The sequence below is a fragment of the Brachyhypopomus gauderio genome, chromosome 20 (assembly GCF_052324685.1).
Source record: "Brachyhypopomus gauderio isolate BG-103 chromosome 20, BGAUD_0.2, whole genome shotgun sequence".
NCBI lineage: Eukaryota > Metazoa > Chordata > Actinopteri > Gymnotiformes > Hypopomidae > Brachyhypopomus > Brachyhypopomus gauderio.
This window is the reverse complement of record NC_135230.1, coordinates 928,477-1,000,565: the sequence shown is the minus strand read 5'-3', so window position 1 is coordinate 1,000,565 and position 72,089 is coordinate 928,477. Positions and strand designations below refer to the sequence as shown.

The 72,089-nt window shown below is 44.3% G+C and overlaps 1 protein-coding gene across 1 annotated transcript; it reads right to left on the bottom strand.

The window, feature by feature from the left end:
- Positions 1 to 20,495: 20,495 nt before the first annotated feature.
- LOC143484396 (uncharacterized) lies at positions 20,496 to 65,102 on the bottom strand. The gene is made up of 28 exons (XM_076983091.1): positions 62,635 to 65,102; positions 62,401 to 62,556; positions 62,109 to 62,308; positions 60,552 to 60,637; positions 60,259 to 60,386; positions 58,966 to 59,088; positions 58,603 to 58,796; positions 58,397 to 58,491; positions 58,118 to 58,248; positions 57,891 to 58,015; positions 50,051 to 50,168; positions 49,732 to 49,947; positions 49,001 to 49,171; positions 44,209 to 44,346; positions 44,000 to 44,049; positions 42,249 to 42,381; positions 39,865 to 39,947; positions 39,350 to 39,476; positions 37,571 to 37,761; positions 32,285 to 32,375; positions 32,062 to 32,185; positions 31,673 to 31,854; positions 31,365 to 31,520; positions 26,301 to 26,434; positions 23,335 to 23,468; positions 23,042 to 23,136; positions 22,659 to 22,893; positions 20,496 to 21,680 (listed from the first exon to the last, which is right to left on the bottom strand). The coding sequence occupies exons 1-28, from the start codon at positions 64,888 to 64,890 to the stop codon at positions 21,592 to 21,594; spliced, it is 5,961 nt and encodes a 1,986-aa protein (XP_076839206.1). The 5' UTR covers positions 64,891 to 65,102; the 3' UTR covers positions 20,496 to 21,591.
- Between the last annotated feature and the right edge of the window lie 6,987 nt (positions 65,103 to 72,089).

Below are 72,089 nucleotides of genomic sequence, written 5' to 3'. Positions count from 1 at the left end.
CCAGCCACCTCCTGCCTAACCAGATGCATACATCATGATGGACATTATTACATATTTTTCCTTTTCTTTCTCTTCTTTCTGTCTAAATTGTTGTTGTTGTCATGGTGACCGGTGTCGGCCAGAGGAGGATGGGTTCCCCCCCTGAGTCTTGGTTCCTCTCAAGGTTTCTTCCTCATGCAAAAAAACTAGGGAGTTTTTCCTTGCCACTGTCGCCTTTGGCTTGCTCACTGGGGGCTAGGACTCGGCACTTGTAAAGCTGCTTTGTGACAACAACTGTTGTAAAAAGCGCTATATAAATAAAATTTGATTGATTGATACAATAACTAAATAATATAAGAAAACTATTAAAATAATTAGAACAGATTTAGCTACTCACCCACGCTCTCTCATACAACAAACACTCACACAGAGCGTGACCTTCACTCTCACTGGTTTTTTGCGAACTGTGTGCTCGTCAGCCCGCAGTTATGCACAGCCACCTGGTGCTCGACTCCCAGCCGAGGGTGAAACTCCCAATCACTCAGTTACCCTGCCTGGTAACCACCAATGGTGCCACCTGTATACCCCCCCATGGAGTTCGACCGCCAAACCTCTCGACTCTTGGGCTTCTCATGGATCGCCTGGCTAGCATTGGGGTCAGAGGTACAGTGTATAAATGGTTTGCCTCCTATCTTGCCAACAGGACACAGTTTGTTCAGATCCAGAACCACAGGTCCGACTGCTCAACAGTCTGTAGTGGAGTCCCACAGGGTTCAGTATTGGGACCGCTCCTGTTTAACATAGGAGCCATGTCATATTTGCAGCTTTAATGGTTTGTTCTGAGTGTGCGCCCTCTATAGGTGAGCCGTTCCTATAAATTGGCGACTGAGATGCAGAGCCGGAGAGGGGCAGACCAGCAATACCATTGTTGACCTCAGCTGGTTCAGTTGGCACTCCAGTTCGCTTGTTGTGAGGCCTGCAGCCATTGGGGCCTGCTAACCAGAGCAACTGCGCTTACTTGGGGATACGCAAAGACTTCATGCTACTATTGCTGTTTTCATTTGTTACTTTGGTTTTTTCCTTTTTTCTTTGTTTAAACATTTGCTTGCAATAAATATCAGCATCAATCAGAAGTCGATTCTCTTTGGATTTATTGGAGGCCAGCTGCGAGTCCGACAATAACACTGCCCTCTCCTGAGTGGTAAAGACAATCTATCTGGAGATTGGAGGCAAGGGGTTACAGGACAAACCCTAAACTGTTTTACCATTACAGTACGTCAACAATGTGCTGTGGATTATTCGCGGATTGAATCCTTGGAATTGCACTTGTTTGAGGACAACAGGAAGCTGCGGCCTCACAATGGCAAGTTGAACAATGAAATGCTTCAACGGAGATTCGTGCCTTTCAATGTCAGATTTGGATGGGTTTCTCGTTAATACATAATACGGGAGGAATTTAGAAGTAAATTCGGTCTAAGATTTTTTAGATGATGGACTGCGATTTTGTTTGTATCTGCTTTTGAACGTATCCAGTCCTGTAGCGTTTAGTGAATTTGGTTCGATTTTTGTGATTTTTGAAAGTGGCTTTTTTCAGTAAGTATGGCTGAGAAGGCAATGACCGACGCTTTGAATGGTGACACGGCGGCACGTTTGCGCTCAGCCAGATCTGGAAAAATGTCTCATATCACTCGGAGAATGAACATTTTGAATCAGTTGATGGCCAGCAAAGATTATATTGATGAAGTGAAGGTAAACATGTCTAAATTCAGTGAATACCTCTCCGAGTTTGACGAATTACATACATCTTACGTCGGTATGTTAAATGAGGAAGAGCGCGTTAAAGACGATGAAACATGGTATCAGTCAAGACGAGCTCAAATAACTGCTTTTACCGCAAACGTGGAAGAATGGATTATGGCTGTGGAGAATCCCAGTTCCATTACCACTGTTTTGTCTGATAATGTTGATGCTGAGTCCGACTTTAACGACGCTGCATCGCACAAGTCAACGGAATCAAACGCATCAAGTGAGACGTCAAAGTCATTGCGCATTAACACAGAGGCTGAGAGCTGCTTTAATGGCTAAAGCTTTGAAATTACAAGAGAAACATGTTATTCAGGAACAGGAAGAAAAGCTTAGGAAAAGGAGGGAAACTTTAGAATTGAGCGCTGAGATAGATGCAGCAACTGCGAAAATAAACTATTTAAAAAAGGCTGCAGCTGAGCCTTATTTAGTATCAGTACCTTTGTTAGGTGCTGAAGCCATCAAAGCCACAGCCGACACTTTAGCTGCCACACATGTTCCATTGGGTGAAATGTTGACCAGCTCTCTTAATCTTTATGGAACGTCCAAGCCAGCAGTCAGGCCTAAAGCAGGCGTTCATGTACAATTTCCCATACTTGATGTGGGCTCAGATGCTGATTATACCAGGTCTTCCTTTTATCCAAGAGCCATTGGTGAAGTGAGGACTCAACCACAACACACTTCAGCTCGTAGTCTCCCCTCTGCTGTTCCTACCACCATTCCTTCTACCCATTCTTTCACTTCCCATCCAGCCACAGGCTCTGGTCAGCCTGCTGTGCCTCACCAGCAGACTCAATCCAGTTCTTCGCATGAAAGTTACGTGGATAAAATCTTGGAAAACCAGAGTGAGTTAACAAGGATGCTCATGAAACAGCAACTTCTGTCTACATTGCCACAAGGTAACATTCCTATTTTTGAGGGCCATGTTCTTGAGTATCAGTCCTTTATTCATTCCTTTGAAAATATGATTGAACGCAAAACTGATAACAGTAGAGACCGCTTGCAGTTTCTGATTCAGTATACTAAGGGACAAGCACAACGGCTGGTCAAGAGTTGTGAATATATGGCACCCGATAGAGGGTATGAGAGGGCAAAGGTATTACTGAAGGAACACTTTGGAAACGAATACAAGATTTCATGTGGCTATCTGGATAAGGCTCTTTCTTGGCCCCAGATAAAATCTGAGGATTCCAAAGGGTTGCAGGATTATGCCATGTTTCTCAGGAGCTGCTGCAATGCTATGGAGGATATGGAGTATATGGAGGAGCTGGATACAGTATCCAATATGAGAAGCATCACCCTCAAGATGCCGTACAAGCTCAGAGAGAAATGGCGCAACAAGGCATATGAGCTACATGAGCATCGTAATCTGAGAGTACGAATCTTAGATCTTGTCTCTTTTATTGAAAAACAAGCTTTTATATCAGCTGATCCAGTCTTTGGTGATCTTCAAGATCAGACACCCAGTAGGGGAAAGCTTAAGCCTATCTTGAAGTCACCACCTTTAAAGTCATCTGGCACTAGCTATGTTACGAGTGTATCTCTCCCCCTAAAAGAGGCAAAGTTTCAACCTTCTTGCATCCTTTGTCACTCAAAGCACACTTTGGATAATTGTAAGGATTTTGCAAAGAAAGTTCATAAAGATAAGCTCAGCCTTTTAAAGGCCAACAGGATATGCTTTGGATGTCTTCAGGCCACAAACCATATCAGTAAGGATTGCAAACAACGTCTCACATGTAGCATTTGTAAAGGTGCACATCCAAGTGTCCTACATATTGGGAGAAACACAGTACAACAAGCGGACAAGATCTCTGGTGTTATAGGTAGCGCATTAGCAGAGTTATGTGGTCACATAGGGGCTGGAGATCAAGAGAGTGTTCTTCCTATTGTTCCCGTTAAGGTCAAGGCAGCAAAGGGCAGCCATGTCTTGCAGGTCTACGCTCTCTTGGATCCTGGATCGTCTGCCACCTTCTGCTCTGAGGAGCTGATGTCGTGCCTCCATATGAAAGGTAAAAGGACACACATTCTTCTTCGGACTATGAATCAGGAATTGTCTGTTCCCACTTATGTAGTTCCAGGATTGGAGGTTTCAGCATTGGATGGCGATAACTTCCTTTCTCTTCCAAGTACCTTTACACAAAAGGAAATGCCTGTCACCATAAACAGCATTCCCAAGCAAAGTGACTTGAAGCCTTGGGCATATTTAAGTAAGATAACTCTCCCCACCATCAGTTCCAAGGTAGAGCTTTTGATTGGTACGAATGCCCCTAACCTTTTAGAACCTTGGGAGGTTGTTAATAGCCAAAACGGGGGTCCCTATGCGGTCAGGACACGATTGGGGTGGGTTGTAAATGGGCCCTTTAGAAGTTCTGTTATTAGTGGTGACTGTGCAACTGTGAATAGGATCTCTGTGGTGGATCTGGAAAAGCTGTTGATTTCACAGTATAATCAGGATTTTAATGAGGTTGCGTCACAGGAAAAGACTGAAATGTCTATTGAGGACAAGCAGTTTTTAGGGATAGCCAACAGAGCTTTCTTGGACGATGGACATTATAGTCTGAATTTGCCCTTTAGGGAACCCGGTGGGTTTATGCCGAACAATCGGCAAGTTGCAGAACAGCGCTTGCAAAGCCTGAAAAGGAAAATGAAAAGGGATGAGCAATACCAATATGACTACATCACATTTCTCAATGACAGCCTGGAGAATGACTATGCTGAGGAAGTTCCAGAGGAGGAATTGGTAACATCACCAGGAAAAGTATGGTATTTACCACACCATGGTGTTTACCATCCTAAAAAGAAAAAGCTCAGAGTGGTGTTTGATTGCGCTTCTTCTTTTCACGGTGTTTCTCTTAATGCGGCACTACTCCAGGGTCCGGACTTGACCAACTCCCTCATTGGAGTCATCATGAGATTCCGCAAAGAGCCTATTGGAATCATGGCTGATGTCAAGTCAATGTTCCATCAGGTTAGGGTGGCAAAGTCTGATGTGAACTATTTGCGATTCCTCTGGTGGCCACAAGGTGACACCAGTCAGAACCCAAGGGAACACCGTATGCTTGTACACATATTTGGTGCTGTGTCTTCCCCAAGTATTGCAAGCTTTGCTCTGCAAAAAACCGCTGCTGACAATGAGAGCTGTTTTCCCCCTCAGGTGACAGAGACCCTTCGGAGTAACTTTTATGTGGACGATTGTGTCAAGTCTGTGGCCAAAGAATCGGAGGCCATTCAGCTGGTACAGGATCTTACTGCATTGTGCAGTAGAGGTGGGTTTCAGCTTACTCAGTGGGTCAGCAATAGCAGGGCTGTTCTTGCATCCATTCCCGTAGAACACCGAGCCAAGGGAACTAAGTCATTGGACCTGGACAAAGACCATTTGCCTGTGGAAAGAGCACTGGGGCTGCAGTGGTGTGTGGACTCTGACAGGTTCCGTTTCAACATCACCTTAGGCCAAAAGCCGCACACCCGCAGAGGTATGTTATCCGTTGTCAGCTCCATTTTTGATCCTCTTGGGTTTCTTGCCCCTCTAATACTTCCAGCCAAGCAGTTGTTACAGGAGCTCTGCGGTAGAGGCATTGGATGGGATGAGCCATTACCGCAGCCTGTGCTTGACCGGTGGATGGCATGGACCGGTAGCCTGGAGAGGATCAAGAACTTCAGTGTGCCACGCTGTCTGAAACCCCAGGGCTATGGAGTGACGAGGTGTGTCGAACTGCACCACTTTGCTGACGCCAGTGAGAGTGGCTATGGCTCTGTCAGCTATTTAAGACAAGTGAATGAACAGGATGTGGTGCATGTCGCCTTTGTCCTTGGAAAGTCTAGAGTCCTTCCACTAAAGACCATCACTGTTCCTAGACTGGAGCTGGCCGCTGCAGCACTGCTGGTGAAGGTAGACAGGTTGCTTAGGAGAGAACTGCACCTCCACTTAAAGCCCTCGATTTTCTGGACTGACAGCCAAACAGTGTTGAAATACATCGCAAATGACTCAGCAAGGTTTAAGACTTATGTTGCAAATAGAGTCTCGCTGATCCGAGACAATACAAATCCGTCTCAATGGAGATACGTGAGCAGCAACGACAATCCTGCTGATGACTGTTCCAGATGACTAAACGCAAGAAGGTTCTTTGAACAGAGGAGGTGGCTTTATGCCCCTGAATTCCTTTGGAAGTCTGAGGACAGTTGGCCAACAATTGGAGCCTTGGGCTCTGTGTCTCGAGAAGATCCAGAGACAAAGAAGAACGCCATCGCGTTTGCCGCTGTGGTGAAAGCTGAAACACCCACAGACCGGCTTATTCTGTACTTCTCCGATTGGATGAGACTACTAAAAGCAGTGGCATGGTATCTCAGACTAAAAAGAGTTTTGACCATGAGGTTGAAAGGAGGAAAAGGATTCACCTCATCGCATGGTGCTTGTTCTAAAAGGGGAAAGATGGGTATCAAGTCTAAGGACTTCAGGAGTTCTACTGGTGGTCAGCTCTTTACAGCGAATGACATTGTGGAAGCAGAACGGGCTGTCGTTTCCTACGTCCAACGACAGGCATTTCCCACAGAAGTTGCATCACTGGGTTCTAACCCATGTAGGCTGTATAGGAACAGCAATCTCTGCCGACTGGATCCTGTGCTGGACGACGGCATTTTGAGAGTAGGTGGCCGACTGCATAAATCTGCAATGCCTGTGGAAACCAAGCACCCTTGTATTCTGCCCAAAGAGTCCCACATTTCAATTCTCCTGTTAAAACACATTCATGAGCGCAGCGGTCATAGTGGGAGAAACCACATGCTCTCAAAGCTGCGGGAAAGATATTGGATTTTACAGGGCAACTCTGTTGCAAGAAAGGTACTTTCGAGATGCGTCACATGTCGAAGGCTGAAGGGCAGAGCTTGTGAACAAAAGATGGCGGACTTGCCTCTGGAGAGGATCCTGCCTGATCTCCCTCCCTTTACTAATGTGGGAATGGATTACTTTGGCCCTATTGAAGTAAGGCAGGGAAGAAGCACTGTAAAAAGGTATGGAGTTCTTTTTACCTGTATGTCTAGCAGAGCAATACATCTGGAAGTTGCTTACTCGTTGGATACTGACTCATGTATTCATGCGCTGAGGAGATTTGTGTGTAGGAGAGGCCAGGTGAAGCACATCAGGTCCGACAATGGGACGAACTTGGTGGCAGCTCATGCGGAGCTAAAACGGGCCCTGATGTCATTAAACGAGGAAAGGATCCGAGAGTCCCTACTTCCTGATGGGATCGAATGGAGCTTCAATCCACCAGCTGCATCCCATCACGGCGGCGTTTGGGAAAGGCTCATTCGCTCTGTTCGGCAAGTGCTGAACTCTACACTCCGTCAGCAATCTATTGATGATGAAGGTTTCCAGACCATGCTTTGCGAGGTAGAGGCAATCCTTAACAGCCGCCCCCTCTCTACGGTGTCCTCAGACCCACATGATCTGGAACCATTGACCCCTAATCATATTCTCCTACTTAAGTCTATGCCGATTCTACCTCCTGGGACTTTCTCGAAGTCCGATCTCTATGCCAGACGTCGCTGGAAACAGGTCCAGTATATGGCTGACCTGTTCTGGCACAGATGGACCAAAGAATATCTTGTCTTACTGCAAGAAAGGCAGAAATGGAGAACGGTTAAGAAGAACCTAAATGTTGGAGACGTTGTCCTAGTAGTGGACCCCACTGCTCCTCGGAGTTCCTGGCCATTAGGAAGAGTTTTGGAGACCAAGCCTGACGGCAAAGGGCTAATTCGGTCCGTTAAGCTAAAGACCAAAACATCATTCCTCGAAAGACCCGTTACCAAGTTGTGTCGACTTCTTGAGGCAGAAGAATGATCATTATCTCCTGGTTACACTAAAAGGGAAGTACCACTTGCACATCATGCAATTCATGTAGGAGTTTATACCGACTGCTTACTGACATAATTTTTGTGGCTCCTCTTGTCCATGTTAAAATAATTGATCTATGATCATTTAAGGGGCTGGTGTGTAGGAGCCGTGTCATATTTGCAGCTTTAATGGTTTGTTCTGAGTGTGCGCCCTCTATAGGTGAGCCGTTCCTATAAATTGGCGACTGAGATGCAGAGCCGGAGAGGGGCAGACCAGCAATACCATTGTTGACCTCAGCTGGTTCAGTTGGCACTCCAGTTCGCTTGTTGTGAGGCCTGCAGCCATTGGGGCCTGCTAACCAGAGCAACTGCGCTTACTTGGGGATACGTAAAGACTTCATGCTACTATTGCTGTTTTCATTTGTTACTTTGGTTTTTTCCTTTTTTCTTTGTTTAAACATTTGCTTGCAATAAATATCAGCATCAATCAGAAGTCGATTCTCTTTGGATTTATTGGAGGCCAGCTGCGAGTCCGACAATAACACTGCCCTCTCCTGAGTGGTAAAGACAATCTATCTGGAGATTGGAGGCAAGGGGTTACAGGACAAACCCTAAACTGTTTTACCATTACAACCTTCTACCACTTGGCAATATTTTCCGTCATTATGGTATTCATTTTCATTGTTACGCTGATGATACACAGCTTTATGTATATCTCCCGGATTGCTATCACAACACTCTACAGAAATACTAGTCAATACATTAGTTACATCACGGATTAACTACTGCAATGCAATACTGGCAGGCCTTCCAAATAAACTCATCCAAAGACTTCAGCTTATACAGGACTCAGCAGCATGGATAATTACACGCACCAAGTCCACCGAGCACGTCACACCCCTGCTTATCCAGTTACACTGGCTACCAGTATTACAACGGATCAGTTTTAAAATTGTGTTACTGACATTTAAGGCACTTCACAACCTGGCCCCAGACTATTTTACAGATCTCCTTCAGTTTTACACTCCCTCCTGCACTCTGTGCTCCTCTTCAGCAGGATTCCTGGTAGAACCAACTGCTAATCTTAGCACAATGGGTGCAAGGGCTTTTTCCCATGTTGCTCCAAAGCTTTGGAACACACTCCCCACACACATACGAACATTGCACTCTATTTCAGAATTCAAAATTGCTCTCAAAACTCATCTATTTAAACTGGCTTATTCACTTTAACAAATGTAATTTTATCTCTGTTGTTGTGTTGGAATTTTTATATTTATTGTATGTTTTAAATTTGTTTTAATTTTTGTAAGGTGACCATGAAAGGCGCCAAACAAATAAAATGTATTATTATTATTATTATTATTATTATTATTATTGTCGAGTTAGATCCCCTGATCCTGACAGTTCCCTATGAACTGTGTCTGGCGTCGCCTGTGTATACACGTACCAGGAGAGAAGTCACAACCTCTGCAATAAGTTTCTGCTGAGGAGAGAGACAAAGTTTAAAAGAACTGGAATGTAGCACTGACTAGGAGCATGGGTTCCAGTGTGTCAGACCTGAGAATTCACTGAGTGTGCAGGAGACGTAGGTGAGTTCCTGCAAGACAGCAGACTGTAGTGTTGCAGAACCTCTTCAATCTCCTGGAGTTTACCTCTGAGACTGTGGACAGATTCTCTGACAGGAGATGGTGGGCTCCTGTGACTGACATTACTGACATTACTGCTGGCGGTTGGGTGCAGGTTCCGCATGTGAGTGATTCCATACATCCACAAGCATTTGAGTCCCAGCCCTGTTAGGGTGAAGCTGATCAGGTTTAAAAAGCTCAGGACGCCTCCAAAAGATGTTGAAATTGTCAATGAAGTTTACCTTCCAATGCGCACAGGCTGTAGTGAGCCAGCTGTTTAGAGCCAGCAGTCTGGTAAAGTAACCACTGCCTCAATGTGCAGTTGGTATCGGCCCAGAAATGAACACTTCAGATTGGGAAAACTCCAGAATGTCGAGCAGATGGTTAAAATCCTGTTTCAGAATCTCAGACTGCTGTTTGTAAACATCGCTAGAGCCGACATGTACAATCAGTCTCTCCGTAGCTGGATGATCATGCAATATGTGTGGAACCATGGGTATCACTTCACAGACAGTAACACGAGGAAAGCAAAAGGCCTTAATACTGTTGCTCCATATATCTCTGATGACTGAGTCCCCAATTAGCAGCGTTTTGGCCTGTGGCGGTGTTCCTCGTCTTCTTTCACCGTTAATGCCTCGGCGGCTAACATGGTTAGCATCCCGATGGCTAACATGGTTAGCACCCCGATGGCCAACATGGTTACCACCCCGATGGCCAACATGGTTAGCACCCCGATGGCCAACATGGTTACCACCCCGATGGCCTACATGGTTAGCACCCCGATGGCCAACATGGTTAGCATCCCGATGGCTAACCCTATTAGCATGCTTATTAGTTCGCCGTCGACTGGCACGGATTGCAAGCTGGTGGTTGGGACGACTCTTAGCATGCTTGTTAGCATGCTGCTGGCTAACACAGTTGACAGCCTGGTGTTTGGTCCATGAATGGCCAGAGTTATTTGCATGCTGTTGCTGTTGCTTAGCAGCCAGACTGGAGTTGGTTCTGTGATGCTGATTGGGGTGTGTTTGATGTCCTTGATGTCCTGGAGAGGGAGGCAGTATGTTGTGATGAGACTGCTCAGTTTCTGCTACTTCAGTTGAGGCGAGAGCTTCATATCTGTTATCGAGAAGAATGTTCTGTTCTGAAGATTGCTGCTTGCCGCCGCTGCTGTGCTGGTTTCTGCTACGTTCCTTCCCCCAAGGAAGAAGAGTCAACAAGAGTCCAGCCCTTATCATTGTTGTTGTTAACGGGTTGTTGTTGTTGTTTTATCAGCAGTTTGTGTGGCAAGTTATTAGTCTAAGGGGTTGAGTTATGAGTCAAAGGGGTTGAGTTATGAGTCTAAGGCAGGAGTGCAAAACATAAGGCCGTTTGCGGCCCGCCGGCGCCTCTGTTGCAGCCCGCTGGTTGATAAATAATTTGGCCCGCCTTCTGGCTTCGTGCCTGAATTTGAACGACGAACCAACAGTGTTGTTTTTTGGGCTACTTTTTAGTTGGGCTACCGCGGGAGTCACAAGTCAACACTAAGAATCGATCACAATATAATACTTAATTTGTCCCCATTTTACACTCACCCCCCCCATTTTACACCCCCCCATCAACCATTTAAATTCGCCAAACCCCCGTCAACAGTCTACAATCGCTACCCCATGGTGGCCCATCAAGCAGCTTTACCTTTATTTGTGGCCCAGCTCCTCCTTCAAGTTGTGCATCCCTGGTCTAAGGGGTTGAGTTATTAGTCTAAGGGGTTGAGTTATTAGTCTATGGGGTTGAGTTATTAGTCTAAGGGGTTGAGTTATGAGTCTAAGGGGTCGATCTATTAGTCTAAGGGGTCGAGTTATGAGTCTAAGGGGTTGAGTTATTAGTCTATGGGGTTGAGTTATTAGTCTAAGGGGTCGATCTATTAGTCTAAGGGGTCGAGTTATGAGTCTAAGGGGTCGAGTTATTAGTCTATGGCAGGCGTACTCAACTAAATTTGTCCGCGGTCCAATTTTGGCAGATACCTGTGACCTGAGGTCCGTTGCGGGGGGTGGCGAACGTAAGTTGTTGAGCGCGGGGGGGGGGGGGGGGGGGGGGGGGGGGGGGGTTGGGGGGGCGAACGTAAAGCCTGGTACTTTAGCGAGTGACTGTAGCGCGTGACTCCACCCACCTCGCGCGACCCTGCACGAACGGTGGAGGCGTTTATTTTTTATACTTTCGCGAGCGTCATTGCAGTGTTCTCCGAAACGATAGGTGTTTTGTCCGAAACGATATGTGGTAGAATGAACAGGGGAATGAACATTTACCTGACCAATTTTATGTTGCTATGTGTTTCAGGTTTGAAAAGAGCTGGAATTTAGGTTAAAGTACTTTAAAATGCTTGAAATTGTAACTACTTGGTTTCACAACAAATATCTGTCTGACTGAATAGTTCTCTTGTATTAGGTTAACAAATACGAGCCTCTTGTAATTACAGGACGAAACATGAGAGAACGTGAAGACGTGAAGATTGGGCGTTTTTTAAATAAACAACCATTAAATAATGTGATAAAAAGCGAATTTCGAGTATATGTATAAATATTTAACTTAATTATGTTTAACATGCTGGGAAATATTGAAATGGACCTTGAAAGTGACGTACAAGTGCTTGAATTCCACCTTATAAAGGTGTATGAACCCTGAAAACGTGACTTTGTTCATTGCGCTGAAGCGCGGCGCGCGCGAAGTTACAAAATTCGAGAGGTGCACGACCTCGCGAACCGACAGCGCGCGAGGCACTCGCACACACGCGGAGCCACAGCGATTACGTCATTTTCGCTGCGCGGACCCTCGCGCCGCTCGCGAAGCGTCAACCAGGCAGGCTTATTTTAAGTTGTTGAGGGGGTGGCGAACGTAAGTTGTTGAGCGGGGGTGGCAAACGTAACACTCGCGACGGAGTGTTTTGTCAATAGCCCTGAAATAAATGCTCCGGTTTTGTTTTGGTCCGTATCCAGTTATTCAGGAATGAGATTGGGTCCGGACAGGACTGCGTTCGGGTCCGGATCCGGACCGCGGTCCGCCAGTTGAGTACCCCTGGTCTATGGGGTTGAGTTATTAGTCTAAGGGGTTGAGTTATTAGTCTAAGGGGTTGAGTTATTAGTCTATGGGGTTGAGTTATGAGTCTAAGGGGTTGAGTTATTAGTCTATGGGGTTGAGTTATTAGTCTAAGGGGTTGAGTTATTAGTCTATGGGGTTGAGTTATGAGTCTAAGGGGTTGAGTTATTAGTCTAAGGGGTTGAGTTATTAGTCTAAGGGGTTGAGTTTTGAGTCTATGGGGTTGAGTTATTAGTCTATGGGGTTGAGTTATTAGTCTATGGGGTTGAGTTATTGAGTTAAGGGGTTGAGGACAGCACTGCATTCATTTAACTTTAAGGGTCAGTCATCAACTTCCCTTGTTGAACACACTATTGACCTTTAAGGGTCAGTCATCAACTTCCCTTGTTGAACACACTATTGACCTTTAAGGGTCAGTCATCAACTTCCCTTGTTGAACACACTATTGACCTTTAAGGGTCAGTCATTAACTTCCCTTGTTGAACACACTATTGACCTTTAAGGGTCAGTCATCAACTTCCCTTGTTGAACACACGATTGACCTTTAAGGGTCAGTCATCAACTTCCCTTGTTGAACACACTATTGACCTTTACGGGTCAGTCATCAACTTCCCCTGTTGAACACACTATTGACCTTTAAGGGTCAGTCATCAACTTCCCTTGTTGAACACACTATTGACCTTTAAGGGTCAGTCATCAACTTCCCTTGTTGAACACACTATTGACCTTTAAGGGTCAGTCATCAACTTCCCTTGTTGAACACACTATTGACCTTTAAGGGTCAGTCATCAACTTCCCTTGTTGAACACACTATTGACCTTTAAGGGTCAGTCATCAACTTCCCTTGTTGAACACACTATTGACCTTTAAGGGTCAGTCATCAACTTCCCTTGTTGAACACACTATTGACCTTTAAGGGTCAGTCATCAACTTCCCTTGTTGAACACACTATTGACTTTTAAGGGTCAGTGTTCAAACTTTTTTAAATTCACAGGGTGAGACAGGGTGAGATGGGGAGAGACAGCATGGGATGCAGCTACTACCTCCCCAAAAGAGTTTCTGCAGGGTGGGCCGTCTGCTGTAATGTTCAGTGTGCAAACAAACATACCGAATGCACAGCTGGGAAGCATGTGAGATATTCCTGTCATAAAAAATAAGTTAGAATAATTTCTAGTCTGAGGGTTCTTTTCAGAATTTAAACATGTAAATCCAACTTAGCAGGTATTGTAATGTGTAGTTCTTTCTGTTACATCAGACTTTTTTTGACATATTCTAACCCCCATCCCCCCCCCCCCCCCCTCCCCCCATATAGTGGCCCGGGAGCTGTTTTGTAATGATTTTTTTTTTCAATCACGCAATCCGCTCTTATTCTGAAATTGCGCATCGCGATCTCAAGACGGTGCTGGGGATTGCCTCTATGGCAATGACGAACAGATAGCAAACGCCCCCCCCCCCCCCCACCGTCAACAATTTATGTTGGCCCCCCCCCCCCCGTAAATTGCCCCTTCAGTGATTGAAAAAATAAAATGTGGCCCGTCAAATCATTTCTATTTGAGTACCCTGTTCTACCCTGTTAAAACAAATAAACTAAAAATGTCACATGACTACAGATATAATTAAGGATATATGTTAACCATGAGCTTTGTGTTTGCTGCTGTTTACAAATTCCATTATTTCTAATTACTGACTCATGTTTCTGACGCACTGCTCTGCAATCCTACTGACGCACTCTCCACTTAGAAACTTCTAGAAATAGCATTTAGCAGAACATACACAGGTATGTTAGCATGTGACAGTCGGGCTGTAATGACTCACCTTCTAGAAATAGCAGCACTTAGCAAAGTGTACACACATAGAGCAGCACGTACATTGGTACACTTCCAGTAAAACATGGACACACCTGACTTAATACACGTTCTTAATAGTAAAAAGGGCATGTTAATCTAATGAATCATTAAATATGTTTATAAGACAAATATAATTTTAGAAAGATGTTAAGTGAATTAATTCGCAACACACCCACGCATACACACAATTTTAAATGCACCCACAGCCAAAAGCTTTATTTCAGAACTTTAGTTCCTCACTCTACAAGGTCTCTGCATGCGTGTGAATGTCTTCAGGACTGATGGAGAATCATCCACCATCCTGCTTCATGAAGCTGTTAACAGATCACCAAGAGTGTGCACAGCTGTCATCTAAATATAGGACAGTTACTTCAAATAATCTAATATTTGTTTACTAAAGTATAATCACATAATTTTTACTGGTAGTGCATGCTAACATGTACTCAGGTAGACCAGCACACACACACACACACATGTATATTTGCAAGTACACAAGAAGCTTACCGTGTAGACAGGTATGCTAGCCTACACAGTTGTAGGAGCTTCAACAGAACCTCTGGTATGAATCACTGACGTGACCCACTGACGTGAACCACTGATGTGACCCACTGACATGAACCACTGGTGTGACCCACTGGTGTTACCCGCTGATGTGAACCACTGGTGTTACCCACTGACGTGAACCACTGACGTGACCCACTGGTGTTACCCGCTGATGTGAACCACTGGTGTTACCCACTGACGTGAACCACTGACGTGACCCACTGGTGTTACCCGCTGATGTGAACCACTGGTGTTACCCACTGACGTGAACCACTGGTGTGACCCACTGGTGTTACCTGCTGATGTGAACCACTGCTGTAATCCACTGGTGTGACCCACTGGTATGAACCACTGGTGTTACCCACTGATGTGACCCACTGATGTGAACCACTGACGTGAACCACTGGTGTGACCCACTGGTGTTACCTGCTGATGTGAACCACTGCTGTAATCCACTGGTGTGACCCACTGGTATGAACCACTGGTGTTACCCACTGATGTGACCCACTGATGTGAACCACTGGTATGAACCACTGATGTGACCCACTGACGTGAACCACTGGTATGAACCACTGGTGTTACCCACTGATGTGAACCACTGGTATGAACCACTGGTATGAACCACTGGTGTTACCCACTGATGTGAACCACTGGTATGAACCACTGGTGTTACCCACTGATGTGAACCACTGGTGTGATCCACTGGTATGAACCACTGGTGTGATCCACTGGTGTTACCCACTGATTTGACCCACTGGTGTGATCCACTGGTATGAACCACTGGTGTTACCCACTGGTGTGATCCACTGGTATGAACCACTGGTGTTACCCACTGATGTGACCCACTGACGTTCCCCAGACAGGAGAGCCAGAACTTAAGCCTGGTTTATACTCGACGCGCCGCAAGCGGCGCGAGGGTCCGCGCGGCGAAAATGACGTAATCGCTGTGGCTCCGCCCGTGCGCGAGGGCCTCGCGCGCTGTCGCGGCGCGAGGTCGTGCACCTCTCGAATTTTGTAACTTCGCGCGCGCGCCGCGCTTCAGCGCGATGGACAAAGTCATGTTTGCCGGGTTCATACACCTTTACAAGATGGAATTAAAGCACTTGTACGTCACTTTAAAGGTCCATTTCAATATTTCCCAGCACGTTAAACTTAATTAAGTTAAATATTTATACATATACTCGAAATGAATCGAAATAATTCGCTTTTTTATCACATTATTTAATTGTTGTTTATTTTCAAACCGCCCAATCTTAACGTCTTCACGTTCTCATGTTTCGTCCTGGAATTACAAGAGGCTCGTATTTGTTAACGTATCGTTTCGGACAACACTGCAAAGCCATATTTACGTTTGATGCCTGATGTGTTTAAATACGGTCTCTGGTCAGGTAAAAATGTTCTTTCCCCGGTTTTGCAGGGGTTTTTTATTCTCCACTGCCACCTATCGCCACCTATCGTTTCGGAGAACACTGCAGCGACGCTCGCGACGTTCGCGAAAGTTTAAACGCCTACACCGCTCGCGCAGGGTCGCGCGAGGTGGGCGGAGCCGCGCGCTACGGTCGCTCGCGAAAGTATAAACCAGGCTTTACACAGACATCAGCAGAAGATGCTCTTCTGGGTTCACAACAATACCAGGCCCAGTTCAGACAGGGACTGGTCACATGGCAACTGGTGTAATTCACACATCTGAGAAAAACCTGCAGTAGCCTTCAATAGGCTGAGAGTCTAGCAACACATGAGACGCTTTAGCTTAATCAACACATAAGGCTGGGACGCTGCTGCCCAGCAAGCTATGGTAATAAATTTGATGAGAAGTGTAATTAACTCCAGTAGCATAACAAAATATTTAGAATGAATAAAATGTCCTTGGTGTGGAATGTTGTTTGGAAAGGCCCAACCCTTCAGTGAAGTATGCAGTGACAGCTGCTTGTGTCAGTGGCTCTTTTAGAGGGGTTTTTGTGAAGAGACAAAAATACATTTGAATGTTGCAGGTTTCAGTGAGCTGTCAGTAAGGTGTAAATGAGAGCATGTTGGAGTGATAAATTGAGATATGGGTTAGAGTAGGACAGAGTAAAGAATAAGGGGATGGTAGATTAAGGGAGAGTATGGAACAGTAACATAAGAGTAAGGGAAAGCATGGAACAGCAAGGTATGAGAGGTAAGGCAGGAGTAAGGAAGAAGTAAAGTAGGAGTAAGGGAGAAAGTACAATATACAAATACAATATATTTCTGGATAAATATACACCCCTGTACCATGTGCACAATATATACACACACACACACATACACACACTCACATGTATATGGTACAGGGGTGTGACGTCAGCACTGCAGCCTGCTAATAGTAGGGATTATGGGATTATGGAGTACTCACGGCAGAGATGTTTGTGCACTGCCACAAGTTGGTTACTCCTTCCCGCTCATGTGAAGTTAAATGAGTGTTGTAATGATTTTATTTAAGATTAGGTCATTAAGGAATCTCTAAATGACTAAATATTGTAATGTACAGAGTTAGGATTAAATAGGCTTTAATTCAAGATCATATTTTAAGGTTCATTATCAAAATACTTGATGCTAGTTTGGCAAACGTTAGCTTCATTTTTATGGGAAGATCCTGCGTGCTGAGACATAATAAAAACATTTAATGATTGTGGTCGCTACACTAATTGCAGGTAAGCAGTTATATGTGTCTTCTGTTTTTATCTTTTATGGTCACCAGTAAGAAACCATCAAGAGTTGTGTTAGCCACCGAGCGAGTGTGATCACTCAAATTGCTTAAAATTATTTGATTTTGACCAGAAAATAATGCCAAATGACATTCTGAGGACAGCTTTTGGCTTTGGAATATGAATTCTAGAGTGAAGTAGCCACTGACAGCAAAAATATACATGCAGTCTAGTCAACAGTAAATCCTCCTCCATAGAGCCAGAGAGCCTGTGATCAGAACATCTCCATTAGCTCCATTGAGACAGAGAGCCTGTGATCAGAACATTTCCATTAGCTCCATTGAGACAGAGAGCCTGTGATCAGAACATCTCCATTAGCTCCACTGAGCCAGAGAGCCTGTGATCAGAACATCTCCATTAGCTCCATTGAGCCAGAGAGCCTGTGATCAGAACATCTCCATTAGCTCCATTGAGACAGAGAGCCTGTGATCAGAACATCTCCATTAGCTCCATAGAGCCAGAGAGCCTGTGATCAGAACATCTCCATTAGCTCCATTGAGACAGAGAGCCTGTGATCAGAACATCTCCATTAGCTCCACTGAGCCAGAGAGCCTGTGATCAGAACATCTCCATTAGCTCCATTGAGCCAGAGAGCCTGTGATCAGAACATCTCCATTAGCATCATTGAAACAGAGAGCCTGTGATCAGAACATCTCCATTAGCTCCACTGAGCCAGAGAGCCTGTGATCAGAACATCTCCATTAGCTCCATTAAGCCAGAGAGCCTGTGATCAGAACATCTCCATTAGCATCATTGAGACAGAGAGCCTGTGACCAGAACATCTCCATTAGCTCCACTGAGCCAGAGAGCCTGTGATCAGAACATCTCCATTAGCTCCATTGAGCCAGAGAGCCTGTGATCAGAACATCTCCATTAGCATCATTGAAACAGAGAGCCTGTGATCAGAACATCTCCATTAGCTCCACTGAGCCAGAGAGCCTGTGATCAGAACATCTCCATTAGCTCCATTAAGCCAGAGAGCCTGTGATCAGAACATCTCCATTAGCATCATTGAGACAGAGAGCCTGTGACCAGAACATCTCCATTAGCTCCACTGAGCCAGAGAGCCTGTGATCAGAACATCTCCATTAGCTCCATTGAGCCAGAGAGCCTGTGATCAGAACATCTCCATTAGCATCATTGAGACAGAGAGCCTGTGATCAGAACATCTCCATTAGCTCCACTGAGCCAGAGAGCCTGTGATCAGAACATCTCCATTAGCTCCATTGAGCCAGAGAGCCTGTGATCAGAACATCTCCATTAGCATCATTGAAACAGAGAGCCTGTGATCAGAACATCTCCATTAGCTCCACTGAGCCAGAGAGCCTGTGATCAGAACATCTCCATTAGCTCCATAGAGCCAGAGAGCCTGTGATCAGAACATCTCCATTAGCATCATTGAGACAGAGAGCCTGTGACCAGAACATCTCCATTAGCTCCACTGAGCCAGAGAGCCTGTGATCAGAACATCTCCATTAGCTCCATTGAGCCAGAGAGCCTGTGATCAGAACATCTCCATTAGCATCATTGAAACAGAGAGCCTGTGATCAGAACATCTCCATTAGCTCCACTGAGCCAGAGAGCCTGTGATCAGAACATCTCCATTAGCTCCATTAAGCCAGAGAGCCTGTGATCAGAACATCTCCATTAGCATCATTGAGACAGAGAGCCTGTGACCAGAACATCTCCATTAGCTCCACTGAGCCAGAGAGCCTGTGATCAGAACATCTCCATTAGCTCCATTGAGCCAGAGAGCCTGTGATCAGAACATCTCCATTAGCATCATTGAGACAGAGAGCCTGTGATCAGAACATCTCCATTAGCTCCATTGAGACAGAAAGCCTGTGATCAGAACATTTCCATTAGCTCCACTGAGACAGAGAGCCTGTGATCAGAACATCTCCATTAGCTCCATAGAGACAGGTGGTCTGAAATGCTGATGTCTGTGGTTTGAATCCCACCCTTGTTGTTGAACCACATGAACATCTACTCTGTTCTTCATTTTCCTCCATGCTGTGTTGAACTTTATTAGAGCTTCATCATGAGGTCACACGTCAACATTGTTCATTAGGAGAAGGTGCTTTAACATATAAAAGATGTTTATTAGCATTGGTCACGTCACGACCTTCAGTCAGCCTGCCAAGTGACATCATAACGAAACACACATAGCTGCCCTCAGCCAATCAATGGACATTGCTCATATGCATAGGCTTCATTTAGACCACTCATGCAGGATTTTCAATCATTTGAATCAATCTTTTGAACTACAAAAAGTTCTACTTTATCAGAGAAAAATATAATCTATATAATCTGTGATCCATCTTCCCATCGGTGCTTCTGTGAGCGATTCTGAGGTCTGTTTAAGAATGTCATGAACACAAACTTATCCTGAACCAAGATACGCCGATCGGACTAAGCCAAGATATGTTGATCAGACTAGGCCAAGATACATTGATCAGACTAGGCCAAGATACGTCGATCAGACTAGGCCAAGATACGCCGATCGGACTAGGCCAAGAGACGCCGATCGGACTAGGCCTAGATATTTCGATCGGACTAGGCCTAGATACGTCGATCGGACTAGGCCTAGATACGTCGATCAGACTAGGCCTAGATACGTCGATCAGACTAGGCCAAGATACGTCGATCAGACTAGGCCTAGATACGTCGATCAGACTAGGCCAAGATACGTCGATCAGACTAGGCCAAGATACATCGATCAGACTAGGCCTAGATACGTCGATCGGACTAGGCCTAGATACGTCGATCAGACTAGGCCTAGATACGCTTGCTCAGCTATCCTGGGATTTCTTCATTCTAGCTTTGTGCAATACCCCCTGGTGTTCAACTTCTGCCTGGCCCCTGGTGTTGGGCATTAAAAAAATTCTATAATCAATAAATTATACATTCGATAAACAATATTCACCTTTTAGACAATATAATGAAATGTTATTTCTTACCATTAAAGTATATAAAATAATATACAAAGGAACACATTCTCTTGTAGCAACACTCAGATACAGACTTGCATAATAAAAACCCAGATATGACATTTTAATTTTATTGAGCATGATTGAGATTTCTTAGTATAATTAATTTAAAAAGAAATAAAAACATTATTTATTCCAAACCAAGTTTCTCCAAACAATACTTGTCACAGTACAGGTCCTGATCCCTCCCTTCAGCTGTGTATGTGGTGTGTGTGTGTGTGTGTGTGCTTTCATTCTCTATTTTCACTCTCTGTTTCAGTGTGTGTGTTATTGGTATCACCTGTTCCTTGTCTTGTTATGTGTTTCACTTGTCTCTAGTTGTCTATGTATTGTAAGTGTTTGACTCGCCTGTGTATTTAAGGGTTTGACTCGACTATGTATTTAAGTTTTTGACTCGTCTATGTATTTAAGGGTTTGACTCGTCTATGTATTTAAGGGTTTGACTCGTCTATGTATTTGTGTTTGACTCGTCTGTGTATTTAAGTGTTTGACTCGTCTGTGTATTTAAGTGTTTGACTCATCTGTGTATTTAAGGGTTTGACTCGTCTATGTATTTGTGTTTGACTCGTCTGTGTATTTAAGTGTTTGACTCGTCTGTGTATTTAAGTGTTTGACTCGTCTGTGTATTTAAGGGTTTGACTCGACTATGTATTTAAGTTTTTGACTCGTCTGTGTATTTAAGTGTTTGACTCGTCTGTGTATTTAAGTGTTTGACTCGTCTGTATTTAAGGGTTTGACTCGACTATGTATTTAAGTGTTTGACTCGTCTGTGTATTTAAGTGTTTGACTCGTCTGTGTATTTAAGTGTTTGACTCGTCTGTGTATTTAAGTGTTTGACTCGTCTGTGTATTTAAGCGTTTGTCTCATCTGTGCCTCTTGTTTGTTTTTGTCTCGTATAATGTATATCTCCTGTCAAACAATTATATAAAATTAATTTAGAGTGCAATATAATAACATTAAAAAGACAGGCATGGTGAGAGACCATGGCATGATTATTATATATATTATATGTGATATGTTTCAGTGTAAATATCTAAAAGTCAAAAATCAATAATTGCGTTGGCTAATAATCATGTTACATAATGGTGTTATATTCAGGGTCATTGGGGTGGCATTAATGTGGTGTCACATTGTGACACTGTGTTTACAGTGGTTGGTGTGTATTTGCAGTGTTTGATGGTTATTGCACTACATGAAAAGTGACCATCAGGAGTCCTACAATCAGAGAGAGACACCACGGTCCTGCATCACGGTGCACTGCTGCATATCCTGAAACACACACACACATCGTTTCTGTTTACCTTACGCATTAGTCCCTACATTACAGTAATGACACTATGGACTATGGTAATCATCACAGTAATGACATTATGGACTATGGTAATCATTACAGTAATGACATTATGGACTGTGGTAATAATTACAGTAATGACATTATGGATTATGGTAATCATTACAATAATGACATTATGGACTGTGGTAATAATTACAGTAATGACATTATGGACTATGGTAATCATTACAATAATGACATTATGGACTGTGGTAATAATTACAGTAATGACAATATGAATTATGACACTAATTAAGGTAATCATCACAGTAATGACATTACAGACTAAGGTAATCATTACAGTAATGACATTATGAACTATGGTAATCATCACAGTAATGACATTATGGATTATGACACTAATTAAGATAATAATCACAGTAATGACATTACAGACTAAGGTAATCATTACAGTAATGACATTATGAACTATGGTAATCATCACAGTAATGACATTATGGATTATGACACTAATTAAGATAATCATCACAGTAATGACATTACAGACTAAGGTAATCATTACAGTAATGACATTATGAACTATGATAATCATCACAGTAATGACATGGATTATGACACTAATTAAGGTAATCATCACAGTAATGTCATTACAGACTAAAGTAATCATCACAGTAATGACATTACAGACTAAGGTAATCATCACAGTAATGACATTATGAACTATGGTAATCATCACAGTAATGACATTATGGATTATGACACTAATTAAGGTCATCATCACAGTAATGACATTACTATGGTAATCATTACAGTGATAACACTAGTTAAACTGATCATTGCAATCACTGTAATGCAGTGTTTGTTACAGAAATAATTTAAAAATATGCACTTACATGAATGTGGGATATTGTTTATTGCTCAAATACAATTTGTGTTGTTTTAAATGGTCGTACCTGCTGTGCTGTTGGTAGTTGTCATGCTGGCATTAATGTACACGGTTGTGGCGGAGGTGTTTGTAGGTGAAGGTGTGGTGGAATTTATTCCTCCTGTCAGACCGATGCCCAGGGTGTTCAGCTGAGACTGATACTGCAGTCCCTCCCAGGATCGGACCAGTGGGTTGCTCTCAAACATCTTCAGGGTGGGTAGATTTGTCCCCAGTAGATTACTAACTGTACTCACATTCAGACTCTGAGTGACACACACACACACACACACACACACACACACACACACACACACACACACACACACACAAAGATAAAACATAAATGCAAAAACCAGAATTAATTTGTCATTTTTTAAATTTTAACATTCTCAATCTTTGCTTATATCATACCATTAGCACATTAGGGTTCAGGTTAATGAAGGTGGTTATATCCATGCTGATGTTCTGAGCAGCAAGAGTTATTATATCTGACAGAGGAGCTCCACCTACAGACAGACACACAGACATGCAGGTGTGAATTAATTTTGGGAGTGAACATTATTTGAAAAATCATGAATGTAGCCACTGATAAATTAGAATAAAAAAAAATCTGTCCTACCTGTGTTTGCATGTGTGTGCTGATGAGTGTGTGTGTGTGTGTGTGTGTGTGTGTGTGTGTGTGTGTGTGTGTGTGTAAGTTTTACCCAGGTAAGAGCTGATTAGCAGGAAGTAGTCTGAGACATTGCTGCGTTCAGGGCTAAATGAGATGTTGGCGATGTTGTACAGAGCTGTTTTCTGATTGATGGAGCACGATGATACATTCATGGGGTTTGCAAGTCTGCAGAAAAAACAAGATGGCAAGAGACTGAGAGTATTTTACCTAAAGGGAGGGAACACCACATTCTCTTATAGTGCTTTATTCATCTTTGATGCCATGAGAAACACTGTGGAATGCTGAGATCTTATATTAGATTTTTCTACGGTACACCATTGGAAAGCTGTCACAACATGTAGTGTCTTGAAGCGTCATACGGTGTCATACAGGATCCTGTCATACAAGGTCCTGCATGTCATACAGGTAAAACGACTTTACACAAGGAAGCTCGAACTGACACATAATTAACATTAGATGGCATCTCTTGCACAAAAAGCAGAACGGGCCGCCGAAACTAAATTAGAATGGTTACATTTGCACGTAACGCCATTAAATTAACAACAAAGTAATGTGACTAAATTACTTGTTAGGATAGATTGCCTGTGACAGCTTCCCCACTGTCCATTTTGTTTCGTTTCCTGCTACAATTTCTGATTTGAGTTAAATAATTAATACAAAATATTGTTCTCTGAAATAACGACTAAGCAGCACGCAGATTGGCACCTGGATTGGTAAGCAAGACCGAGAAAAGGAACGGAGAAAAGGAACAATATTAAGTATCACTGCCCTCAAAGCAGTGACCGAGAAGCTCCATGATGCCAAGGCTAAAAAGCTATCATCAGTATTAATTCTACTAGACCTTTCTGCAGCCTTTGACACTGTCAACCACAACATCCTTCTCTCTGTTCTTTCTAGCCTAGGTGTGACTGGCTCTGCTTGGAAATGGTTCCAGTCATATCTTGAAGACCGTTCCTATCAGGTAACATGGAGAGGATCTATATCCAATCCATGTAAACTTTCCACTGGAGTCCCCCAAGGCTCGGTCCTAGGCCCTCTTCTCTTCTCTTTATATACTCATTCCCTTGGTGATATTATTTTGTCTCATGGTTTCTATTATCATTGCTATGCTGATGACACCCAGCTAATTATTTCCTTCCCTCATTCTGACACCCAGGTCTCTATGCGTATCTCGGCATGCTTGACAGATATTGCTTCATGGATGACTACTCACCACTTGAAACTCAACCCTAGCAAAACTGAGCTTTTGTAGATTCCAGGAACCCCAAACCCACACAACGACCTCACAGTTTCCTTTGAGAACATCTTGTTAACACCATCAGAAACTGCTCGAAGCCTGGGTGTAACGTTGGACAACGAATTGTCCTTCTCAACACATGTTTCAAAGATGACCAGATCCTGCAGATTTCTGCTCTGCAACATACGGAGAATACGACCCTTCCTTTCACAGGAAGCTACTCAAGTGCTTGTGCAGTCTCTAGTAATCTCTAAGCAGGACTACTGCAATTCCCTACTTGCAGGTCTTCCTCTACGGGTCATCAGACCTCTACAACTAATTCAGAATGCTGCAGCACGACTGGTCTTCAATCTACCCAAGTTCTCCCATGTGACTCCTCTACTACGCTCTCTTCACTGGCTTCCAGTAGCGGCACGCATCAGATATAAAACCTTGATGCTTGCTTACAAAGCCAAAAATGGACTGGCCCCTCCCTACATGATGTCCATGGTAAAAAGCCGATCTGTACAGCGAACACTTAGAAGCTCAAGCTTGGCTCGACTTGAAACTCCATGCTTAAAGTCTCATGGAAGACAAAGCTCCAGACTATTCTCCGTCTTGGCTCCAAGATGGTGGAACGATCTTCCATTAGCTGCTAGGACTGCAGAGTCTATTACTATCTTCAAGCGTAGACTGGAGACTCACCTGTTTGTTGAGTTCTTACCAGAGCACTAATTTGGCTGATACCACTTGCCGTTGTTCTTAAATTGTATGTCTGTTTATGGTTAATCGATCCGATTCCGATTCTGAAGATTAAGAATCGATTTATTTCGATTTAATTCGATTTAATTGATTCGATCCAATTCAGGGTTTAGTGTTATCACTGTAATTAATGTAATTTAATGATAATTGTAAGTTAATGATAATTGTAAGTTAATGATCACTGTAAGTTCATCATTGTAATTAACGTCATTTATTGGTCATTGTAAGTTAATGATCATTGTAGGTTAACTGTGCTGTTAAGTTCCAGTTAGCTGCTGTGTTTCATGTTTAATTCCCTGCATCTTTTCTTTTAGTGAGGAATGTTATTAATAACTGTGCTGTGATTTAACAGCATAATGATTAAAGTGAGGGATGTTATTAATTAAGTGTGTGATTTTTTAATCAGGTAAACACCCACCCACTGGCCCTGCCCCCTTCTGTAAGGCCACCCCCTCCCCAAGTTTCTACCCAATGAGAACACAGCCAGCTGTGCCTCAATGAGCATGTATGTAAGTCTGTGTGTCTGCATGTGTGTCTGCATGTGTGTCTGCATGTAAGTCTCTGTGTGTCTGCATGTGTGTATGCTTGTGTGTCTGCATGTGTGTCTGCATGTAAGTCTCTGTGTGTCTGCATGTAAGTCTCTGTGTGTCTGCATGTGTGTCTGCATGTGTGTCTGCATGTGTGTCTGCATGTGTGTCTGCTTGTATGTCTGCTTGTATGTCTGCTTGTATGTCTGCATGTGTGTCTGCATGTGTGTCTGCTTGTGTGTCTGCATGTAAGTCTCTGTGTGTCTGCATGTGTGTCTGCATGTGTGTCTGCATGTGTGTCTGCATGTGTGTCTGCATGTGTGTCTGCATGTGTGTCTGCATGTAAGTCTGTGTGTCTGCATGTGTCTGCATGTGTGTCTGCATGTGTGTCTGCATGTAAGTCTCTGTGTGTCTGCATGTGTGTCTGCATGTGTGTCTGCATGTGTGTCTGCATGTATGTCTGCATGTGTGTCTGCATGTGTGTCTGCTTACCTTAGGCTGTTAGCACTTATATTGCTGAGTACAGTCGCATTCAAGGAACAAATGTTTGACATGATGACATTTATTTCAGCTCTTCCCAAAGTGTTGCCAGACACGCGTAGATAATTCATAATCACTGCATTACTCTACACACACACACACACACACACACACACACACACAAACACACAAATGTACGCATTATTTCTTTAGCATGAAAACAGTATCTAAAAAATGTGGGTATATCAACTATTAAATATCATCCAACAATTATCATTTGTTAACACATTTTCATGTTTTAGTTCCATGTTGCCAATCTATTCCACACAGATTCATTGATGTTGTGTCTTGAGACTTATGACTTACATACCAGCAGAGGGCGCTCGCGCCTCTAGACAAAGGAATGGAGTTGACGTTTTGAAAGTGAACGGTTGGAGTTGACGGTTGGAGATTAAAGAGTACGGTTGAGTTCAGCGTTGTCCTGTCTGATTGCTCGTGACTAAAATTTACATACTACTAAAATACCACATTTTTGGCGACGAGGATGTCAGTTAATGTACCCTTACCTGATCCGTTCCTGCCTTGCCCTGGTGAGCCTGCAATTCCCTTACAAATATGGATGAAAATGTTCGACAATTACATGCGCGCCGTTCTTCTACATGCACTAGGGACAGAGGGACAACGTATCTTCTATTCATTGCCGACTACAGGTACTACTTATGAATCCGCAGTTGATGCTTTGAAACAACACTTTGTGCCTAAAGTAAATGTGATTGCGGAACGTCATAAATTCCGCCAGAGAGCACAGCGACCTGATGAGTCAATTAACCAGTATGTGGCCGCACTGCGAGAGTTAGCTTCCCAGTGTGAGTTCTGCACAATGGAAGACCAAATGCTTCGTGACCAGTTTATCGAGCGAGTTGCCAACACCCGCATCAGAGATAGACTGTTACTTGAATCTGACCTCACTTTAGAGAAAGCTCTCACCTTAGCTTTACAAGTTGAAAGTGGACTACGGAATGCTGGTGTGCTGTCGGACGGCGGTGCTACAGGCTATATGCCACATGCTAACGCTAATACCTCTGCGTCAGTTAGAGCTATACACAGGCAGCCGAAAAATAACCGCCAAAACAACAAAGGGCACAGAACTAACAGTAATGGCGCGAACACTCCTGCAGCTGCTGCTGCCCAGCTGAGGGCGGATGGCCGCTCCTGCTACCGCTGTGGGTCTACTAGCCATCTTGCAAATAACCGTTCATGCCCTGCTACCAAATTCACATGTAACTCATGTGGGAAAGTGGGACATTTTTCTAAAGTGTGCCGATCTGCTCAACGCCATGTACGTGAGGTGGTTATGAACGAAATGACGGTGCTCTACATGACCGATACGGCTGCTGCCCGAGACAAGATTCTGTGCACGGTCCAGGTTGACACTCTCACGACATAGAGCTGATTGTAGATACGGGCTCTTCAGTTTCAATCATTCCTGAGTGCTTATACCAGACCCATTTCCCCACCTACAAACTACAGGAGTCTACAGTGAACCTGTTCACATATTCGAAGGAAAGGATCCCTGTGACAGGCTGCATGGAAGCCACAGTTACACATGATGGGCGTTCTACCTCAGGCACATTCATTGTAGTAAAAACAGGCACTGCTCTGCTGGGACTTGATCTAGTGGCCGCACTCCACCTGCGCATTACGGGCACCAAGGTTGTCTCAACTCACCCTGGAAGCTTTTCTGCTGCTACACATACACCTGCTTCACCTGCAATGCACGTACAGGAGATAGGTTGCGCAAAGGGGTTTGTGCACAAAATCCAACTCAAACCAGGGGCTGTGCCAGTGCAACAACGACTCCGACGGCTTCCATTCTCTGTCAGACAGGCTGTGTCTGATGAGCTGAAAAATTTACAGGAAAAGGGCATTATCGAACGCATCGATGCATCTCCCTGGGTCTCCCCAATCGTCGTGACCAAGAAAAAGGATGGAGGAAAGCTGCGGATGTGCGTGGACCTCAGAGAGCCGAACAAAGCCATCGTCACAGACTGCTACCCACTGCCCCACATGGACGAGCTGTTCTCTGAACTGAGAGGAGCCACGGTGTTCTCTACCATTGACCTGGCCTCTGCTTACCACCAGATGATGCTGCATCCAGACAGCCGTGACATCACTGCCTTCATCACACACGAGGGACTTTTTCGTTTTTGCCGTGTCCCTTTTGGCCTTGCTTCTGCTCCATCGTGTTTCCAGAAAATGATGTCGATCATACTCACTGGCCTTCCAGGTGTGCAGGCCTACCTGGATGATTTGATCTGTTACGGGGCCGCTCAACAGCAGCACGACAACAATCTGCGCAGGGTACTCCATGCCCTCAATGAAGCTGGACTGAAGCTGAACATGCAGAAATGTAAGTTCAACCAAACTTCCTTACGCTTCTTAGGTCACACTATCTCCAAAGATGGTCTGCAGCCAGACCAAGATCAGATCAAAGCCATACCCAATGCACCTGCTCCACATGACATACCCTCCTTACGATCTTTCTTAGGCCTAGCATCATGGTACAGCAAATTCATCCCTGATTTTTCTACTATAATTGAACCACTGCGGGTCACACTTAGGGAGTCTACAGAACAGCAGTTTAACTGGACTGCTGAGGCCGAACACAGTTTCACTGAGATTAAGAGACTGATAGTTGAGAGCCCTACACTTGCCCTCTATGACCCTTCACTCCATACATTCGTCACCACTGATACATCTGATTATGGGCTGGGGGGTGTACTTACCCAGTTACATGCAGACAACACAGAGAGAGTAGTAGCATTTGCATCCCGCACACTCTCACCTGCTGAAAGAAAGTACTCCACTGTGGAACGAGAGGCTCTGGCATGTGTTTGGGCAGTAGAAAGGTGGAGAACATATCTGTGGGGACATCACTTCACACTCCGCACAGACCACCAAGCCCTGACAACCTTGCTGACTTCCAAGGGCACAGGCCGTGCTGGACTGCGTGTGGCACGGTGGTCGGCACATCTGCTTTGCTTTTCATATGACGTTGCTTACCGCCCTGGGACACAGAATGTGACTGCCGATTGCTTGTCCCGCCTACCGTTGCCTGTTACTGAAGACGCCGACCTGGAACCAGATGTCGTGGCTACTGTCTTCCGGGACTGCTTACCTGCCATGTCTCTGCCCGAGTTCACAGCTGCATGTGAAACCTGCCCGGAGCTTACTCTCCTACGACAGCAGATACAGAAAGGCTGGCCGAAATGCAGAAAGAACGTGACTCCTGAACTGACTGCATACTTCAACACGAGAGACAAGCTGGCCGTGGAAGATTCACTCATCATGCGAGGCACTCACCGCCTGATCGTGCCAACATCACTTCGGTCCAAAGTGGTCGACTTGGCACACGAGGGGCACCAGGGAGTGGTGCGCACCAAGCAAAGATTGCGTGAATTATATTGGTGGCCACAGATGGACAAATTCGTGGAGTCCAAAATTGCTTCCTGTGTTCCCTGCCAGTACAATGACAAGACAGTGAAAACTGTGCCTACACCGCTTACTCCAGTGGAATTATCTGATGGACCATGGGAAAAGGTGGCCATTGACATCACAGGTCCTTTTGAACATGCCACATGGGACTGTCGTTACGCTATCACTCTCACTGACTACTACAGTAAGTGGCCAGAAGTAGCATTCACCTCCTCAGTCACAACAGAGGTGATTACACGCTTCCTGGCAACAGTCTTCAGTCGTGAAGGGAACCCTACCTGCCTGGTTTCTGACAACGGATGCCAGTTCACTTCCCATGAGTTTGCCAACTTCCTGAAAGAGAGAGACGTCAAACATCTGCGCTCCAGTGTCTACTACCCAAGAGCAAATGGAGCCATTGAAAGATTCAATCGAGTGCTGAAGGAATATTTACAAACCGCAGACAAAATATTCAAGCCCTGGAAACAAGCTGTGACAGACTTCCTGCAGATATACAGAGCCACTCCACACGCCACTACTGGAGCTACACCATTCGAGTTGCTGCGCCACAGGAAAATGCGCACCAAACTCAACACTCTCCCTGTGTCACACAACACACACAAGTCAAAGAGACTGTGAAAAGAAAACAGCTTAAAAGCAAAACATACACTGACAACAAAAGGGGAGCTAAAATGCCAAACTTCCAGGTGAACGATACAGTACGTGTCAGGAGACCTGAGCACGTATACAAAGGCTCATCTAAGTTCACAGAGCCTCTTACAGTCATTCGGAGGGTTGGACCTAGTACTTACCTTCTGAGTGACGGCCGGAAATGGAATGCGTCAAAGCTGGCTCACTTTCCAAAGCAAGCTCTGGCGTGCACCAGAGAGAGGAATAATATAGACTGTATGGACAATCTCACCTTACCTGAGTGCACACAGGTGCAAGCACAAAACCCAGGTCCGAGGCGGAACCTCAGGGTTCGTAAACCACCAGCCTGGCTTTCAGACTTTGTGAGGTGAAGGAGTAAAATATTGTGTAATAATACTTACTTGATTCATGCAATGTCTTAACTGTAATAATACTTACTTGATTCATGCAATGTCTAAACTGTAAATAATACTTACCTGATTCATGCAATGTCAACTGTAATAATACTTACTTGATTCATGCAATGTCTAAACTGTAAATAATACTTACCTGATTCATGCAATGTCTTAACTGTAATGATACTTACCTAGGGTCAGACATGTATATTACCTTGCAGTGTTTACAATGTTTACAAATTAAGGTGTTTAAGGATACAATGTTTTTTCTTAATCTATACTTGTTACTTTAATCAGTTAAATTCATTTAACTCTTAAGGGAAGACATTTCTTAAAGAAAAGGGGAAAATGTTGTGTCTTGAGACTTATGACTTACATACCAGCAGAGGGCGCTCGCGCCTCTAGACAAAGGAATGGAGTTGACGTTTTGAAAGTGAACGGTTGGAGTTGACGGTTGGAGATTAAAGAGTATGGTTGAGTTCAGCGTTGTCCTGTCTGATTGCTCGTGACTAAAATTTACATACTACTAAAATACCACAATTGAATGAAATGATACCTGCTCTGAAGTCCAGGCCCCATTAGTTGGGTTCATTAAAGAGGACAGTGTGTCGATCGTGGTGATGTTCCAGCTGTTGATCTCACTGACGTTGGCCACACGAGACGTGGAGCCCAGTAGCTGAAGCACACTGTCCCCAAGGCCTGAGGGATATGCCTGCAATACACACACACACACACACAATCAAAAACAAATACGCCTTAGAGTTTAATACATGCTGCCACCCCAAGCCCAGATGGATACCTGCAAGACACACACACACACACACACACACACACACTCATCAGCGAGGTGTTAGTATAGCTGACCTGGTTTAGTTTGTTCAGAATGACCCTCTCCATGCCAATATCCACCACTTTCTGAGTGATAGCTGCCACGTTACTTGTTAGCATGGTTACATTCAGACAGAGATCAAACTGGGTTGAATCGTAGCCGATAGGGAAAGATGGATCTGTAATGGTTACTTCTGTGATTTCACCTGCAGTACATCCTGTCAGACACAGAAAGAAAAGATGAATATATTTAATGCTATTTGTACTGTAGCTATACTAACTACAAAATAAACATAACCCTGCCCACTTTGTTTTTGTCTGTAATGAAGACCAAGAAGTATGTTTTCACTACATTTGTGAGGACATTTAAAGTTATCTAACCCTGTGACCTGCTCTGTTTTTATGGCATGTGTGCATGTTTGTACCTGCAGCACGCCTGGATCTGAAATTTGAGTTGCATTCAGTAAATAAACTTTGTAGCTTTATTACTGGGGTATTCGCCGACCTCAGCACTGGCATGAATGACTGCATAAACGTCTTCTTCACACTCTTCAAAATTTAACACACAAAACATGCAAGTACAAAAATTAACAAATAAATAGTATACAACACCACCTACAATGTTTAAGAAATGAAGAGGTTACATACAGAGGTATACTGAGCCCAGAATCCTCGTGTGAAGTGGAGGGGCAGGTTGCCTAACTGCTGTAGAGTCTGTAGTTTCCATGTTGAGGGATTTCTGAGAACAGAAGAACACTCTAGGTAAGACACTATGCTGCTGAAACACTAATAAGTTCATGAGGTCAACCACCAGTATTCACATTACACATAAACACTACTACAACTTCACCCATTCACCACATATTGGGCCAAATCATAAACTAGACAGGAATATTTATTAAAGTTGTCCTATCAGGTCTACATATAGTTTTGCTTTCCTGAAGAAATCTATCAAGGTCAAGTAGGGTTATACTTTTATGAAAATGCATATGAAAATTAAAATCTTATTGATAGATATTTTTCATTTCACTAACATAGTATGTTGAAACTAGCTCCACTAGTGACATTCTTTATGTAGACAGGCCCACATAGAGTCAAAAAGTGTTGTTGAAAATGAGCAAAGTCCTAATCAGAAACGGAGATCGTTCCATGGAAGCCTACGCTGTATTGGATGATGGATCCGAGCGGACTATTATTCTCCATGAGGCCGTTCAACAGTTGGGTCTGAAAGGAACTAGGGAAGATCTAGCACTTAGGACTGTGAGACAACATTGAGAGGTGATTCACAGGGCAGCCGTGTCTTTCACGGTGTCACCTGTTGCTGAGCCAAGCAAAGTATACAGGATACAGAGTGCCTTCACAGCAGAATTATTAAGTTTAGTGGAGCATACATATCCTGTTGTGTTGCTCAAGAAGAAGTATAAGTATCTGGAAGAGCTGCCATTGCAACCTCTGAATAAGGTACATCCTGTACTGTTGATTGGCTTAATTGTCTTCACCTTGTAACCCCAGTTGAGCCTGTCCACTTGGGCCCGCGAGGAGGACCAGCGGTGGTCAGGACACGATTAGGTTGGACCCTCCAAGGACCAACCCGGGACCTTAAGGAGAGTTGCAACTCTGTGCTGTCTTTTCGTCTCCACACAGACATCATCGACTGAGCTGCATAAGAATGTAGAGAAGTTGTAGAGACTGGATGAGCTTCCATATCATAATGCGAAGGCTTGTTTGCGATCCAAACAGGATCAGGAAGCCATTAGAGTTCTTCAGGAGAAGACCGTCCAGGTCAGAGTCAAAGGAGTAGTGCGGTATGCTACCCCTCTCTTGAGTGAAGAATTAGCCTCAGCTGTGCGCCCCAAGTGATGCAACATTACCTCAGTTACAGGGGATCAAGAAGAGGCTGTCCAAGGATCCTGCACGAGCAGCGATTCATCAAGCAGAGATTGACAGACTCAAAGAAACAGGTTATGTCATCAAGCTACAGCCAGAGGAAGTAGAGCGTTCATCAAAATCCTAGTATGTACCTCACCATATAGTACAGCAACAACAGGAAGAACTTGGTCTTCAACTGCTCATTCTCTTATAGAGTTCAGAACCTCAGCTCATGTTGCCAGGTCCCACTTTGTGCCCTTCCTTATTGTCTGTTCTTCTTAGCTTACGTGATCATTCCATAGGTGTTAGTAGTGACATAAAGGAAATGTTCCACCAAGTCCATATGCTCCCAAAAGATGGGGCGTGACACATCTCCCAGTGTTTACGAATGGCAGGTGCTCCCATTCAGGACGACTTGCAGTCCTTGTGTAACGCGGTGGTACCAACGAGTACACACCGTGTGTAAAAACAGAGTGAGGGGTGGACCCAAGTGCCGGCTCACGCTGACAGAAAGACAGGCAACGCCTATCATCAGTGTGAGAGAGAGACGCGAGCACACATTAGAAAAAATAAACACAAAACAATGCGGATCATTCAACGCGAACACACAGAAGAAAAACACAAAACAACACAGATAAATCAACGCGTGCAAAACGAAACTTAACCATAGAGAAATGGGAAAGAAAAAATAATAAAGGCAACACAAAAGGATGCGGAAAAAAACTCAACCTGTCTAACGAAACTGAGAATGCCAGGGGAAGTAACTGGCAGCAGGCAAAATACGCTGCAGTAAAATAAAACCCTTCCCAAAATAAAGGTAAAACGGATAGGAAGAAAACAGGGGAAACCTGAGAATGGCTAGAAAGCAGCGCAGGAGATAGAGATTTAGTGAAAAGATAAGCGAGAGAGAAAAGTGGCGAGACACCTTGCAAACGAACGTAACCAGTAGTAAAGGCAGGGAAAGCATGACAGCATAACCAAAACGATTCAGCAGTGGTTCATCTCCACAAGCTTCCTTAAGAAGCCTAAAAAACAGCTGAGACGAATCACTGCTGATTACGCCGATTAAGTCTGGGACTGACTCGGGTGCCTCTTGCGGAGGTAGAAGGCGTGGCATCCGAGCCAGCCCTGACATGTTATGCAGATTTTGCACTGCAGAAACACTCCAAGGAACGAGATCAGCCTGGAGACCATGCCTAGATGTTACACCAGTAGAGAGATGGACCAAGGCTCTGTCTCTAGAGACATACATATTTTCTGTGATGCATCAGAGCGAGCTTATGGGGCTGTAGCCTATCTACGAGCCGAGAATACCGATGGACAGGTAAAGAGTGCCTTCATTATGGCTTGTTCATGGGTGGCACCCAAGAAGCAAAAGACCATCCCGAGGTTGGAGTTGTGTGCTGCTCTGCACAACTGGCCGAGGTTTTAAGGACAGAGCTAATACTTCCGATTGGCCATCTAACACTTTGGTCAGTGACCAAGACTATAGTACTTACCTGGCTCCAATTGGATTCTTGTCGTTTTAAGGTGTTTGTGGGGACTAGGGTAGCGGAGATTCAAGATCTCACCGGTTCTGCTATATGGTGTTATGTGCCTTCTAGCAACAACCCTGCAGATGACATCACTCAAGGGAAAACCCTCAGTTATTTGTTGCCACTAACCAGTCGATGGGGCAAAGGTCCTCTCTTCTTAAGTCAACCACCTGAGAGTTGGCCTGAGCCATTCATTCCTGCTGCTACTACAGATAGTAATGAGATGAGGAGTAATTTCTGTGGTCTATTAGTGACTAGTCCTACATTTCCAGATCCTGAGCACTACAGCACGCTTGGAGATTAATCAAAGCCTGTGCGCTGTCACTCCAGGACACACTGGATCCAGTACAGCTTACAGCTTAGATTCCTTCCCAAGTTGCATGATTGAAAGCAGGGGAAAGTAGTGCCAACTACTAGTCAGTTACTCACACTGGCACCAGAGTACGACCATTCCTGTCATACGAGTAGGAGGGCATCTCGGAGGTAGTAGCCTCCTTGAACAGGATGAGGTTCATCCCATTGTGCTTAGCCCGCAGCATCCTGTTACCAAACTCATAATTAAGGACTATGATGAATGTTTACTCCATTCAGGACCAGTGAGGGTATTTGCAGAGATCAGGCGCAAATACTGGATCTTAAGACGAAGACAAGCTATCCGTTCGCACCAGCATAAATGTGTGTGTTATCCTAAAATGGCCGACCTTCCACCAGCTAGACTCTGTCTTCTGAAGCCAGCATTTCATTCCACTGGGAATGAGAAGAGGTGGGGGATAATCTTCAAGTGCCGGACTACTAGAGCAGTGCATATTGAGCTGCTCACGAGTCTTGACTCAGACTCCTTCCTCATGTCACTGAGATGGTTTATGGCCAGACGGGGGAAGACCCTGTGAAATTCTGTGCGACAAAGGCACGAACTTCAGTGGCACCGAAAGAGAGCTCTGCCAAAGTTTTGCTGGTCTCCAACTGAAACTGCAGCAGAGACTTGCTAGTCAACAGATAAAGTTTTCCTTTAATCCACCGGGAGCCCCACATTTTGCAGGATGTTGAGATTCGCTCCCTTAAGGCTATTCAGGTCGCAATTGGAGCTCCGTCACGGAGGAGGTGCTGTTGGATGTCCTGCTGGAGATTGAAGGTATTCTCAATTCGAAGCCCTTATGGTTATATATCCTCTGATGTGGCGGACCCAGTACCAGTAATGCCAAATAGTCTCCTCATGGGGCGGCGGGATGCATCACTCCCGAAGATCATCTATTCTGGTTCCGAGCAGTTAAGTCGTCGGAGGTGGAGGTACAGTCAAGTCGTGGCTGATCAGTTCTGGAAACACTTCATTCGTCATTTATCTTCATCTAAGTGGAGTACTGATTCTGTTAAATTGGAGACTGGTAACATCGTCATGATCATGGATCAGCAGTGGCCACATGCTGTGGCCTGTGGGTAAGGTCATTAGCGTCCATCTTAGTCAAGACAATCGAGTCCGGTCAGCCGATGTGCAGGTCAAGGACCACGTCTACACTCGTCCTGTGACCCGTCTCATCAGCCTCCCTTCTCTCCCACACTAGGTTATGATTCCTACAGTCACTCGGCCTTTAAGGTGCAAATCCACTCAGTGGATTTGGGGGCGGCTAATGAAAGGCCATCGTTAGGTGGTTCGGTCCGAACACCCCTGTATGTTTTACTAGTTGGGTTGCCCTGCTGTTCGTAGAGGACAGTGTGGGAGGAGTATACAGGAGCAGTGCTGAACTTTTGAGGACAGAGGGAATAAGGGGATTACGGGTGATGGACAGAGTAATAAAGAGTGACTTTGTCCTTCGGGTTGATCTGTGTGCATGGATCAACAGTAAGTCTGCATTTCAGTTGTTATATTTCAGTAATTTGTTGTGGTTTATATGCATAATTTATATGTAATTGAGGGTGTAATTCTATGGCAATATGATTCTGTTAGTTGTTCTCATTATTAGGATATTGTTATGTCATGTGTATTACCATGTATATTCCATGTATTTTTATGTGAATTTTTTATTAAGTATGTAGATGGTAAGTTAGAATTTAACAGTTGCCTCACCGTGCGAGTGAAGCATGAGGTGTGCACATGATAGTCACTTCAGTGGTGCGTGCTTAATTATTCTGTAGTGTTTGCTTAGAGTAGTGTAACATGCGAAAATGTATTAATATGTTCAGAGTGCGATTATGTTTGTGGTTTATAGTTTATTGATTATTGTATGTTTATATGTATTTTCATTGCAGAACCACACAGATAAGCAAACGTTGAATAAATACCGTTGAACACCCAGGATCGGATCTCCTTTGTTATCAGTGGTTTCGGGCCGAGACACTTTGTAACGGTTCAACCTTTTCATGAAACGCCAGGGTTTATCTTAACCCTTGAAAGGAGATAGCTCTCCAACATAGTAGTTCATGGTACAATCTTCATAGCTGAAACTATTTTTCCGTAAATTCTATCATGTTTTTTATAACAACTTTGATCCCCCTTATCTCATCTGCCTTATCCATAAAGTTGAATGTGTCTCACCCGTAGGGCGTGTTGCCACTGAAGAGCAGTGTCTGTATACCCGTGACCTGAGAGGCAGTCAGGTCTCCACAGTTCTTCAGGTTCTCTATGATGAGTGGGTCAGAGTTCTGGATGTAGGAGGAGTCTAGTGTGCAGATCATATTACCCAGAATTCCCAGCTGAGTGTTGGTCAGATTAAAGCCAGAAATACCCTAGAACAGCAGAAAATATGAAAGCATGATTATGTGTGTGTGTGTGTGTGTGTGTGTGTGTGTGTGTGTGTGTGTGTGTGTGTGTGTGTGTGTGTGTGTGTGTTGCCTCTTTAAAGGCATTACTGTATCTCCCTCCTTGTAGACTGTAACTCTCTCCTTACAGGGATCACTGTATCTCTCTCCTTGTAGGCATTACTGTATCTCCCTCCTTATAGGCATTACTGTATCTCCCTCCTTGTAGGCATTTCTGTATCTCTCTCCTTGTAGGCATTACTGTATCTCTCTCCTTGTAGGCATTACTGTATCTCTCTCCTTATAGGCATTACTGTATCTCTCTCCTTGTAGGCATTACTTTATCTCTCTCCTTATAGGCATTACTGTATCTCTCGCCTTATAGGCATTACTTTATCTCTCTCCTTATAGGCATTACTGTATCTCTCGCCTTATAGGCATTACTGTCTCTCCCTCCTTGTAGGCATTACTGTCTCTCTCTCCTTATAAGAATTACTGTCTCTCTCTCCTCATTGAGCTGACAGTATTCACATGGATATTGAAATCACCAAGGACAATTAATGTAAGAGCCAAATTACAAAAATTGTTTGGTGATATTTTGTGTTAGTTTACTATGATAATTTAATATAAAAGTATTCTCTGGAGCTTTTAATTTGAAAGGTGCAATTTATATTCAGCGAGGAAATCATATTGGCCAAGAAAACTGTTGTACATGACAAGGAAAAAATAAAAGACACATAAAAGACAACTGGACTCCAATGCGAGTGAATAAACGTGGGTAGTGAAAAGGTTACTAGCTAGGATACCAGTCGGAGCCTTTGGTTAGGGTTAGGGTTAGGGTTACACATGTATGCTGTGCACACTTAATACTGCAACTATAGTTAATGCCGGACATACAGCAAAAACCAAAGTAAGGAGTTTGCTAAATTAATGAGAGAGAGAGTGAGGTGTGTACATGTGGGTGTTTATGTGAGAGTGAGATGTGTGTGTTTGTGAGAGAGTGAGGTGTGTGCATGTGGGTGTTTATGTGAGAGTGAGATGTGTGCATGTGTGTGTTTATGTGAGAGTGAGGTGTGTGTGTTTATGTGAGAGTGAGATGTGTGCATGTGTGTGTTTATGTGAGAGTGAGGTGTGTGTGTTTATGTGAGTGAGGTGTGTGCATGTGTGTGTTTATGTGAGAGTTAGATGTGTGTGTTTATGTGAGTGAGGTGTGTGCATGTGTGTGTTTATGTGAGAGTTAGATGTGTGTGTTTATGTGAGTGAGGTGTGTGCATGTGTGTGTTTATGTGAGAGTTAGATGTGTGTGTTTATGTGAGAGTGAGGTGTGTGCATGTGTGTGTTTATGTGAGAGTTAGATGTGTGTGTTTATGTGAGAGTGAGGTGTGTGTGTTTATGTGAGAGTGAGATGTGTGCATGTGAGTGTTTATGTGAGAGTGAGATGTGTGCATGTGGGTGTTTGTGTGAAAGTGAGGTGTGTGTGTTTATGTGAGAGTGAGATGTGTGCATGTGTGTGTTTATGTGAGAGTGAGATGTGTGCATGTGGGTGTTTGTGTGAGAGTGAGACGTCTGTGTTTACCAGGCAGGTTTGTGCATTCTTGAACAGAGTTTTCTGTATGTTGAGGAAGCTGGAAGGAATAGAGAAATCTGCTGCACCCAGAGCGCTGAAATACGAACTGCAGTTCACTGTCTGTACCATGTTATAGCTGCAACACACACAAACACACATCAAATACACAACATTACAGAGAAACAGAAAGATTGTCATCAATTAAACCTTCAATTAACCTGCAGAAATGAAAAAAGCTCAACAATTATAATAAAAATGAAAAACTATAAAAATGAATTAGATGAGATTTTACTCTTATGAGACATTATTCTTTATTCATATGTTAATGAGGATATTAATATTAATGTGTTATTAATGCAAACAAGGAAAAAAGTTGCAGATTTAGTTAGTGACAAAAGATTCAAACAAAATTTTGCTTATGTTTTTTAATGAATATAGTATTTGTCCTAATGTCTGTGTGTGTGTGTGTGTGTGTGTGTGTGTGTGTGTGTGTGTGTGTGTGTGTGTGTGTGTGTGGTACTCACTCGTAGTAGAGAAGCATATCAGGATGGACATCACTGAAGGTGAAAGATGAGTCGCCTTTCACATAGTTGTACATGCTGGTCAGCTGCAGTACAGAACACATTGAGAATCACACAACTGTTACACCATTTCACACTGCTGTTACATGCCACTGGTACACTTACACAGCACTGCTACATTGTTAAACACCAGTGTTACACAATTACACACCACTGGTACATCATTACACACCACTGGTACACTGTTAAACACCACTGGTACATCATTACACACCACTGGTACACTGTTATACACCACTGGTACACTGTTACACACCACTGGTACACTGTTACACACCACTGGTACACTGTTACACACCACTGGTATACTGTTACACACCACTGGTACACTGTTACACACCACTGGTACACAGCACTTCTAGTTTTATTATTAGCAGACAAACGAATATTAGCAGCAACATCACAAATTTGACTGACGACAGACCAAGGTTGTAATAGTTTTGGATTTTTCATTATAGTTTAGTTTATTTTAATTGTGACTTTTTTCTAATTTTCTAGCATGTTTGCTAGTTTTTATTAGTTTACTTTTTTTTAAAGCTTAGTTTTAGTGTAGTTTTCATTAGCTCTAGCATTAGTTTTAGTTTTTTCATACCTTGGGTATTTGGGTTATTTGTCAGGATTCAAAAAGGTCAGAGTAAATATTGTGTACTGTAAATTAAAAAAAATGTATTCAATTACAGTTGAACAACCAACTGTCCACAAAAACTAACTGTCCACAAGAAAGCAGCCTTACGTGCAAAATGTGTAATACTGCTGCTGAAAATTGCCAGACTAAGTTACACAGTCGTGTTGACATCCAGCCTCAACACATTAACTAGTGCATCCTCCCGCTTGCGGTTTTCCTGTGTATTAACTAACCAGCGGCTATTTGATCACTGGTGAAAACGGTCCATTATGGTTCTCCTTCTCAGTGCTACCTAGCCGGGATGGTGCTTCTCTTTCAGCGGAGCTACTCAGAGAGGCTTGTCACATTGCGGAGTGCCCCTGCCGGTTGCCCCCGTCCACAGCGGCAGCTGTCCTGTTGTTGTTGTGTCATGTTCGTCCCTCAGGTGGGCGGAGCCCATGATCCGTCTCACCTGAGGGTCGTTTGTTTGTCTATATCTGTCTTGTCTTTGTACCAGTTGACCGCTGTTCATTGTTTCTTTAATTCGGAGCATGTCACAGGTTTTTGGTTTGTGCACTTTCTCCATTAAACCACCCTTTTTCCCTGAGACTTGGCATGATCGCTTCCATTTTATTTCACACACCCTGCCTGTCACAAGGCTAGCTTGTCATGGTACTGGCAGTTAGCCCTGTTGTGTGAGTTTTGAGATTCGTGGGGCTTTTCCTCTTGAGAACTACTCCACATATTTTACCACCTGTTTTCACTACAAGACACATAGTTGTTCCCATAGTCATGTTTAAAAAAATCCCATACACGACTCCCAATTTTTGTTGTCGTAATTTTGCAGGCTAGCATGGCGAGCAGGAGCTCTAAACAAGAAACGACGTGACGGACAATGAGGTGCCGTACGGTTCTGTCAGATAATGTAAAACTTCTAGTGAAAAAAATCGATAGGCCTATAAAAAAAAATCCACAAGACCTATAAATAAATTGCAAACACGAAATCGAAAGGTATCATATCATGCTTCAGTTACTTTTCTAAACATGTAATAGTTACAGTTAGTTATTGTTTTTTCTTTTAATTACCGTTATTATTTATCTCAGTTAACAAAAATGTTTTTTCAATATCAGTTTAAATTTTTTTCATTCGTTTTCGTTAACAATTATAACCTTGCGACAGACACAAGACACATAAATACAAAGACGATAACAAGCAACAAGTGAAACATAACAAAAAGACAAGGGACAGGTGATGTCACGCATACACACACACACACACACACACACACACACACACACATGGACATAAACACACACTGAAGTAAAACATACATATGCAAAGGTACGCACGCACACAATTACAACAAACACACACTGAAATAAAACATACATAGACAAACGTGCAAATGTGTGCGCGCACACACACATGAAGGGAGGAGTCAGGGTCAGTACCATGACAATAATTATATAAGTAGCCACACAATAGCAAACACTATTAAGAAGGCAAATGTTCACTGTGATTATAGCTACACAAATAATACAAAAATGTATGACTGAAGTTATTAGTTCAAAATACAGAAAAGAAAATAAATCATGAAAGAAAATGGATTAAACAGGTGTACAAAATTGATATACTGATCAATTTTGCACCAATTCCAAGATATAATAAAGAAGGAATCTATAATCACTGGAAAAATGACATTGCTGAGTTATATCAACATACCTGTGACTCTTGCAGAGGGACCTTACTCCTGCCTGGTTGTGGTCGACAGGCTTTCACCACCTGTTTGACTGTTGTTACAGGGAGAGCCTGAGCTGACGTGCTGGAGAATCCTGCGAGTAGTAAACCTGGAATACTGAACACACACGTACCAGTCTAAAATATACTGAACACACATGTACCAGTCTAAAATATACTGAACAGTCTAAATTATACTGAACATGTACCAGTCTAAAATATACTGAACAGTCTAAAATATACTGAACACACACGTACCAGTCTAAAATATACTGAACACACACGTACCAGTTTAAAATATACTGAACACACATGTACCAGTCTAAAATATACTGAACAGTCTAAATTATACTGAACACGTAACAGTCTAAATTATACTGAACATGTACCAGTCTAAAATATACTGAACATACACGTACCAGTCTAAAATATACTGAACAGTCTAAAATATACTGAACACACATGTACCAGTTTAAAATATACTGAACAGTCTAAATTATACTGAACACATACCAGTCTAAAATATACTGAACATACACGTACCAGTCTAAAATATACTGAACAGTCTAAATTATACTGAACATGTACCAGTCTAAAATATACTGAACATACACGTACCAGTCTAAAATATACTGAACAGTCTAAAATATACTGAACACACATGTACCAGTCTAAAATATACTGAACAGTCTAAATTATACTGAACATGTAACAGTCTAAATTATACTGAACATGTACCAGTCTAAAATATACAGAACATACACGTACCAGTCTAAAATATACTGATCAGTCTAAAATATACTGAACACACATGTACCAGTCTAAAATATACTGAACACACACGTACCAGTTTAAAATATACTGAACACACATGTACCAGTCTAAAATATACTGAACAGTCTAAATTATACTGAACACGTACCAGTCTAAAATATACTGAACATACACGTACCAGTCTAAAATATACTGAACAGTCTAAATTATACTGAACATGTACCAGTCTAAAATATACTGAACATACACGTACCAGTCTAAAATATACTGAACAGTCTAAAATATACTGAACACACATGTACCAGTCTAAAATATACTGAACAGTCTAAATTATACTGAACATGTAACAGTCTAAATTATACTGAACATGTACCAGTCTAAAATATACTGAACATACACGTACCAGTCTAAAATATACTGAACAGTCTAAAATATACTGAACACACATGTACCAGTCTAAAATATACTGAACACACACGTACCAGTTTAAAATATACTGAACACACATGTACCAGTCTAAAATATACTGAACAGTCTAAATTATACTGAACACGTACCAGTCTAAAATATACTGAACATACACGTACCAGTCTAAAATATACTGAACAGTCTAAATTATACTGAACATGTACCAGTCTAAAATATACTGAACATACACGTACCAGTCTAAAATATACTGAACAGTCTAAAATATACTGAACACACATGTACCAGTCTAAAATATACTGAACAGTCTAAATTATACTGAACATGTACCAGTCTAAAATATACTGAACACATACGTACCAGTCTAAAATTTACAGTCTAAAATATACTGAACACACACGTACCAGTCTAAAATATTCTGTTTTCATCACTAAAATGTGAAGAATGTTTATGTGATGTCAGATTACATATTACATTTGTGGTGTGTGGTGTGTGTGTGTGTGTGTGTGTGTGTGTGTGTGTGTGTGTGTACTCACTTGTCTGGATTTGAAGTAACACTAGTCACTGAACTAAACAACACCACAGCCTAGTTAAACACAAAACAAACATTCTCATGAAATATGGGTTTTGATTTACACAAAACTGGACAACTGGACCAGCATTATTTTTGTCAGACTTGTTTGCACGTCAGTGTACAGATCACAGTGGGAAGTGTTACTCTTTTTATTCCTCTGTGTGTTGTTACCTGAGCTTGATTCCATGTCTTCATGTCAATGACTGTTACATTTACAGTGTCCAGAGATGTCAGTATCACACGTGGGATGAATGTTGCTAATGCATTTGGAACGTTCACCACCGCCTGAGGCTGGTTTATAGAGACAATCTAGAAGAAAGTGTGAGAGCACATCTTCAACAGTGTCATCCTCTACCTACTGACCACCACCTCCACCCAGTGTCCTCTACCTACTGACCATCACCTCCACCCAGTGTCCTCTACCTACTGACCACCACCTCCACCCAGTGTCCTCTACCAACTGACCACCACCTCCACTCAGTGTCCTCTACCTACTGACCACCACCTCCACTCAGTGTCCTCTACCTGCTGACCACCACCTCCACCCAGTGTCCTCTACCTACTGACCACCACCTCCACTCAGTGTCCTCTACCTGCTGACCACCACCTCCACCCAGTGTCCTCTACCTACTGACCATCACCTCCACCCAGTGTCCTCTACCTACTGACCACCACCTCCACTCAGTGTCCTCTACCTACTGACCACCACCTCCACTCAGTGTCCTCTACCTACTGACCACCACCTTCACCCAGTGTCCTCTACCTACTGACCACCACCTCCACTCAGTGTCCTCTACCTGCTGACCACCACCTCCACCCAGTGTCCTCTACCTACTGACCACCACCTCCACTCAGTGTCCTCTACCTGCTGACCACCACCTCCACACAGTGTCCTGTACCTACTGACCACCACCTCCACCCAGTGTCCTCTACCTACTGACCACCACCTCCACCCAGTGTCCTCTACCTACTGACCACCACCTTCACCCAGTGTCCTCTACCTACTGACCACCACCTCCACTCAGTGTCCTCTACCTACTGACCACCTCCACCCACTGTCCTCTACCTACTGACCACCACCTCCACCCAGTGTCCTCTACCTACAGACCACCACCTCCACCCAGTGTCCTCTACCTACTGACCACCTCCACCCAGTGTCCTCTACCTACTGACCACCACCTCCACCCACTGTCCTCTACCTACTGACCACCACCTCCACCCACTGTCCTCTACCTACAGACCACCACCTCCACCCAGTGTCCTCTACCTACTGACCACCTCCACCCAGTGTCCTCTACCTACTGACCACCACCTCCACCCAGTGTCCTCTACCTACTGACCACCACCTCCACACAGTGTCCTCTACCTACTGACCACCACCTCCACACAGTGTCCTCTACCTACTGACCACCACCTCCACCCAGTGTCTTCTACCTACTGACCACCTTCACCCAGTGTCCTGTACCTACTGACCACCACCTCCACCCAGTGTCCTCTACCTACTGACCACCACCTCCACCCAGTGTCCTCTACCTACTGACCACCACCTTCACCCAGTGTCCTCTACCTACTGACCACCACCTCCACTCAGTGTCCTCTACCTACTGACCACCTCCACCCACTGTCCTCTACCTACTGACCACCACCTCCACCCAGTGTCCTCTACCTACTGACCACCTCCACCCAGTGTCCTCTACCTACTGACCACCACCTCCACCCACTGTCCTCTACCTACTGACCACCACCTCCACACAGTGTCCTCTACCTACTGACCACCACCTCCACCCAGTGTCTTCTACCTACTGACCACCTCCACCCAGTGTCCTGTACCTACTGACCACCACCTCCACCCAGTGTCCTCTAACTACTGACCACCACCTCTACCCAGTGTCCTCTACCTACTGACCACCTCCACCCACTGTCCTCTACCTACTGACCACCACCTCCACCCAGTGTCCTCTACCTACTGACCACCTCCACCCAGTGTCCTCTACCTACTGACCACCACCTCCACCCACTGTCCTCTACCTACTGACCATCACCTCCACACAGTGTCCTCTACCTACTGACCACCACCTCCACTCAGTGTCCTCTACCTACTGACCACCTCCACCCACTGTCCTCTACCTACTGACCACCACCTCCACCCAGTGTCCTCTACCTACTGACCACCTCCACCCAGTGTCCTCTACCTACTGACCACCACCTCCACCCACTGTCCTCTACCTACTGACCACCACCTCCACACAGTGTCCTCTACCTACTGACCACCACCTCCACCCAGTGTCTTCTACCTACTGACCACCTCCACCCAGTGTCCTGTACCTACTGACCACCACCTCCACCCACTGTCCTCTAACTACTGACCACCACCTCTACCCAGTGTCCTCTACCTACTGACCACCTCCACCCACTGTCCTCTACCTACTGACCACCACCTCCACCCAGTGTCCTCTACCTACTGACCACCTCCACCCAGTGTCCTCTACCTACTGACCACCACCTCCACCCACTGTCCTCTACCTACTGACCACCACCTCCACACAGTGTCCTCTACCTACTGACCACCACCTCCACCCAGTGTCTTCTACCTACTGACCACCTCCACCCAGTGTCCTCTACCTACTGACCACCACCTCCACCCAGTGTCCTCTACCTACTGACCACCACCTCCACACAGTGTCCTCTACCTACTGACCACCACCTCCACCCAGTGTCCTCTAACTACTGACCACCACCTTCACCCAGTGTCCTCTACCTACTGACCACCACCTCCACCCAGTGTCCTCTACCTACTGACCACCACCTCCACCCAGTGTCCTCTACCAACTGACCACAACCTCCACCCAGTGTCCTCTACCTTCTGACCACCACCTTCACCCAGTGTCCTCTACCTGCTGACCACCTCCACCCACTGTCCTCTACCTACTCACCACCACCTCCACCCAGTGTCCTCTACCTGCTGACCACCACCTCCACCCAGTGTCCTCCACCTACTGACAATCACCTCCACCCAGTGTCCTCTACCTTCTGACCACCACCTCCACCCAGTGTCCTCTACCTGCTGACCACCACCTCCACCCAGTGTCCTCTACCTACTGACCACCACCTCCACCCAGTGTCCTCTACCTGCTGACCACCACCTCCACCCAGTGTCCTCTACCTACTGACCACCACCTCCACTCACTTTGTTTAACATTATCTGCTGTGGTCACATTATGATTTAATTGAGTGTACTGGCCTGTCACCTGTGATTACACCATGATTTATGTTAATACATTGCACATACATTAAGAGGTGTATATGAGAGCAGTGATTCTCAACTGGTGGGTCGCGGACAGCTTGTTAAAAAAAAAAAAAAAGTCTACTCTTCAGATTTTGTACTCGTCTTTTATCTTGAAAAAAGACAGAGGCACATGCCACAGCTCCAGACTGCGACTAAAATGGTCGCAATCGCGACCATAAATGAGTAATAAAATTATTTCACTCGCCAGTGGCGACAGGTGATACAAGAGCATTATATTTTATGGGTGAAGATTTTTTGTCATTGGAAAAATATCCACAATTTTCTTTTGAGGTTGTATTTTAAAAGTTAACCGATATGCTGTAGTTCCCACTCTCATGTTCGCTCTGCCCATTAACAAAAGCGGGAATCACCAGCATGACTCGCAAAGCAGCGGAGCCGAGCTGAAACTTTAGCACTAAGCGTTAGCTTGTTGAAAATAGCGAAGCCAAAAATATTGGATTTTTTCCACACAGTCTACATTTCTGTCGGACCATAAGAGGACACACTCCTTTATAACTGTACATAGTTTTAAGTTCATTTTAATGGGATCAAAAGTCACTCATATACATACTATGAAACTTGGTAAAGTTCGTTTCACGTTCGCATATTCAGAATTCTTTCTTCAATACCTTTAAGTTAAAAGTACCAAAATATGCAAATTCTTATTTCTGGCACCCAAGACAAACATCTACAACTTTGTTTACATCAGGAATATATGTATTTTAAAACATGTTATTTTAAATATACTCCTGTCACCGCTGCAACGTCTAAGGCACCGTCTACAAACGACCTTAACACGGAAGCAAGTGGAGGTCGTAAAGGCCCCAGAGCACTGCGCACTCCGTTTTTTGCAATAATTTCAATAACTTTTAAACGGTCCATCTAAGACCACCAAAGAAGTTGGATTACATAAAGTTAATCTTTAATAACAACCTACAACTAAAAGATGGGTATTTATACCTTGCACCAATGTGTGGTGGTCAGTTTTTGTCAAATATTTCAATAGCTTTTAAATGGGCCATCATAATTCCACAAAACAAGGTTGTTGATTAGGATGCACTTAACTATAACTTGTTTTATGCTCTTATGATGGACATTTTAAAAGCTATTTAAACATTTGACAAAATGTGCACTTAATATTTATACAACTTGTTTTTATCTTATGAAGAATCATTTAAAAATAATTTAAATCTTTGCAGAAAAAAAGAGTGCGCATTGCTCCGGGGCCTTTACGACCGCCACTTTTGTCCATGTTAAGGTCATTTGTAGATGGTAATAGTAGTACATTTAAAACATGTCTAATTCCGAATACGCAAACATGAAACCAACTTAACCACAGTTACAAGGAAGAGAAAACATCAGTCATGTTGGACGACAGAGATCTTAAATAACAGCTGACCTGATGTGAGTGCTTATTAGTTTATATTATGGCACCTAGAAAAAGTTATTGGCGCCTGAATTTTTCCTTTTAGGACCTACTGGCTCCTTGAGTAATTTTTAGTATGTAGCCCAGCATGAGAACCATCTTGTTGCCATGGTAACCACCAATTGTTTACCCTTTTAATTTGTTATAACATTTGTACTGTATAAAACTGGGTCGCGACTTAATGACAATGAGAAAAAGTGGGTCCCGGGCTGAGACCAGTTGAGAACCCCTGTATGAGAGTGTATGTGTACCTTCTCAACATATGTTTCTTGGAGAACCACTGGTGCTGTCAGAATGTTGTTGATGAATGTTGGATTCTGGGATACACTCAGAAGCTCAGAGGATGAAATGCTGGATATTGTTGCCGAGGGAACACCGCCAATTAGCGTGCCCAGAGCCAGTAACGATGATGCATTTTTTATCTGTTAATTGAAATATCATTCAATTCAAATATATCCAGTGAGCTTACCAAGAGAAAACAAAATTATTTGTCCAGTTGTGTATGATGTATTAGAGGGTATTGTGTATGGTGTAGTGTACAGGGTGTACTGTGTATGGTACTCAGTGTAAGATGTAGTGTGTATGGTACACTGTGTGTTGTAGTATATAGGGAGTACTGTACAGCATCTTGTGAACACTTACACTGAAGCCTGCACTAATAACACTCTGTAGGGTGTAATGGGTAGAGTGTAGGGTGTAGTGTGTAGTGTGTAGGGAGTACTGTACAGCATCTTGTGAACACTTACACTGAAGCCTGCACTAATAACACTCTGTAGGGTGTAATGGGTAGAGTGTAGGGTGTAGTGTGTAGGGTGTAGTATATAGGGAGTACTGTATAGCGTCTTGTGAACACTTACACTGAAGCCTGCACTAATAACACTCTGTAGGGTGTAATGGGTAGAGTGTAGGGTGTAGGGTATAGTGTGTAGGGTGTAGTGTGTAGTATATAGGGTGTAGTGTGCAGCATCTTGTGAACACTTACACTGAAACCTGCACTAATAACACTCTGGACGATGGCGTTGGCCTGGCCTTGGTTCCAGCCAATGACTGTGCTGAGAACAGGCAGAGAACTGTTTATGACGGCAGGAGAGGCGGAGCTTAACTGACTCTGCGTCAGACCAACGCTCTCGTTGCCAAGTAACTGGATGCTGGTTGGGGTTAAAGTGGGGTTAAAGTTTGACACCAGTGCTGCTATGACCTGTGAAGAGAGGAGCATTGTGGGTAACTCACAGAATAACTCATAAATAGACTCATCACTGAAATGTTAGAGAAATGGGAGACTGGCTGGCTTCACTGAATACCTCTGGGCTAATTGTAGTGCAGACGCTGTTGATGTTGTTGAGAGTGGTCTTACTCTCTGAATCTCCAAGATGTACAAATGCAGATGCAGGGACTGAACAAAGGAGCTTGGCTGGCAAGCTACACACACACACACACACACACACACACACACACACACACACACACACACAAGATAAGATAAGCAGATGCATAGGCCGATAAATAGAACATTTCCTTGTTATTCTGATTAATTGTTTTGTTTTTTGAGCTTGAGTGTATTTACAGCAGGTGAAAACACACAATTATCTTTAGTGTAGTGCAAACTTGATTTGATGGCGACCCCATAAAATATCAGCACCCCACATTAACATTTAGTCATTCAGATATATTCCAGATCTATATACCACAAAACCACCATTATTCAGATATACACACCACAGTCTCTATTATTCAGATCTACACACCATACACACTATTATTCAGATCTACAAACCACAGACACTATTATTCAGATCTACACACCACAGTCTCTATTATTCAGATCTACAGACACTATTATTCAGATATACACACAACACTCACTATTATTTAGGTCAACACACCACAATCACTATTATTCAGATCTACACACCACAGTCACTATTATTCAGATCTACACACCACAGTCACTATTATTCAGATCTACACACCACAGACACTATTATTCAGATATACACACCACAGACACTATTATTCAGATCTACACACCACACTCACTATTATTCAGATATACACACCACAGTCACTATTATTCAGATATACACACCACAGTCACTATTATTCAGATCTACACACCACACACACTATTATTCAGATCTACACACAACACTCACTATTATTCAGATCTACACACCACAATCACTATTATTCAGATCTACACACCAGTCACTATTATTCAGATCTACACACCACACTCACTATTATTCAGATCTACACACCACACTCACTATTATTCAGATATACACACCACACTCACTATTATTCAGATATACACACCACAGACACTATTATTCAGATCTACACACCACAGTCTCTATTATTCAGATCTACACACCACAATCACTATTATTCAGATCTACACACCAGTCACTATTATTCAGATCTACACACCACACTCACTATTATTCAGATATACACACCACACTCACTATTATTCAGATATACACACCACAGACACTATTATTCAGATCTACACACCACAGTCTCTATTATTCAGATCTACACACCACAATCACTATTATTCAGATCTACACACCAGTCACTATTATTCAGATCTACACACCACACTCACTATTATTCAGATCTACACACCACACTCACTATTATTCAGATATACACACCACACTCACTATTATTCGGATATACACACCACAGACACTATTATTCAGATCTACACACCACAGTCTCTATTATTCAGATCTACACACCACAATCACTATTATTCAGATCTACACACCAGTCACTATTATTCAGATCTACACACCACACTCACTATTATTCAGATCTACACATCACTATTATTCAGATATACACACCACACTCACTATTATTCAGATATACACACCACAGACACTATTATTCAGATCTACACACCACAGTCTCTATTATTCAGATCTACACACCACACTCACTATTATTCAGATCTGTTGTAGATGACTGACCCCCACCAGTCTTAGCCCTCTCTTTACAAAGTTCCAGTCCCTTTCTTTTTGCATGACTAGCGAAGTCATGACATTTTTGCGTATGTCCATTGCAGATCTCTTGTATATACTGCAGGCATTTATTTTATGGGCAATTTCTTCCCATTTCTGTTTTTTTTTTCTTTATTTGTTGAGCTTCCCCGAGCTTTGGAGTAGTAAGCTCGTTTTCTTCAATTTCTTCCAGCATTTGTGTTAGTTCGTCCTGAGAAAAATTTAGTTTGCGTGGTCGGGTTGCCATGCTTGCTGCTTGATTGCTTCTAAAGATTATTAGAATAGGTTAATTGCCTATTTATAGCATGCGATGGACAGCAATTATAAATGAACTATTTGGCATGCGATGGACAGCAATTATAAATGAACTATTTTCATTTTTTTACATACATGTGTAAATACTTTTTTGGTTGTTTGATTTTATGATTATTAGTTACATAACGAGACTTTTGTGGCTTAATAATATAGAAATGTATGTAAATCCGTGGTTCAGTTTTCGACTGGCAGGCTCTGCAAAAGCGGGAGCGGAGTCAAGTAAATGCTACTTGTTTGTAAGTTTGAAAGATAAGAAGGGTTTTGGTAAATCGGTGGAAAAACAGCGTTCTTAAAGTTACGTCGTTCTTAAAGTTGTTCATAAATCGTTAAGTTCAATTGCTTTCGGGAAACCCACCCCAGATCTACACACCACACTAACTATTATGTCATGGTAGGCCAGCCCAGATCCTCAGGGGAGATGCCCACACCCATAAAGTCACAAACCCTTATAATATCATTCTCATTATAATATCATAACCCTTCACTCCCTTGTTCCCAGTCAGCCTCCTTCTAATGAGTCGCACCTGTCCCTAATTATCCACTATGCTTTAAAAACCCCCTGCAAGTTGCATCACAGTGTGGTACTGATATACGGATATGCTGATAATACTGATATACTGATAATGCTGATAATACCGATATACTGATATGGTGATAATGCTGATAATACTGATATGCTGACAATACTGATATGGTGATAATACTGATATGCTAATATACTGATATACTGATAATACTGATATGCTGATAATACTGATACTAATATGCTGATAATACTGATATATTGATATGCTGATATACTGATAATACTGATATACTGATATGCTGATATACTAATATACTGATATGCTGATAATACTGATATACTGATATGCTGATATACTGATATACTGATATACTGATATACTAATAATACTGATATACTGATATACTGATAGTACTGATAATACTGATATACTGATATGCTGATAATACTGATATACTGACATACTGATAATGCTGATATACTGATATACTGATATGCTGATATACTGATAATACTGATATACTGATAATACTAATATACTGATATACTGATAATACTGATATGCTGATATCTACTTTCAGTGCCTTTTGTGCAATTTTCTCTATTCACCTATTTTCTCTATTCGTCTTGAGTTTTGTGAACAAGACGTCACATCTATAACACCGCCTCCTTCACACATTTTGATCACATTAGTCCCGTACTATCGTCATTACACTGGCTGCCAATTAGATTCCGTATTGACTATAAAATACTTTTATTAACATATAAAACGCTGCATGGCTTAGCTCCAGACTATCTTAGTGAACTTATTGAACAATATAACACAGCGCGTTCACTTCGCTCGCAGGACGCAGGGTTATTAACTGTTCCTAGGATCAAAAAGATCACAGCAGGTGGAAGAGCCTTTTCTTTTAAAGCTCCACAACTGTGGAATAATCTTCCTGCCTCTATTCGGGACTCAGACACAGTCTCAATGTTTAAAACTCGATTAAAGACTCATCTGTTTAGTTTGTCCTTTGATTAATCTGTTACATATTTACTACATCTCGTATCTTTTCTCCGAGGTTCACCTGGAGAGTAGCACTGCAGTCGGAGCCTACAATACCAGCATCGCTGCTCCGACACGGAATGAAAGCCTGGCGTTTGTCACGTAGGGCAACGCCCCCTCTCGTAGCTGTCACTCTGGGTTCCCTTGTGTCTGTGTTTCCGTGCCTGTTTCTCTCGCCCCGCTCGTTTGTCTTGGTGATTCCTTGTTTATTACCACGCCCTCGTTATTACCGTCACCTGCCCCTTGTTTAATGTCATTGTATTTAAGTCCCGTCATTCCCCAGTCTGGTATCCGTGGTTTTGTCTTTCCAGTTTGTTCATGCTGTTGGTTTGTTCCTGTTTGCCGTGAGTTCTGCCGTGTTGTTTGCGTTTTGGTTTACCCGTCCTCCGTGAGTTTTGCCTGCCCTTCCGTTGTTCGCCCGCCTCGTTGTTCCCCTTGTCTGTTATCATGCCTGTTTACGTTTCATGTCTGGATAGCCTGCACGTTATGACCCCTGCCTGTACATACGACTCCGAGTTCGGTATTCCCATGAATAAATCTCGCTCATCTCAGCGTTTGTGTCCGTCTCCTCGCCCCGTTGCATATGCAACGTTACATAACCACGGATCTAACGAGGACACAGCGAGAGAGCGAGACTCCGGTGAGTTTAGTCGCTGTAACGAGTCGTTGGCTGCTTCCGTGCAGTTTAACTCTCATGTGTTACAGCGCGAACGAGCCGGAGACAGGAATACCCCTGGCGCTGTGGGAACAAGGAAGTCTCGTCGCAGACCGAAGAAAGCGCAGTCTCTCACTACTGGCTTTCGCGGCGAGACTCCTATTGAGCGCTGTGAGTCTGCCCTGCTTGCAGCGGGCAGACGGAATGAGCGCACAGACGAGCGTTGGCTTAACCCTCGGTTTGCTCTCGGTGGCCACTGCGAGCTCCCGACGCCTCGGAGGAGGCGGAGCCGTCGCAGAGAGAGCAACCGAGAGGCTTCTGTGTCTGTGTGTTCTTCCAGGCTCGCCCAGGACCCCAGTGACGCAGACCTCCCTCCGATGATCCCGGAAGCCGCTCCCCTAAGGCTCCCAAATAATTTTTTGGGGGGGAGTACTAGCCACTCACCCCAGGAGTGGCCGGCTCGGAACCCGGAGGACGTCAGCGCGGCGGACACAGCCCCCGAGGACGTCAGTATGGCGGACACGCCCCCCGATGACGTCAGTATGGCGGACACGCCCCCCGAGGACGTCAGTATGGCGGACACGCCCCCCGAGGACGTCAGTATGGCGGACACGCCCCCCGAGGACGTCAGTATGGCGGACACGCCCCCCGAGGACGTCAGTGCGGCGACTCCGCCCCCCGAGGACGTCAGTGCGGCGACTCCGCCCCCCGAGGACGTCAGTGCGGCGACTCCGCCCCCCGAGGACGTCAGTGCGGCGACTCCGCCCCCCGAGGACGTCATGTCACGTCTGCAGCCTGTTCCCGCTGCCCGTCGGCAGTCCACGCCAGTTCCCGTTCCCGCTGCCCGTCGGCAGTCCACGCCGGTTCCCGTTCCCGCTGCCCGTCGGCAGTCCACGCCGGTTCCTGTCCCTGCGACCCAGGAGAGGTCGTCCACGCCGGTTCCTGTCCCCGCTGCCCGTCGGCAGTCCACGCCGGTTCCTGTCCCTGCGACCCAGGAGAGGTCGTCCACGCCGGTTCCTGTCCCCGCTGCCCGTAGGCAGTCCGTGCCTGTTCCTGTCCCCGCGACCCAGGAGAGGTCGTCCACGCCGGTTCCTGTCCCCGCGACCCAGGAGAGGTCGTCCACGCCGGTTCCTGTCCCCGCGACCCAGGAGAGGTCGTCCACGCCGGTTCCTGTCCCCGCGACCCAGGAGAGGTCGTCCACGCCGGCTCCTGTTCCCGCTGCCTGCCTGCCGGCTCCTGTTCCCGCTGCCTGCCTGCCGGCTCCTGTTCCCGCTGCCTGCCTGCCGGCTCCTGTTCCCGCTGCCTGCCTGCCGGCTCCTGTTCCCGCTGCCTGCCTGCCGGCTCCTGTTCCCGCTGCCTGCCTGCCGGCTCCTGTTCCCGCTGCCTGCCTGCCGGCTCCTGTTCCCGCTGCCCGCCAGCGGACCCTACCGGTTCCCGCTGCCCGCCGCCCGGCCGCGCCTGTGCCCGCCGCCCGGCCGCGCCTGTGCCCGCCGCCCGCCGCCCGGCCGCGCCTGTGTCCCCAGAGACTGTGCTGCCCTCTATTGGGCCTGGACTCTTTGTGCCCCCTACTCTGCCATGTGCCCCTGTCTCTTTGCCCATGTTCCCCTTGCTCCCATGTTCTGTCCCTGGTTTTGTGTTGGTCCCAGTTCCTGTGTGTGTACCTGTTCGTGTCCTCGTTCCCGTCCCTGTGTCTGTGTCTGGTCGTTTCCTCCAGGTCCCTGTCCCCGTGTCTGTTCCCCAAGTCCTGACCCACTTTGTTCCTGTCCCGGTCTCAGTAGTCCACGCCGTGTTTGCCTCTGTGTTTGCCCCGGCCCTGTCCCCTGGCCCCGCTCCCGTGTCTGTTCCCAGTCCTGTCTCCCCCGGCCCTGCACCCGTGTCTCCCCCTGGCCCTGCCCGTACTGCCGTATCCCGACCCAGCTCCTGGCCAGTCTCTGCTCCCCTGTCTCCAGTCCCTGCCATGCCCCAGGTCTCATGTCCTGTCCCTCTGGTCCGTCCCGTGTCTGCTGTCCCTTGCCGTGTGCCGTAGTTCCCTGTCCTGTCCTAGTCGGTGTCCCTGTCCTGTCTGCCCTTGCGTGCCCCGGAGTGGCACGCTTTGAGGGGGGGTTCTGTCACGTAGGGCAACGCCCCCTCTCGTAGCTGTCACTCTGGGTTCCCTTGTGTCTGTGTTTCCGTGCCTGTTTCTCTCGCCCCGCTCGTTTGTCTTTGTGATTCCTTGTTTATTACCACGCCCTCGTTATTACCGTCACCTGCCCCTTGTTTAATGTCATTGTATTTAAGTCCCGTCATTCCCCAGTCTGGTATCCGTGGTTTTGTCTTTCCAGTTTGTTCATGCTGTTGGTTTGTTCCTGTTTGCCGTGAGTTCTGCCGTGTTGTTTGCGTTTTGGTTTACCCGTCCTCCGTGAGTTTTGCCTGCCCTTCCGTTGTTCGCCCGCCTCGTTGTTCCCCTTGTCTGTTATCATGCCTGTTTACGTTTCATGTCTGGATAGCCTGCACGTTATGACCCCTGCCTGTACATACGACTCCGAGTTCGGTATTCCCATGAATAAATCTCGCTCATCTCAGCGTTTGTGTCCGTCTCCTCGCCCCGTTGCATATGCAACGTTACAGCGTTCATCAACAGACATTTACAGTGACAATATCATAACCCAGAACTTTTTACCTTTACTTAGTCTGATTGTGTGATTTGTGTGTGACTTGTGTATTTGTCTGCCGCCCAATGGAGGATGGGTTCCCTTTTGAGTCTTGGTTCTCCCGAGGTTTCTTCCTAATCCCCACCATCATAGGGAGTTTTTCCTCGCCACTGTCGCCTTTGGCTTGCTCATTAGGGTTCTGGACCCATAGTATTGTTAACCTTTTAAATCCTGTAAAGCGCTTTGTGACAACATGTGTTGTGAAAAGCGCTATACAAATAAACTTTGATTGATTGATTGATTGACATCTGTAATCCCACCTCCTTCACATCTGTAACCCCACCTCCTTAACATTTCTAACCCCACCTCCTTCACATCTCTAACACCGCCTTCTTCACATCTCTGACCCCGCCTCCTTCACATCTCTAACACCGCCTTCTTCACATCTCTGACCCCGCCTCCTTCACATCTCTAACACCGCCTTCTTCACATCTCTGACCCCGCCTCCTTCACATCTCTGACCCCGCCTCCTTCACATCTCTAACACCGCCTCCTTCACATCTCTGACACCGCCTCCTTCACATCTCTGACACCACCCCTTCACATCTCAAACCCCGCCTCCTTTTGCCTCATGTTACAATTACAGTCTTTTATTATTATTCGCTTTTGTTATTAGTGTTTAAATTAGTGATATGTACAGTAATTAGTAGTGAAATGTAGAGTAATTAGCTTTGTGATATTAGTAATGAATTCCATGCTTGTATTCAGTATGTATAGCTGTGTGATGTAGTGTGTGGTATGCAGTATATACAGTATTGTGTATAGTGTGTGTGTTGTATCACCTGACGGGGTTGAAGTTAGGATTCTGGTTCTACAGGGTTACTGATGTAGTGTGATGTAGTGTGTGGTATACAGTATATACAGTACTGTGTAGTATAGTGTGTGTGTTGTATCACCTGACGGGGTTGAAGTTAGGATTCTGGTTGTACAGCTGTGTCACATAGTATTCAGTAACATTGGCTGGAATTCCTGAGGTGTTAAACAACTGAAGATTGTCTGAGTCCACTGCAAACACACCAATCTACAGGATACAATCAAAGACACGCATTCAGATCTACATCCGTGTGTGTGTGTGTGTGTGTGTGTGTGTGTGTGTGTGTGTGTGTGTGTGTGTGTGTGTTACCTGGCTGTCTGACACAAATGTCTGGAGGTCACTAAGAGACATGAAGGTGATGAAAGGTCCGATGTTGTTGGTGAACCAGGCGGTGGAGTTCAGGTTGGGATCTGAGGAGTTATAACAGCGAGGAGTGCCACCTACAACACACACACACACACACACACACACACACACAAACACACACACAAACACACACACAAACACAGACGCACACATAATATAAGTACTGTTTCTACAATATGAACATACAACAATAAACAGAAAGAGAATTGTAATCATTCTTACTGCTGCTGGTCAGATAAGCCTTTATAGAGTTGTACACATCAGCTGAGGTGAAATTAGTGTTGGAGAAATTATAGTTGTTCCCCAGGACTGACACTCTACACACACACACAAACACGCACAGATAAAAATAATTTAAATGCAGGTCACTTGTTTAGATAACCTAAAGAGGTCACTGTTTTTCTGTAATACAGCAAACACAAACTCACAGTTTCCTATATGACAGACAGGAGGCGGTGTTGAGTTGAGCAGGTCTGATCAGCTGATAGCTGAGGTAGGGCAGGTAGTGAGCCAGATAGACATTAAACCACTGATTTACATCAACCTGAGATGATACACTGAGAGCAAGAGGCCACACACACTCCAGCATCTGCCTGGCCAGAACTGGAGACTGAACTGGTTGCTGCAGAGAGACAGAGAGAGAGAGTGAAAGAGAGAAAGAAAACAATGATAAATTTACACATGGATTAGTGCACTGAACAAAGATGAGATGAAGAAACAGCAGGAATGAAGAACAAACATGAGACACATGGAGTAGAAAGTTAGAGTGTGTACATGTGTGACGGGCGTACCGTCTGTAGGTACTGGTTGGTTTGGTTGTAGTTGTTGAGGACTGTGCAGACGTCTGAACTGTTAACTGTTTTTGTCGTGTTCAGGAACTCAGTTATCTGTACTGGAGAGATGGAGCCCAGCAGCTACAGAACAGAGAAGAGTCAGCCAGGTTATTATAAAGGGAGGGATGTGGACAAAATGACTGTATTACTGACTGACCAAATTACTGACATTTTACTCTTAGGATGACCAACATTAGATGATAATGTTGATTTTATTGTAACACTAAAGCACTACACTAGAAACTGCATGATGTAGACAGCTACACTCAGGCTTTAAACCGAAACATCATAGTCAAACTTGTAGGCTTTTAACTGTCTCTCAACTGTGTAGCAGATGTAATAATGCTCTGTGTTACTTAGCTAATACCTCGTGTTGCTTACCTATTGACCCTGTGTTACTTAGCTAGTGCCCTGTGTTACTTATCTATTGCCCTGTGTTACATACCTACTGACCCTGTGTTTTGTACCTACAGATCTGTGTTACTTACCTACTGCCCTGTGTTTAATGTTTTTCATTATATTGCACATTATATTTACTCCACTGTAAACTACATTTTGTACTATACATACCTATATATTTGTTTAATTACAATAAAATTTCCCTGTATTATCCATTTTAGGTTTGTCATGTAGTAATACCTCTACACAGTGTGGGAGATGTAATATTTCCCTGTGTTATCAATCTTAGGTTTGTCATGTAGTAATACCTCTACACAGTGTGGGAGATGTAATATTTCCCTGTGTTATTCATCTTAGGTTTGTCATGTAGTAATACCTCTACACAATGTGGGAGGTGTAATATTTCCCTGTGTTATCCATCTTAGGTTTGTCATGTAGTAATACCTCTCCACAGTGTGGGAGATGTAATATTTCCCTGTGTTATTCTTCTTAGGTTTGTCATGTAGTAATACCTCTACACAGTGTGGGAGATGTAATATTTCCCTGTGTTATTCATCTTAGGTTTGTCATGTAGTAATACCTCTACACAGTGTGGGAGATTTAATATTTCCCTCTGTTATCCATCTTAGGTTTGTCATGTAGTAATACCTCTACACAGTGTGTGAGATGTAATATTTCCCTGTGTTATACATCTTAGGTTTGTCATGTAGTAATACCTCTACACAGTGTGGGAGATGTAATATTTCCCTGTGTTATACATCTTAGGTTTGTCATGTAGTAATACCTCTACACAATGTGGGAGGTGTAATATTTCCCTGTGTTATACATCTTAGGTTTGTCATGTAGAAATACCTCTTTTAGTCGGTTGGCTGGGATGAGGGAAAGGAAGACGCTCAGATCAGGGAATTCAGATCTCAGGAAGGTGTTGTGGAGGAAGAGATAGAAGCTTCCTCCAGTGTAGCAACGCAATCCATTCGGTCCTGCAAAACACAGCCAACAGTCAATGAAAGAAAAATGGTATGTGTCTATAATCTTACTTATATTTGTACATATTTCAAATTTACTTCTGGTAATGTATGTATTACCACTTGTGTATGTAGGTATGTATTATTATTTGTTTAATGTCAGGGGTTTGGGTGCTGTACCAGTGAGGAGCTGTAAGATGCTGGTGAAGATCTGAGTCTGTGTGCTGCTACTGAGATTAGATCCCACAGAGTCCAAACTGTTCACTCTGTTTCAGACAAGAAACATCACAGCCATGACACACAAACAAGAGAGAACAAACTTTGCTTTCTTGGGTTCTGAACGAAAGTACAACTGGCTTCAGATAAAATGTAAAGTCAATACATTACATCATACAATATGCCCACTGACTGAAGAGGTTGATGAGAGTCAGCTGACCGCAGGAATAATAGCCATAACCCAAAACCTAATCCTAACCCTGACCCTAACCCAAGCCCTGACCCTAGGGTCAATAACTTTAACCCTAGCTGCATCAATGTCTAATTGTGCAACTCCACTGGCAACACCAGGTTTGGTGAAGAGTAAATCAGCAAAGCCACAGGACATTTGTTACAGGACACCTGGTGCTGGACACCTGGTGCTGGACACCTTTACAGGACACCTGCTGCTGGACACCTGGTGCTGGACACTTTTACAGGACACCTGGTGCTGGACACCCCCGACCCCTACACAACCCATGACCCCTACATACCCCTGACCCCTACACACCCCCGACCCCTACATACCCCCAACCCTTACATACCCCTGACATCTACATACCCCTGACCCCTACATACTCCTGACCTCTATACACCCCGACCCCTACACACCCCGACCCCTACATACCCCTGACCCCTACACACCCCCGACCCCTACATACCCCCAACCCTTACATACCCCTGACGTCTACATACCCCTGACCCCTACACACCCCTGACCTCTATACACCCCCTGACCCTTACACACCCTGACCCCTAAATACCCCCGACCCCTACATACACGCGACCCCTACATACACGCGACCCCTACATACACACGACCCCTACACACCCCTGACCCTTACATATCCCTGACCCCTACATACCACTGACCCCTACATACTCCCGATCCCTACATACCCCCGACCCTTACATACCCCTGACCCCTACATACCTGCGACCCCTACATACCCTGGGGCAGTCATGGCCTGGAGGTAGGGAACTGGTCTTGTGACCGGAGGGTCATGGGTTCGATTCCCAGGTCATGACTGAGGTGCCCTTGAGCAAGGCACCTAACCCCAACTGCTCCCCGGATGCCGGGCTAGGGCTGCCCACCGCTCTGGGCACGTGTGATCCACAGCCCCCTAGTAATCACTAGTGTGTGTGTGTGTGTGTGTGTGTGTGTTCTATCTGCACAGATGGGTTAAAAGTGGAGGACAAATTCTGATTGCGGTGTAAAAAAATCACAATTGACAAAATATGGCACATTTACATACCCCTGACCCTTACATATTCCTGACCCTTAAATACCCCGACCCCTATATACCCCTTGGCCCCTACATACCCCTGACCCCTATACACATTAAGATGAATAAAATGTATGAGGGATAACAATAGAGAGCCCTAATTTAGGCCCTAACCCCTAAATACATTTAGCATATATTTAAAAATCTATTATTTCCCAGCTTGGATCAAATATACCAAAGAACTGAATTCACTCACATTATAGTATAGCTGGTGCAGGTGATGTTTGAAGTTGCATTAATGAACATTGCAGCAGTGAAACTGGGGAGTAGAGGAACCAGCTTCACAGTAAACCAGTCAGTCCAGTTTGAGATCACAAACTGTGAAAACTGGGGGCTGATGATCTTGAAGGTTTCATTCATCATTACATCTCTTACAGGAGGAATGATGTTAGTAACCTGTAGACACATGATTTCAAAACAACGTTAATTCTAGATGCATACTACAGATTTGTGTTAAACGATTCAGACAAGGTAAGAATGTCAGTTACCCCTTGACTTGTGAGAGCTGTGAGAAACTCATCCACATTGGTGAAAGCATTGCCTGTCTCGAGTTGATTGAAGACTAACTTCATCTGAGTTGTGTTGGTCAGTGCCCCAGAACTGACAGTTGAATTAATGAGTTTGGCAAGATTAAGTGATGGAATCTGCAAATGTCATAGATAAGCTTAAATTAGATTATAACACTGACAACAACAGAGAAGTTAATTCGTGCAGATACTTACAGATGTTGCTGTGATGTTGATGCTGGCAGTTGTAGTGTTTACATGAGCAGTAGTAGTGTTGACATTAGCAGGGGGGATTGAAGTGGTGTTGTGAATAACTGTAGCATTTGTAGTAGCGTTGACACCTGTCCCTGTATTGTTGGTATTCACATTGGTGATATTGAGGTTGGTGGTGTTTACATGAGCAGTAGTAGTGTTGACATTGGCAGGGGGAATTGTAGTGGTGTTGTGAATAACTGTAGCATTTGTAGTAGCGTTGACACCAGTCTGTGTGCTGTTGAGACTTGTGGTGTTTAGATGAGCAGTAGTAGTGTTAGCATAGGCAGGGGGAATTGAAGTGGTGTTGTGAATACCTGTAGCATTTGTAGTAGCGTTGACACCAGTCTGTGTGCTGTTGAGTCTTGTGGTGTTTACATGAGTAGTAGTAGTGTTAGCTTGGGCAGGGGGAATTGAAGTGGTGTTGTGAATACCTGTAGCATTTGTAGTAGCGTTGACACCAGTTTGTGTGCTGTTGAGACTTGTGGTGTTTACATGAGCAGTAGTAGTGTTGACATTGGCAGGGGGGATTGAAGTGGTGTTGTGAATACCTGTTACATTTGTAGTAGCGTTGACACCCGTCTGTGTGCTGTTAAGACTTGTGGTGTTTAGATGAGCAGTAGTAATGTTAGCTTGGGCAGGGGGGATTGAAGTGGTATTGTGAATAGCTGTAGCATTTGTAGTAGCATTGACACCTGTCCCTGTATTGTTGGTATTCACATTGGTGATATTGAGGTTGGTGGTGTTCATAAGAGCAGTAGTTGTGTTAGCATTGGCAGGGGGTATTGAAGTGGTGTTCTGAATAGCTGTAGCATTTGTAGTAGCGTTGACACCTGTCCCTGTATTGTTGGTATTCACATTGGTGATATTGAGGCTGGTGGTGTTTACATGAGCAGAAGTAGTGTTAACATTGGCAGGGGGCATTGAAGTGGTGTTGTGAAGACCTGTTGCATTTGTAGTACTGTTGACACCAGTCTGTGTGCTGTTGAGACTTGTGGTGTTTACATGAGCAGTAGTAGTGTTCACATTGGCAGGGGGAATTGAAGTGGTGTTGTGAATAGCTGTAGCATTTGTAGTAGCATTGACACCTGTCCCTGTATTGTTGGTATTCACATTGGTGATATTGAGGTTGGTGGTGTTCATAAGAGCAGTAGTTGTGTTAGCATTGGCAGGGGGTATTGAAGTGGTGTTCTGAATAGCTGTAGCATTTGTAGTAGCGTTGACACCTGTCCCTGTATTGTTGGTATTCACATTGGTGATATTGAGGCTGGTGGTGTTTACATGAGCAGAAGTAGTGTTAACATTGGCAGGGGGCATTGAAGTGGTGTTGTGAAGACCTGTTGCATTTGTAGTACTGTTGACACCAGTCTGTGTGCTGTTGAGACTTGTGGTGTTTACATGAGCAGTAGTAGTGTTCACATTGGCAGGGGGAATTGAAGTGGTGTTGTGAATAGCTGTAGCATTTGTAGTAGCGTTGACACCTGTCCCTGTATTGTTGGTATTCACATTGGTGATATTGAGGTTGGTGGTGTTCATAAGAGCAGTAGTTGTGTTAGCATTGGCAGGGGTGATTGAAGTGGTGTTGTGAATAGCTGTAGCATTTGTAGTAGCATTGACACCAGTCTGTGTGCTGTTGAGACTGGTGGTGTTTACATGAGCAGTAGTAGTGTTAACATTGGCAGGGGGCATTGAAGTGGTGTTGTGAATACCTGTTACATTTGTAGTAGCGTTGACACCCGTCTGTGTGCTGTTAAGACTTGTGGTGTTTAGATGAGCAGTAGTGATGTTAGCTTGGGCAGGGGGGATTGAAGTGGTGTTGTGAATAGCTGTAGCATTTGTAGTAGCGTTGACACCTGTCCCTGTATTATTGGTATTCACATTGGTGATATTGAGGCTGGTGGTGTTCACATTAGCAGTAGTAGTGTTCACATTGGCAGGGGGAATTGAAGTGGTGTTGTGAATAGCTGTAGCATTTGTAGTAGCATTGACACCTGTCCCTGTATTGTTGGTATTCACATTGGTGATATTGAGGTTGGTGGTGTTCATAAGAGCAGTAGTTGTGTTAGCATTGGCAGGGGTGATTGAAGTGGTGTTCTGAATAGCTGTAGCATTTGTAGTAGCATTGACACCTGTCCCTGTATTGTTGGTATTCACATTGGTGATATTGAGGCTGGTGGTGTTTACATGAGCAGTAGTAGTGTTCACATTGGCAGGGGGCATTGAAGTGGTGTTGTGAATACCTGTTGCATTTGTAGTAGCGTTGACACCAGTCTGTGTGCTGTTGAGACTTGTGGTGTTTACATGAGCAGTAGTAGTGTTGACATTGGCAGGGGGAATTGAAGTGGTGTTGTGAATAGCTGTAGCATTTGTAGTAGCGTTGACACCTGTCCCTGTATTGTTGGTATTCACATTGGTGATATTGAGGCTGGTGGTGTTTACATGAGCAGTAGTAGTGTTAACATTGGCAGGGGGCATTGAAGTGGTGTTGTGAATACCTGTTACATTTGCAGTAGCGTTGACACCCGTCTGTGTGCTGTTAAGACTTGTGGTGTTTAGATGAGCAGTAGTAATGTTAGCTTGGGCAGGGGGGATTGAAGTGGTGTTGTGAATAGCTGTAGCATTTGTAGTAGCGTTGACACCTGTCCCTGTATTATTGGTATTCACATTGGTGATATTGAGGCTGGTGGTGTTCACATTAGCAGTAGTAGTGTTCACATTGGCAGGGGGAATTGAAGTGGTGTTGTGAATAGCTGTAGCATTTGTAGTAGCATTGACACTTGTCCCTGTATTGTTGGTATTCACATTGGTGATATTGAGGTTGGTGGTGTTCATAAGAGCAGTAGTTGTGTTAGCATTGGCAGGGGTAATTGAAGTGGTGTTGTGAATAGCTGTAGCATTTGTAGTAGCATTGACACCTGTCCCTGTATTGTTGGAATTCACATTGGTGATATTGAGGCTGGTGGTGTTCACATGAGCAGTAGTAGTGTTCACATTGGCAGGGGGCATTGAAGTGGTGTTGTGAATACCTGTTGCATTTGTAGTAGCGTTGACACCAGTCTGTGTGCTGTTGAGACTTGTGGTGTTTACATGAGCAGTAGTAGTGTTGACATTGGCAGGGGGAATTGAAGTGGTGTTGTGAATAGCTGTAGCATTTGTAGTAGCGTTGACACCTGTCCCTGTATTGTTGGTATTCACATTGGTGATATTGAGGCTGGTGGTGTTTACATGAGCAGTAGTAGTGTTAACATTGGCAGGGGGCATTGAAGTGGTGTTGTGAATACCTGTTACATTTGTAGTAGCGTTGACACCCGTCTGTGTGCTGTTAAGACTTGTGGTGTTTAGATGAGCAGTAGTAATGTTAGCTTGGGCAGGGGGGATTGAAGTGGTGTTGTGAATAGCTGTAGCATTTGTAGTAGCGTTGACACCTGTCCCTGTATTATTGGTATTCACATTGGTGATATTGAGGCTGGTGGTGTTCACATTAGCAGTAGTAGTGTTCACATTGGCAAGGGGAATTGAAGTGGTGTTGTGAATAGCTGTAGCATTTGTAGTAGCATTGACACCTGTCCATGTATTGTTGGTATTCACATTGGTGATATTGAGGTTGGTGGTGTTCATAAGAGCAGTAGTTGTGTTAGCATTGGCAGGGGGTATTGAAGGGGTGTTGTGAGTAGCTGTAGCATTTGTAGTAGCGTTGACACCTGTCCCTGTATTGCTGGTATTCACATTGGTGATATTGAGGCTGGTGGTGTTTAGATGAGCAGTAGTAGTGTTAACATTGGCAGGGGGAATTGAAGTGGTGTTGTGAATAACTGTAGCATTTGTAGTAGCGTTGACACCCATCTGTGTGCTGTTGAGACTTGTGGTGTTTAGATGAGCAGTAGTAATGTTAGCTTGGGCAGGGGGGATTGAAGTGGTATTGTGAATAGCTGTAGCATTTGTAGTAGCGTTCACACCTGTCCCTGTATTGTTGGTATTCACATTGGTGATATTGAGGCTGGTGGTGTTTACATGAGCAGTAGTAGTGTTAACATTGGCAGGGGGCATTGAAGTGGTGTTGTGAATACCTGTTGCATTTGTAGTAGCGTTGACACCAGTCTGTGTGCTGTTGAGACTTATGGTGTTTACATGAGCAGTAGTAGTGTTGACATTGGCAGGGGGGATTGAAGTGGTGTTGTGAATAGCTGTAGCATTTGTAGTAGCGTTGACACCTGTCCCTGTATTGTTGGTATTCACATTGGTGATATTGAGGCTGGTGGTGTTTACATGAGCTGTAGTAGTGTTGACAATTGCAAGGGGGATTGAAGTGGTGTTGTGAGTAGCTGTAGCATTTGTAGTAGCGTTGACACCAGTCTGTGTGCTGTTGAGACTTGTGGTGTTTACATGAGCAGTTGTAGTGTTCACATTGGCAGGGGGAATTAAAGTGGTGTTGTGAATACCTGTTGCATTTGTAGTAGCGTTGACACCTGTCCCTGTATTGTTGGTATTCACATTGGTGATATTGAGGCTGGTGGTGTTTACATGAGCTGTAGTAGTGTTGACATTTGCAAGGGGGATTGAAGTGGTGTTGTGAGTAGCTGTAGCATTTGTAGTAGCGTTGACACCTGTCCCTGTATTGTTGGCATTCACATTGGTGATATTGAGGCTGGTGGTGTTCATAGGACCAGTAGTAGTGTTGGCATTGGCAGGGGGGATTAAAGTGGTGTTGTGAATACCTGTTGCATTTGTAGTAGCGTTGACACCAGTCTGTGTGCTGTTGAGACTTGTGGTGCTTACATGAGCAGTAGTAGTGTTAGCATTGGCAGGGGGGATTGAAGTGGTGTTGTGAGTAGCTGTAGCATTTGTAGTAGCGTTGACACCAGTCTGTGTGCTGTTGAGACTGGTGGTGTTTACATGAGCAGTAGTAGTGTTCACATTGGCAGGGGGAATTAAAGTGGTGTTGTAAATAGCTGTAGCATTTGTAGTAGCATTGACACCAGTCCCTGTATTATTGGTATTCACATTGGTGATATTGAGACTGGTGGTGTTCACATGAGCAGTAGTAGTGTTCACATTGGCAGGGGGCATTGAAGTGATGTTGTGAATACCTGTTGCATTTGTAGTAGCGTTGACACCAGTCTGTGTGCTGTTGAGACTTGTGGTGCTTACATGAGCAGTAGTAGTGTTAGCATTGGCAGGGGGGATTGAAGTGATGTTGTGAATAGCTGTAGCATTTGTAGTAGCATTGACACCTGTCCCTGTATTGTTGGTATTCACATTGGTGATATTGAGGCTGGTGGTGTTTACATGAGCAGTAGTAGTGTTAACATTGGCAGGGGGAATTGAAGTGGTGTTGTAAATAGCTGTAGCATTTGTATTAGCGTTGATAACTGTCCCTGTATTATTGGTATTCACATTAGCGATATTGAGGCTGGTGGTGTTCACATGAGCTGTCGTAGTGTTCACATTGGCAGGGGGGGTTGAAGTGTTGTTATGAATAGCTGTAGCATTTGTAGTAGTGTTGACACCAGTCTGTGTGCTGTTGAGACTTGTGGTGTTCATCGGAGCAGTAGTAGTGTTGACATTGGCAGGGGGGATTGAAGTTGTGTTTAGAATAGCTGTAGCATTTGTAGTTGTGTTCATGCCTGTCATTTCACTAACATTGGCCACAAGTCCTGAGGGGTTCTCCTGCAATAAACACACACACGTAGTTTATTTGTGTGTGTGTGTGTGTGAGTGAGTGAGTGTGTGTGTGTGTGTGTGTGTGTGTGTGTGTGTGTGTGTGTGTGTGTGTGTGTGTATTTGTGTGTATTTCCTGTGACGGTCACGTTTGACCGGCAACAAGACAGATGTAAAACGTTGGTTTAAAACACTCAAAATTCAATGAAAAAGATGATCATCACTTTTATATGTTCCAGTGCATAGTGTGGAGGATGGCATAAGGCCTTGCAGCAATCAGATGTAAAACACAATATTTATGTTATGTTATTTAGGTTAAGTTGTAAATCGGTCAGATTTGACCTGAACACGACAGGTTAATGTGTGTTTTTCACTTGGAGGTATTTTATGTATGTTGTTTATGTGTATGTGTTTAATGTGTGTTATTTATATGTAAGGGGTTTAATGTGTGTTGTTTATGTGTAGGCATTTAATGTGTTTATTATGTGTATGTATTTAATGTGTGTTGTTCATGTGTAGGTGTTTAATATGTGTTGTTATGTTTATATATTTAATGTGTTTTTATGTGTAGGTGTTTAATGTGTGTTGTTTATGTTTAGGCATTTAATGTGTTGTTCATGTGTAGGTGTTTAATATGTGTTGTTTATGTATATATTTAATGTGTTTTTATGTGTAGGTATTTAATGTGTGTTGTTTATGTGTAGGTATTTAATATGTGTTGTTTATGTATATATTTAATGTGTTTTTATGTGTAGGTATTTAATGTGTGTTGTTTATGTGTAGGTATTTAATATGTGTTGTTTATTAGTCAATGTGCCTGTCGCTTGTCCTTGTCAAACTTACAATGACCGACGACCAAGAAGACTGAACACAGGGTTTAAATAAGGGACTAAACAATGAAACCAAACTAGACTAATAAGGGACTAACCCTAACCCTAGGAATCTAACTAGACTCAGGACTAACCCTAACCCTAGGAATCGAACTAGACTCAGGACTAAACCTAACCCTAGGAATCTAACTAGACTCAGGTGCTGATGATGACGGGGAACACAAAGAAGAACCAAACAAAGCAAAGACATAGCAGGTGGGAAGGGGGCGGAGCTATGCGTGACAACACACCATCTGTATGGTGTTTCACACATTCACAGAGAGACAGTCTTACCAGTGTACTGTTTAACGCACAACAGCATCCTGGAACAAGAGGAACATGCATGTTATTAACATTCATAACAATGCAGCATAATAACTCAGTATAACGACTCATTATACCAATTCAATATAGCAGTTCAGGATACCAGTTCCCATTTTCCAGTGTGTTGTGTTGAGGGTTTCTGGTGTCTTACCTGTCCAGAGAACAGAAAGGACGAGTGCACTGAAGGTCAATTTTCCCCTCATTGTTGTTTCAGCACATGCTCATTATTATATAACCCTGAAGGAAACAGAACAAACCTTAATACGCATTAATAACATGAAGCAACATTGCATTTGGATGCATCAACGCTACTGTAACTCATGGGAGGTTGAGGCTGAGATGCATATGTGGTTTTGTCATGTTACAGCCCTGGACTCCACCCTTCAGGCATGTGTTTGTGTAGTCTGTCTCTATATCTCATATATGTACTTACTGTGGGTGTGGTTGTTTATGTACGTGTTCACCCACCTTGTCAATCTAATGTGTTACAGGCGGGGCTTGTTATGTGTTAACCCTCACCCTAACACTAACCCTCACCCTAACAATAACCCAAACCCTCACCCTAACACTAACCCTCACCCTAACAATAACCCAAACCCTCACCCTAACACTAACCCTAACAATAACCCAAACCCTAACACTAACCCTAACAATAACCCAAACCCTCACCCTCACCCTAACACTAACCCTAACAATAACCCAAACCCTCACCCTAACACTAACCCTAACAATAACCCAAACCCTCACCCTAACACTAACCCTCACCCTAACAATAACCCAAACCCTCACCCTCACCCTAACCCTCACCCTAACAATAACCCAAACCCTCACCCTAACCCTCACCCTAACAATAACCCAAACCCTCACCCTAACACTAACCCTCACCCTAACAATAACCCAAACCCTCACCCTAACACTAACCCTCACCCTAACAATAACCCAAACCCTCACCCTAACATTAACCCTCACCCTAACAATAACCCAAACCCTCACCCTAACCCTCACCCTAACAATAACCCTCACCCTAACCCTCACCCTAACATTAACCCTCATGCTGCCATCCATGACACCTCAGACCAAGCGAGCTGCAACATGACCAGCCAGCCAGTGTGAGACTCCTCCCCAGTGAGCCAGACAAGTCCCTTAAAGGCACAGAGGGGTTAATGACGCTCCGTACCAGAGTAATGGTTTCAACCCGAATACGGGGGAGAGGAAGAGGAGGGTCCACCCCCCTCTGTATTCTTAGAGGAAAGCGAGCATTACCTGAACCAAGGGGGTAGCCCCCCTTTGTCCATATACTTGGAGACTACCGAGTGGTACGGGAAGAGGCCAGCCCCCCTCCATCTTTGGGCTCGGAGGACCCAGAGTATTGTAAAGGGTAGAAGTCAGCCCACCACCGACATTCTGCCGAGAGGCTCAGGTATCGGGCTGAGGAGGCCAGACCTCCCCCCTCAGAGTACTCTTGGGTGGCAAGTGAGGGAGCTCAGCACAGTCCATGGTCTGGTCACAAAGGGCAAGATTTTCGTCTTCCCTCCTCTGAGGGAGAGAGCACGGAGTACCCAGAAGTCAATACCAGGTAGTGCCAGAGGTGGGTAGAGTATTCAACAATTTCTCAACCTTGAACCAAATTTTACTCAAGTAAAAGTAAAAGTATGCATCCATACTTGTTCCCGCGACTCGGAAGGGGTCATTCACGCCTCCTGTTCCCGCGACCCGGAAGGGGTCGCCCACCCCCATCGGAGAACTCTGGTGAGACCGTGATGGGGAAGAGAGGTCTGAGGGGGGGCGTTTCTCCCTATCCCTCTGAGAGGAGTGCTATGGACTACTCCCGGTGCGAGACACTGGTGGAGCCCATGAGATGGAGCCCAGGTGGTAAGGAGGAAATGGAGACAGAAGAAACCGCTCCCACTGCCAGAACAGCAGGGCGATCACCAGAAAGAAGGGCTTCCAGAGAGACTGGTAGTGTGCCTACCAAGTGGGCTGCAAGGGCTTCCGCCAACCCAGCCATCCATTTTTTTCCAAAAAGCTACTTGGGTAAATGTAACGCGTTCCTACCCACCTCTGGGTAGTACAGGGTAGACTCCTACCACAACAGCCTTTGACACGGTCAACCACAACATCCTCCTCTCTGTTCTTTCTAGCCTAGGTGTGACTGGCTCTGCTTGGAAATGGTTCCAGTCATATCTTGAAGGCCGTTCCTATCAGGTAACATGGAGAGGATCTATATCCAATCCATGTAAAGTTTCCACTGGAGTCCCCCAAGGCTCAGTCCTAGGCCCTCTTCTCTTATCTTTATATACTCATTCCCTTGGTGATATTATTTTGCCTCATGGTTTCTCTTATCATTGCTATACTGATGACACCCAGCTAATTCTTTCCTTCCCTCATTCTGACACCCAGGTCTCTAGGCGTATCTTGGCATGGTTGGCAGATATTGCTTCATGGATGACTACTCACCACTTGAAGCTCAACCCTAGCAAAACTGCGCTTCTGTACATTCCAGGAACCCCAAACCCACACAACAACCTCACAGTTTCCTTTAAGATCACCCTGTTAACACCTTCAGAA

Coding starts and splice junctions, on each gene's coding strand:
- LOC143484396 (XM_076983091.1), bottom strand. CDS start 64,890: ATGCCCCCTGCCAATGTGAACACTACTACTGCTCATGTAAACACCACC. Junction 60,387..60,551: donor CATCTTACAGCTCCTCACTG/GTACAGCACCCA, acceptor TGTGTTTTGCAG/GACCGAATGGATTGCGTTGC. Junction 26,435..31,364: donor GGGCCTGGACTTCAGAGCAG/GTATCATTTCAT, acceptor GTGTGTGTGTAG/AGTAATGCAGTGATTATGAA.